Source organism: Eupeodes corollae, chromosome 1, assembly GCF_945859685.1.
Source record: "Eupeodes corollae chromosome 1, idEupCoro1.1, whole genome shotgun sequence".
Lineage (NCBI taxonomy): Eukaryota > Metazoa > Arthropoda > Insecta > Diptera > Syrphidae > Eupeodes > Eupeodes corollae.
Window position 1 is genome coordinate 273,246,758 of NC_079147.1, and position 72,089 is coordinate 273,318,846.

At 33.8% G+C, this 72,089-nt stretch overlaps 2 protein-coding genes across 3 annotated transcripts in view; one reads left to right on the plus strand and one right to left on the minus strand.

Annotated features, from left to right (window-relative positions):
• Window positions 1-23,272: 23,272 nt before the first annotated feature.
• On the minus strand, window positions 23,273-25,306 carry LOC129940922 (uncharacterized). Its single transcript, XM_056049449.1, has 5 exons — window positions 24,914-25,306; window positions 24,716-24,860; window positions 24,191-24,660; window positions 23,964-24,117; window positions 23,273-23,899 (listed from the first exon to the last, which is right to left on the minus strand). The coding sequence occupies exons 1-5, from the start codon at window positions 25,185-25,187 to the stop codon at window positions 23,443-23,445; spliced, it is 1,500 nt and encodes a 499-aa protein (XP_055905424.1). The 5' UTR covers window positions 25,188-25,306; the 3' UTR covers window positions 23,273-23,442.
• Window positions 25,307-54,398: 29,092 nt separating this feature from the next.
• The window catches only part of LOC129940870 (T-related protein), a 20,287-nt gene continuing 2,596 nt past the window's right edge, over window positions 54,399-72,089 (plus strand). The window contains exons 1-2 of one of the 2 annotated variants that reach the window (XM_056049388.1): window positions 54,399-54,805; window positions 67,259-67,466. In XM_056049388.1, the coding sequence (XP_055905363.1) occupies window positions 54,802-54,805; window positions 67,259-67,466 (212 nt within the window). In that variant the 5' untranslated portion in view covers window positions 54,399-54,801. The remainder of the gene's footprint in view (window positions 54,806-67,258; window positions 67,467-72,089) is intronic. The other variant, XM_056049390.1, reaches the window with a different exon arrangement.

The window sequence follows — 72,089 nt, forward strand, 5'->3', positions numbered from 1 at the left end:
ACCAAGAAAAAACAAAAATGTATTCAGAAACGATTAACTCATCCCACTAGCAGAGGAGTGAAAGTTAACAAACTGTCACGCAACAAAAAATGTGGAAAACTACTTTAAATGCGCTTCGCCTTATGGGGAAAATTTAACTGATCTTCCGAACAGTCCATACAAGAGTTCCTTGTAAAAGGGGTGGCTGTCAACTTTGCTCAAGAGCAAAAGGCACATGAACCAAAATCGCTTGTGACTGTTGCGGAAGATATCGTGGCCATCGCTACACAAATAACATATTCGTCACATATAACTATTTTCGTCTTTAACCTGATAGTAGAACTATGTACATACATAAATATATAAATACATATATTTATATATTTTTATTGAAATACAAAAATATAAGCTTTTTGTTAGATATTCTATAGTGGGGTACAAATCATTAACATCTTAACATCAAACTTCATTAAACTCAATAATTATCTTGGAACTGTAGACTGGAATACTGAATTTTTTTATATGCTTAATCGTTTCACGTTTATCTTAAATACAGCTTTTAACTTATGTTATAGGACAGAAAATAAAATCTCAAAACCTCCGTGGTATAACAAAAGTCTGACTCATTTAAAAAAATTGAAAAATCAATCATTTGCCAAGTATAAATGTCAAACACTTTAGATGACAGACATTAATTTTGTAAACTTCGTAAAGAATTCATGGTTCTCAGCAAATTCTTGCACAGGAATTACATTTCGAATATCGAGCTTAATTCTAAAAGGAAATCAATTGGCATTCTAACTACGACGAAAAATAATGTTGAAAATTACGGAGGCATTTGTAAGTTGTCCAAAATTCCTTAATTGCTCGAAAGTTTAGTAAAGACCAAACTGGATTTTTTTCATAAAAGAACATGTAAGTTATGCCCAGCATCGGATAGATCAACAGCCTCTAATCTCGCATGTTTTTTCTCTTTCGTTAATAGTTGTATAGAAAGTCAAAGTCAAGTAAACACTATCTACACGGATTTTATGTAGTAAGGCATTTGATTCTGTATGCCACAACATACTGCTTCGTAAGCTTCATAACTTTGGTATTCACTCTAATCTCCTTCAGTGGATTTCATCTGTTTTAAGTGATAGGGTACAAAAAGTAAAACTTCACAATCAAGCCTCGAGATCTATTAAATGTACCTCAGGAGTTCCCCAGGGCAGTCATCTTGGCCCACTTTTATTTATAATCTTTATCGATGATATTTGCAAAAACATAAAATTCAGCCAATGTCTCATATATGCTGATGATCTTAAATTATTTTTAAAAGTGAATTCTATTTATAATTGCTTTAATCTCTAAATAAGGCCTCTATCATTTATCAAACTGGTGTTTGGTTAACTTTAACTGTCTTAAGCTTAATGTCAAGAAATGCTTCGCTATCTCTGTCTCTAGGCAACGCTCTACTTATGAGTTGATTTTTATTCGTATCCCTGTTTAGAGAAATGCTACAGTAAAGGATTTGGGTGACTTCTTTGATTCCAAGTTTACATTTGTTTTTTAAAAACATTTCTTGTTTAAAACTAGGCATGGAGTTATATCGGTCCAACATCGATTCTTAATAAAGGGAAATAATTTAAAACAAAATATGGAAGGTTTGGATATGTTCTCATCTAACATCTTAGTTATCGCTTATAAACTTTTTTACTCAAGAGAGTATTTCAGAAGACAATCAATTTTCAGGTATGGGTTTGTCGGTGACTACTTTCACACATTTTTAATTAAACATAAAAAGATAAGTTACATGAGTTTCAGCTTTACTATAAATTGAAAAATTTAGTCAAGAAAATGACAAAATATAAAACGTTAAAATACAAAAAGTGAACGGTAATGTACTTGTACTTTAATGAAAATTCTGTATGAACGTACTAGATATTCCTTAACCCTTAGCCGGCACACTAGGGTCGTTTGCGACCAGGCCTTATATTTTTAAATTTCCCGACCCATAATGTTCGGAAACTGGGTCCGTAGTGCCATCTAGTTGTAGTTGGAGAGTTGCTCTTTCGCTTCGCACAGTTTTTGGTGAGTCAAGTGCGTGAGTCTGTTCGTCACACTCAAGTGAATTGGAGTGGTGCCGTTAACGACCCCAGTGTACCGGCTAAAGTTGAAATTTATTTTACTTTCCAATTTTCGAATAAGGTGAGTACACTATGTTTTGAAAGTGTGAATTTTTTTTTCACAAACTAATAGTATTTTAAAAGACGTAAGATGGCCTACAATCTTCGACGTAACACGTTTCGGCTAGAGCTCCTAGATGAAGCAAGTTCCTGCCGAGGACGAAGAGAGCAAAGGGAGTGAAAGTGAAGGAGATTCTGAGTTTGATGTTGAGTGCTCCGAGGCTACGGATGCGTCATCCTCAGATTTGAATGTGGACGCGAAAAACGCCACTTTGGACAAGCGTCTCTTAGAGTCACGCGCCCGGGGACGGCCGAGCTCTACCTAGAAAGGAAAAGATGGCTTCAAATGGAAGGCAAGAGCTCCTGAGCATCGGTCAGGTTAGTACTATAGATATATAGAGATATAATAAGCATAGCAGAGAAGATTGGAAAAAAGGATGGTGCTTGTAGCGGGGGTATACAAGTGAAAAAAAGAGCGGGCAAGCGAGCGAGTTTGTAAAGAGGGAAAAATGGAGCGTAGTTTGAAAATTAAATTTATTTTTGCAGATCGAGTAAGCACCTGTGTACGTGCCTGGACCGAATGGTGACGCCAAAAATCTAGATTCCATTAAAAATAAATTCTGTCATACAGATAATCCTACGCTTGTAAATTTTTCCCTTAAAAAAAATAAAATAGTACTGTCTTCGTACATGCAAACAACAGAGATTGAAGATGGCAAGCCTAAAATAATCCATCATTATAATGAAACTAAAGGAGCAACCGATACTTTCGACCAGTTATGCGATTCGTATTCGGTGACTAGAAGGACGAATCGCTGGCCAATGCGAATTTTTTACGGTATGCTTGACCAGGCTGCAGTGAACTCACGAGTTCTTATGAAGTGCAAACTCAAAGCTTACAATTCTACAAATGAGTGTACTGGAATAAATTGCCCCGAAAAATTATCGTTGTACCTGATGAAACCGTATCTACTGAAAAAAATACGGCACGGCCACTTTGCGACGTGACTTAAAAGTCCGCATAGCCGGGGTTCTGGGCCTCGACGACGTTCACAAGGAAAACAACTATGCACGGGTGAAATTGCTGAATAAAAAAAACAAATGAAGGTTGCGCAAGTTGTGAGAGCCCCATTTGTGATGATCATCGTTTAATGTTCTGTAAAACATGTTGTGGGATGTAAAATAATATTTTTATCGGAAAAGTTTTTTTAAAGTGAGTTTACGATTAACTTGATTATTTTTCTTCATTTCTTGATTTATTTTTGTGAATTTTTAGTATTAAATGAGGTTTGTAATGAAAAAATGCAATATTGAAAAATGACTTAAATTCTGACATTCATTCTTCAAAATAAAAAACTTTTTTTCAGCGGGCACTATCAGTGTAATTTTTTGCATTAAGGTAGGTATATGTTTGGACAAAATACTGCTGAAATTTGAGCGTCCAATTCGCAAAATTAAAAAAGTTATGAAAACGATTATGTGACTGAGGTCAAAAACGTCCCAGTGTGCCGGCTATGATTGGCGCAAAAAGTTTGCCGGCTATGGGTTAAATAAAGTTCAATAATTCATAAGAATCAAGACAAGAAATAAAAACTATGGGATTTGATATGAATATTATGCATTAGCAAGTTATTTTCAGCACATAAAACAAATAGACCTTAAGTAATAAACATTTTAAGAGTCTTAATAAAATTTTCCACTTGACAAAAAAAACATTTTTTGTATATTTTACGGTAGCTCGATTTGGCATAAGGAATAACATCAACACATATTCTACCTATGCTTCATCTCGGTTCTGTACTCACTTTTACTTCAATATAAAACCTTGGATTTGGGTGAAAATTTCCTGCGGAGGTTGAGTCTTACTTAAACTTAAACTTGGGTTAAGGCCACTAAGCAATAATACATTTTTACCTATCACTTCAAATAGAATAATGAAAAGTTGATAGTAAATTTGGGAGAAAAATATCACGTTACGATATTGTAATCCAGTTTTAAACGCTTATAAAAAAACTTAGCTTTGCAACAAAAAAAAAAGTAACAAAAGCGCAGTGTACTTTCCCATAAATGTACTAAAATATTTTAAAGTTACACGTTTTTAAGAAAAAAAAAACAATGACAAAAAGAATACAAAAGACACAAACTTTCCACTTTCATTAAAATATTAAACTTGATTAATCATTATTTTTTTAAGATCAATGAAATAAAATAAGAGAATTAAATATTTGTACAAAAAGTAACTTTAAATAAATGCGCTAACTATTAACTACTGATTGATTTTTCGCTTTATATACTTATTTCTTTTATCTGTTTTAAAAATGTAAGTTTTATGCACATGTGAGAAATACAAGACTATAAGAGAAGTTGCCAAAAATTGATAATGATAATGATGATAATGATTTAAGAATTTTTTACTAAGAATGACATTAATTCATTTTTTAATTGTTTGATTTATATTATCTTATCTTAATTTCAGATAAGGTTTGTGAATAATATAAATAAATCGGCAGAAAATTTACAAAAAGATCATAAAAACTTGACAAAAACATATTGGACTAAATAAGCACAGAAATACACGGTAGTTAAAAGTAAAGAAACAATCTTTTTAAGTTATCCGACGAAAAACAAAAATAAAGTGTGTTTTTTTAATTATTGGTGCTGTTTTTGTAATTGTACAATGAGGATATCTTTTTAGAATTTTCTTGGGTAGATCTCAACACAGCCACTTTAAACACAAAAATAAAAACTAAAAAATACTGAAATTAATACTGAAAAAATTGGTCTCTTTCCCTCGTGTGATATAAATTATATGCTTTTAGATATTCTAATAATACAAATTTCCGGTTAAAAGACAAAAATTATTAAATAACAAAAAAGAACTCTTTTAAGGAACTCAAAACAATTATTAAACAAAAAATTGCCCTTTCAAGACACTTAAATGAACAAATTGAAGATGCAGTTTAAATGTAATGACCAAACATTCATGTTTTAAACATGGAGGTTAACGCGAAAAAAAAATGTTCTCCTATCTCGAACTTTGAGAAGATAGATTTTCAAATATTTTCCTTGGAATCAATTAGTATTCAATGAAATTTGCTTATCATTCAATTGAATTTTTGTTTGAGGGAAATTTATTTCCAAGGAAATTCAAGATAACGAAATATTACGAGGGATAAGAAATTTTCTTGGACGTTTCCGATAACTTTTGGAAGTATATATACATATGTATGTACTAGAGCGTTTCAAAAAAAAATTTTTTTTTTATTTTTTTCGTAACCAGGCTCAAAAGTTTCGTTTACATGCCAAACAAGGCCTCTGAAAATATGAGCCCTTAATATTAATATTTAGGTAATCCGCGTCGCACTTTTCATTTCCCATAAGAATAACAGAAACAAAAAATTGTTTTTCTTCTGATTGTTATAACTAACGAACGCTAAATTGCATTGTAATACCTCTTATGTATTTTGTAGAGAATTGAACGCTCTACAAAAAAAGGTCAAATGTCACTTTTTGATAAATCAACTCAGTCGAAAGTTATTTAAGATCAAAGTTTAATTTAGCCTTAATTAAGGCGTTTTTCTGAATGATTCAGCAAAATATCATGTTTTAAGAAAAAATTTTAACAATTTTAAGACTTGATGAATAAGGCTTCTGAAGACTGTTCTCTAATTGAGGAAAAAAATTCAAAATAATTTGAATTCACTAAACGGAAAAAAATGTAGCTATAATCACGATTTGTATCGCAATAATCAGGATTCACTAAAAAATGGTGGGGGAGTGGTGGGGCTGTAAGCGGTGAATCGCGATTATCAAGATACAGATCGTGATTATCGCTGTACTTCTAGCGTCCACCGTGATGCGTTTTGTTATGGTACAGAGACGATGTCGTTTTTAAATCTATTACTAGATGACGCTGAGGGTAAATGTCATCATTTCATTAGTCTAATTCAGTGTTTTTCAAACTTTTTGAATAGGCGACCCCTTTGCTAGTATCAAAATTTTGGCGACCCCCCCATTATAATGTGTCAGTTATTTAAAAAGTTACATACACTGAACCCCTTCCAAGCCCGGCCTTATTACACAAGATTTTACTTATTCGCGATGAAATTTTCTCCCGTGTTGCCAAAAAAATTTTAAAATTGTAGCAGGCCTTGCAGTAATTTTCATTTTTTTGAATTCCTAAGTGCGCATCAGAATTGTCATTTAATATTTTTCACTTGAGAGTAAGTGTACTTATTTAAAGATTAAGTGTTTTATTGTGTTTTTTACGAGTGATTATGGACAAGTTTCTCAAAACACCGTTGCAGCCTTGCACATCCGGTGCGAGTGGAAGCGGAGGGAGCAACGAAAAAAAACATAGACTTAAATTCGCGAAAAATACCTACGCATTTTTACATGTTTGATCTATTTTCCTACATACATATACGTATTGTAATTTTGATGTTTGATGATTTTGGACAAAATGTTTTGCTATTTGTAGCGATGGTGCTAAAGCTTTGACGAGCAACAAAAGTGGGCTCATTGCAAAATTAAAATTGATAATGCCAAACGTTTCATGGACACACTGCTTTCTTCATCGACAAGTTTTGGCATCCAAGGTGTTACCTTCTGGATTAAATGATGTGCTCAAAGATGTGATTAGAGTTATGAACTCTATTAAAGGCAAGGCCTTGCAAAGTCGGCTGTTTAGGATCATATGTGATGAAATGGGTTCACTCCATCAAAATCTCCTTTTTCACACAGAGGTCAGATGGCTATCAAAAGGAAAGGTATTGACACGAGTTTTGGAATTGAAAGCCGAATTATTGATGTTCTTACAAGTTTCAAAATCTGGAAATTCGGATCATTTTTCTGATCCCACCTGGCTCTTAAAATTATCATTTCTTGCTGATCTTTTCAACCACTTAAACATATTGAATAAGAGCCTCCAAGGGAGAGAAGAAAACATTATAACTGCAAAAGATAAAATCAGAGGATTCCTCGCAAAACTTCGTTTGTGGTCAGAGTCTTTACAAACAAACAGTTTTGATTATTTTCCCTGCTTTCAAAAGACGCTTGAAGAAATTTCATCAGATGAATCGATATCATTAGACTCTCATATTCATCTCACTGAAGAGTTTACATAATTTAGAGAAGAAACTATTAAGTTACTTTCCGGAACTGGATTCGGATCTACCATCGGTAAAGATGAAAGAAAATCTTATTGATTTAGCTGAAGATGGCATGCTGAAAATGGAATTCAATTTGAAAGCGATTGACAATTTCTGGATAATGAGAAGAGGAGAGTATCCTGAGCTTGCAAACGAGGCTTTGAAGTTATTGCTGCCATTCGCCACTTCATACCTGTGTGAAGTCACATTCAATGTTTGACATTAAAACTAAAAAAAGAAACAGACTGAATTTGGAAAATGATTTAATCTTAAATGTGTCAAAAATTAATCCAAGATTTCAACGTTTATTAAAAAATAAACAGGCACACATGTCGCACTAAATTTTTTTTTGTTTTATTTAATTTTTTTTAGCATAGGACTTTTGTTTATTCATCTTACCGGCTTGCGACCGCGACCCCCCAAGAATCTCTTCGCGACCCCCCAGGGGGTCGCGACCCACAGTTTAAAAACACTGGTCTAATTTATTAAAAATGGATATGGAAAAAAAATGAAGCAGTTTTAAAAAAAAAAAAATGACAAACTTATTTGACCTTGCCAAAGTAAATGTCGAAAAATACCTCACTGATGATAAAACATTGTTTTTATCCGGTCAACGATCAAAAAGTAGATTTGGTTTTATTGAATTGAATTCAGAGGGAAATGCTGTAAATACTATGGACGTAGAGCCTGTTGGTAAGTTCTTAATCCACGGCTACTTAAATTATTCATTTATTACTATTATCATATACTTTGAAATCTGAATTTCACATCCCAAGTAGTGCATTGGGATGGGAAAATTCTGAGTGATATTAAAGGTACGGAAACTGTAGACCGTATTGCAGTTCTCTTATCAGTTTCTGGGGTTGATCAGTTTCTCGGAGTTCCAAAATGGAAGTGCTCTTAAACAAGCTTCAGCTGTTATTGACACTTTGAATGAGTGGGAAGTTGCTCCATATGTGAGAGCAATGTGTTTTGATACTCCAACTATGTAAATATTGGTATAATTTAATATATATTCACAACATTTTAATTTTTATAAAGCTTGTATATTCGATTTTATCTTAGCTGTACCTTTTTTTGTTATTAAGGCATTCACCAAGGTACTTGTGTTCTGGTCGAAAAAGCATTTGGCAGAAAATTAGTTAGGCTTCCATGTCGCCATCATATAATGGAGATCATTTTGAGAGGAGTTTTCGAAGTTTTTTGGAAAACGTCATCTGGTCCTAATGTTCCAATATTCGTTAGATTTAAAAATTACTGGGATAAAGTTGACAAATCCAACCATCAAAACGGAATGGTAGATGAAATTATCGCCAATACTTCGATAGAAAAAAATTCCGAAATTGTTACTTTCATTAACAATTGCTTAAAGGTCAAATTTGTTTATTGCTCCTATTGTAGATTTTTGAATTCCTAACTTTCAATTAATTGCTTTTTTTCCAGATGTCACAGACTCGAAATGATTATCGAGAGCTTTTACTTTTATCTTTAGTATTCCTCGATAGTTATTCTAAAGAAACATTTTCTTTTAAACGACCTGGTGCCATGGATGTCAAAGGCCATCTACAGCCTGAAAATATTTTTATTTCGTAATCAGTTTAATCTTACTGCTCAAGAGGAGAAAAATGTACGCCGAATTTGAATTTTTGTCATTTTATTTTATATTAAAGTATGGTACAATTCAACTTCTGCTATCCAAGCGCTAAACAATGACTTACAATTCACGAACAATTTGATTCAATCAGAAACCATAGATCCACCGGTATTACAAAGAGCTTGCAAGAAAATGATTGAGCAATTGTGGTGCTTAAATGAAGAAATGGTCACTCTTTCATTATTTGACAGTAACGTATCAGTTGATGTGAAGAAAAAAATTGTTGCGGCAATTAAAAATCGAGAAAGTTCTTCACCAATGCGTCAACGATATCAAATTACTAAACAAAATTTAGAATTTTTTCTACAAAAAGATTTGAGTGACTTCGTCTCCGAAAATTCCGTGGAGCTCTTCAAAAAATTCGATTTACCAAGCGATTTTTTGGAGTATGATGTTTCAACTTGGTACAGTAATCATTCATATAAGGAATGTTTAGAATATTTCACACATTGAAAGTGACAAATGATGTAGCTGAACGAGGGGTTGCTCTGATTGAGGAATACAATAACTCCCTTACGAGAGATGAAGAACAACTGCAATACTTATTGCAAGTAGTTCGCGAACATCGTCTGAGATATCCTAACTACAAAAAGACAACTCTTCAGCAAGATCAATTTAATGTAAATCCTTAAAAATTATTTTTAAATTTAAAGATTTAGAATTTATTTAAAATAAAATATTTTAAATTAGTTATAACTGATAAGTAATGAAAACTTAATAACTCTGATAACTTTTCTGGCCATGTGAAAAATTTCAGCTGTTTTCGTGCGAAATTTATTTTAAACTTTTTGATTAATAAAATTTCAGCAATCTTTGAGGGCAAAATATAAGAGTTTTGTGTTTTTTTTTAACTCTGAGAGCTTAGAAATAAACTTTCAGTTTGTTTTGAAACTAGTAAACTTACAAATTTAAGAGTATTGTAAAGAAAACGCCTTAATTAAGGGTAAACTTTGATCTTAAATAACTTTTAACTGAGTTGATTTATTAAAAAGTGACATCAGAACTTTTTTGTAGACCGTTCAATTCTCTACAAAATACATAAGAGGTATTACAATGCAATTTATCGTTCGTTAGTTATAAAAATCAGAAGAAAAACAAATTTTTTTCCTGTGTTATTCTTATGGGAAATGGAAAAGTGTTATGGGGATTACCTAAATATTAATATAAAGGGCTCATATTTTTAGAGGACTTTTGAGCCTGGTTCCGAGAAAAAATAAAAAAAACTAGTAATTATACTGAAATAAAAGTGTTTCAGTTTTAGTAAATCATATTTTAAATTATAGGAACAAGACCCATTGACCATCGGATCAACCATAACAATTCCAATAGCTCCAATTCCGATGTCGATTGAGGCGCTTTTAAGCGAAAACCAGTACCAGTGCCCTTCAACGTCGAAATCGTCAATTTCGTAAAGCTCTAAGAGTTCCTCATCCATGCCATTATTGCCATTGCCTACATCAATGTACAAAGCAAATACACAACGTTCAAAACATTCTGGCAACCCGTCGAATACTGTTGCAAAATTTATGGATAGGCTTTTGGAAAAAGAAGAAAGTGAATTAAATGAAGCTTTGGGGAAACTAGTTTTCGGATGTAATATTCCACTGCGAATTGTTGAGTCACTTCATTTAAAAAACTTTATTAAAAAAATCAGACCAGCATACGCAGATAAATTCCCCGGTCGTAAAGCGCTTTCAACTACAAAATTGGACAAAGCTTATGATAAATGGATTTCATCAATTAAAACATCCATTAGTTCGGAAGCTGTTTTACTAATTGATGGGTGGAAGAATTCTTCAAGCAACAGCAAAACGGTGGTCTCAATGATTCACAACGCTGAAGGGGAGCAAGCATTTCTCCAAGCCTGGGACCTAACTGGAGAATCAGAGACAGCAGAAAAGCTCTCAAACATCCTTGTACAATCTGTTGACATGGCTGAGCAAATTTATTCAACTCAAGTTTACGCTGTTGTGTTTGACAATGCCAGTACTATGAAGAAAATGGGAAAACTTTCGGAACATTTCATTTGGCACAGCACTTGTAACAATCATATTGGAAATTTACGAGAATAGGCAAAAGATATAATTGACAAAAACCTCAATAGTATAGTTACTATGTGTTGGGGAAAATTCCAGTAACCCACACTACGTTGGCTTGTGTGGACGCGGCTTTTGTTTTTGTTTGATATTTGGACGACGGAGTCATATCACTATTATTAAATTAAACATTTGTGCGTGATCCTTCGAGCCACATAGATCCAACTCTTTGGACGTGGTTTTTGTGTTCCTAAACAAAAATAATAATAATTATCTCTGAAATGTCGTCGCCGGTACGTAAAAGCCAACGTAAAAATAAAGGCTGCTTGCCATTGCGTCTAAGAGACCACGACGTTAATGCAGCTGCCAAGGGACGGCTATCAACATCACAAGGATTGATCCAGAATCATCAAGTGATGATGGTCGTACTTACTATCATAATAGTAGTAAATCAGGGTCCAGGGGACAGACAACTACAGTCACTTATACATACGCCCCACTTCCGCGACATGGAAGTATATAACAAAAGAAGGACACCAAGAGAAACGACGACAAAGAAAAGAACAATCTGCTTCAGCATGAACCATATGGATACTGTGCGAGAGAGACGACATCTTGACTTGTAAAGTGACTTCCAAAGAATTGACAACTGGCGTAAATCCACAATGTTCCAAGAAGACAAACAAAACTTCGACCCTGGTTCCAGAATATTCGAATTGGAAAATAAAATTAAAAATTTAACTGACAAGCTTAAGAAAGCAACCATGCGAAATAATTTGCCTACAAGAAATTATATTCAAGAAGTTCCCGAATCACACGAAGATGAAAGCAGACCATCTTACCTGGATTTGATGACAACATTTATAGCCAGACAATTGAAGATGGATTTGCCGAAATTCGATGGCCACAATCCAGAAGAGTGGCCGCTCTTCAAGAATGAATACTTCCGCACGACCAAAATTGGAAAATTCACTTCTGGAGAAAATGTCACCAGGCTCCGTACTGCTTTAAAAGACAAAGCACTTGAAACAGTGAGCTCGTTATTGATTCTGGCCAACAGTGCAGAAAAAGTGATGTCTATTTTGGAACGGAAGTATGGGCGGCCAGATGTTATCATCAAATCATTAATCATCAAGACAACATACATTGACTCCCCTAAAGAAGATAACCCGTCATCGATTGTTAATTTTGCTACAGCCGTTGAAAACCTGACCGTCATGATTGAGTTGTTGGACAGACCTGAATATCTTGCGAATCCTCAACTTATTGAAGAACTAGAAAGAAAACTTCCACCTATGCTTCACATCTTATGGTCTGACTCAATTTATGATTTACAAAGATATAATCTCCGGAATTTTTCAAACTGGCTTGATCGCAAATCTCAGGCAGCATCGCTTCGGGTTTTTGCACATAAATTACCGGCAACAGGAGCAAAACTGAGACGACGAAGCGGGCGAGTCAACACTGTGACATTAAAAAAGGATGACGAAGCGAAATGCATCATCTACTCTTCAAATTACAAAAATGTACCAAGCTGCAAGAAGTTCCAGGAGATGACAATTGATAACCGATGGAAATCTGTGATCAAAGCAGGACTTTGCTTTTCAGGTCTGAAGAAAAACCATTCGACATTTGATTGCCGCGACAAGACACGGTGCAAGGTGAGTAATTGCAAAAGATATCACAATTCTTTGTTACATTCAGACAGAAGAGCACCTTCGAATGACGCAATCATCAGAAACCCTGTCGAGCTATGTGCCAACAACGATTCAACAGACATCTCAAATAAACTTCGTATTTTGCCAATCTACATACAACACAATGACGTCTCAGTCAGAACACTGACTATCCTCGATCCAGGAACAACTTTGACGCTCATAAGAAGTGACATAGCTGAGCTTTTAAAAGTAAAAGGAGTTTCCTCGCCTCTCTCTATTAAATGGTATAATGGTGACTTAGCTGAGGAAGCTGACTCAATTTGTTTTTCGACAATGATCCAAGGTACTCACAAGGGATCTAAATCATACCACCTCAGAGACGTCAGAACAGTCAAGAAACTTAAACTGGTTTATCAATCAAGCAACAGAGATTCCCAGGTGAAGAAATGGCCGTAACTACAAAATATTGACTTCGAAAGCTATAGTGGACAACCGACAGTTCTTATTGGAGAAAATAATGCCCTTTTAACCTCCACTCGGCAGTTGATCCTTGACAAGTGGAACTCTTCAATTGCAGGTAAGACATGGCTAGGATGGACAATCAGCGGAAACGATGGATCAATTCGACACTCAATGAACCAAATCTTTAATGTCAATTTTGCTGCTAAGCCTGAAGACGAAGAACTTCACGATCATTTTGGGTTCTGGACAGCGTACCCATTGCTAATGACGACAGCAAGATTTCCCGAGAAGACCAACGAGCGTTGCTGATTCTAGAAAACAAGACGAGGAGAACATCTGAAAACCGTTGGGAATCCGGCCTCCTGTGAAAACAAGACGATGTGATATTACCTAAAGGCAGCAAGACTATGGCTTATAAACGGCTTCTGTCACTGGAGAGAAGACTGGACAAGGATGAAATTCTTAAATCCGCTTATAAAAACATAATTGACGACTATCTCGAGAAAGGCTATCTACGAGAACTACCAATTCCGGATCATCGCAGAGGTCAACAATTCTACTTGCCACACTTTCCTTTTAAATGCAAGTAAACCAGGAAAAGTTAGAATTGTTTTTGATGCCGCAGCGAAATGTAATGGAACCGCCCTGAATGACGTACTACTTCAAGGACCAGACCTACTAAAATCATTGCCAGGTGTACTGCTTCGATTTCATCAAGGATCCATAGGCTTCGTCGCAGACATCAGAGAGATGTTCCACCGGGTACGAGTTCGCGAAGAGGATAGCTGTAGTCAACTTATTTTATAGCGTGGAGATGACAGAGAAGCTGATCCGAAGACCTATGAGATGACTGCAATGACATTCGGTGCAACACTATGCACCGCTATATTTGTGAAGGATCGAAATGCTGAACATTTTATTGACGAACACCCAGACGCAGTTAAGGCCATACAAAAACACCACTACATGGTCGATTATTTGGGTACAGCCAGAAACATACATGAGGCTTCATCGCTAATCAACACAATCATCAAAATACACAGCCATGGTGGATTTGAGTTGCGAAATTGGTATTCATCATCATCAACGATCCTGAAGTTTATTCCGTCACATTTGTTGCCTTCAAGACCAAATAAACAAATTGAATTCGACAACAAAGTCCAAAGCAGCCGAGTGTCTTCACCTTTACTACAAACCTCTGTAAAATTGACGACGAAACGTGAATGTCTTTAGATCATCATGTCAGTTTTTGACCCATTGGGCTTTATTGCACATTTTGTTATAGTCGGAAAGATTTTACTACAAAAAATCTGGAAGACTGCAACTGATTGGGATGACGAGCTACCAGACGAACTACACAACCTTTAGAAAGACTGGTTAAATGATTTGCAAAACATATCCATGGTGCAAATTCCTAGATGTTATTCCGACATGTTCTTAGACGCTGAACATGTTGAATTCCATTGTTTTGTAGACGCCAGCGAAGAAGCATATTCTGCAGTGGCATACGTAAGAAATTTTAACAAAAATTTAATTAATATTTCTTTCATTGCAGCCAAAGCCAACATTAGACCACTCAAACCCAACATGACTATACCTCGACTTGCGCTACAAGCTACAGTCCTCGGCAGCAGACTAGTGAGCCATATTAAAAAAGAACATGAAAGAAAATTTACACGGACTGTGTTGTGGACCGATTCAGCAACCATGTGGTACTGGATACAGTCCGAAGCTAGACGATATAAACAGTTCGTGGCAAATCGACTAAGCGAGATATCAGGGCTGACCAATATAAAAGATTGGAGATGGCTGCCGACAAAGCTCAACGTAGCGAATGATGCGACACGAAGCGGCTTTAAAGAATTTCACCCAGACAGTCGATGGTTCCGAGGTCCCGTATTTTTATATGGTAACGAAACAACCTGGCCAATAAATAAACTCCTTCTACCTTCTACCTTCCGCTGCTGACGAGCTGGAATTCATCGGAATCGTTTCCCAAGAATCTTCCATCTCTTAATATGAGCTGCCAGACGTGACGAGATTTTCTAATTCGTCCAGACTTATACGAGCAACAGCCTGGATGCTACGATATGTTCGGAATTGTAACCGAAGACGACCAAGACTTCTAGGAGAACTTACCGTAGAAGAGGTTCATGACGCTGAAATACTTTGGATAAGACAATCTCAACGCAAAACATTTGGAAAAGAACACGGAAGACTACTCGCAAACCAAAAACTTGACAGAACCAGTAACTTGTACTTACTTTCACCATCAATATCGAACAATGGGACAATTGTTTTAGATGGAAGACTTCGTAACCTAGACGAAAGAGAGAGCTGTTATAAATTTCCCGTTATATTGCACGGACATGATGCGTATACAAGACTCCTTGCACGATATTATCATGTACGAGCCAACCACATCGGCCACGAAAGTGTGTTGAACGAATTACACCAGAAGTATTGGATTGTCAAAGTTCGACCAACTTTAAAATATGTTAATAAGAAGTGCAACAAATGCAAGCTGCTGAATTCGAAGCCAAGAACGACACTGATGGGGCAACTTCCTTCAGCCAGAGTGACAGCAGGAATACCACCATTTTGCTTCACCGGAATAGATTATTTTGGTCCCATTATGGTCAAAGTCGGACGACGTCATGAAAAGAGGTATGGTGTCCTCTTCACTTGCTTGACAATCCGTGCCATTCATTTGGAGATAGCCACTAATCTATCCACTGATGGTGATGGAGTCAAAGTTGGACACATGGTATTCATCGTAGACAGCAACTCAGTTCGTGGATTCTAGCCGAAAGGTGTAGTGACGCAAGTATTTCCTGGTGAAGATGGTGTGGTGAGAGTCGTTGAGGTACGAACTGCATCAGGAACATATCGACGACCAATAGCTAAAGTGTGTGTCTTCAATTTTGACCAGAATGGTATTGAAGATACTCCGTACTCCAATACCGCCGGGGAGGATGTCGACAAATAAAAGCAACGAAAATCTACACAATTGTGTTAAATGAAGAAAAATATTGAAACAAATTAATCGATTTTGCTTTTGTTTGATATTTGGACAAGGATAAAACTTCCTTGTGAAACAAGATGGTGCTAATACCGTGATTCGTAAAATGTTTGGTAAAAAATGTTGATTACATGAAATTTGTCACTGCCGATTCGAAAGCAAAAAAAATAAGCCAATCGTGGTTTCATTAATTTTTGATGAGCAATTCATAAAAGAAGTTAAAAACTATGTATATTGAGCTTTTCGATCCAGTATGCACGTTGATAAATCGATTTCAAGCGGCTGATTGCTCTGCAGGAGAAGCAGTCAACCTGTAGTTTAATTTAAAACTACCAGATGCATTCAATCCAATTTACGGGACATATTTAAAACCACGTGTGAATATGGCTTTAAGTATGTATGCCCTTTCGGCTTATTTTTTGCACCCACATTACGATAACACTAAGCTTAAAACCGGTCAAAATGAAATCGTATGCAACTTTTTGTTTAAGCGTCTCAACGCTGAAGGCATTGAAGATGTTTCAATAGAAAAATTGACTTTTTCAAAATCCTGTACGAAAAGGATATAAAAAAGCCCATAATTTGTTGGAACATGGCATCAATAAAACACTCGAATCTAAGTAAGCTAGCGAAGAAACTCCTACAAATTCCTGCTTCTTTCGCTCAAATTGAGTGAGTTTTTTTTTCAATTTAGGCACATGTACATTCTGCACATAGAAACCGCCTTACATTTAAGCGATCAAAGAAGCTCCTTCACCTTTATTATTCACTTCGAAATGAAGATGGCCAACGTGATTATTCCGATGAAGACGAAGTTGAAGAGAAGGAAGACAATACCAAAGAAGAATTCTACAAACTCCTCGCCAAAACATATGAGCAATGCCCCAAAAACGACGTTAAAATTTTAACGCCAAAATTGGTAAAGCAGGCATCTTTGGTTGGTCAATCGGAAGACATAGCCTACACGATACCGCATCTGGAAACGGACTCAGGCTTATAGACTTCCTAGCCGAGAAAACCATGGTGTTGAGTAGCACCAGATTCCCACGCCCAGATATCCACAAAGGTACCTGGCGGTCCCCTAATGATCGAACATGCAACCAAATCGATCATGTTGCTATTGACGGAAGACACTCCTCTAGCATACTTGGCGTTCGTACATACAGATCAGCCAACATAGATTCCGACCACTACCTAGTTGGTTCTAAACTGCGCGTACGAATATCCATGGAGGCTCTTAGGCGAACAACAAATACGAGGAGAAGATTCAACGTTGGAAGCCTGCAGCAGGAGGATAGCGCTAATGTCTTTGCCAACCGAGTATCCCTAGAGCTTGCGAAAAACCCTACAACGGCCGAGATGTGCCTAGAGGCCCACGGGCAACTTTGCAAACTATTCATCAGGAATGCTGCAAAAGAGGTGCTGGTTTTTCACAGGCGCCACAAAGGAACCCTTGGTTTGACTCCGAATTTGCTTAGGCAAACAATCCCAAAACGGAGGCATACAGATTGTGGCAGCAAAGGAGGACACGATCTTCCCGCCAGCTCTACGTCGAAAAGTGAAGGGATAAGAACCACTTGCTCAGAAGTAAGAAAAAAGCCCACTAGCAGCGTGAAGTCGAAGAGATCCAGGGATATTTTAACAGGAAACAGGTGCGGAGCTTTTATAGAAGAGTCGAAAAGAAAACAATGAGATTCACTAGCCACAAAGATAATGAGGGGAATACCGTAGTCGAGGCGCAGTCAATGCTAATGGTGATGAAGTCAACGATTCAGCCAGCGAGCAGCTACGACAAATCCATTTGGTTGACGATCTAGAGTTCCACCCACCCAACCATAGTGAGATCAAAATAGCCATCACCAGGCTGAAGTTGAACAAAGCGGCCGGTAATGACGGTCGGAGATCTGGTAAAGAGCATGCACTAGCTAGTTACTGAAATTTGGTCGGAAGAAAGTATGCCCGACGAGTGGTACTAAAGCACCATCTGCCCGATCCATAAAAAAGGTGACCGTCTTCTCTGCGCCAACTACAAAGCCATTAGCCTGTTAAACATCGCATACAAGATGTTGTCAAGGGTATTATGTGAACCCCTGAAGCCATTTATTGACGGAACTAATTGGCCCTTGAAAGAATGGTGCGCAACACCAACGCCAATACAAGGATAGGCAGATGACATCGACATTATGGAAAGAATCAAACGAGCAGTGACGGGTGCCTTCTCTAATATCGAGTCTGAGGCGAAGAAAATGGGGCTTGACATTAACGAGGATAAAACGAAGTATTTACTGTAGTCAAATAGAGTCGATTCACACCGTTGACTTGGTCAAAACGAGACAATTGACAGGTATAATTCGATGTGGTAAACAATTTTTTTTTATCTGGACACTGCCGTTGTTTCTGCAAATAACATCAGCGCGCAGGTCAAACGTAGAATTACCCCTGCTAATCGCTGTTACTTTGGCCTAAGCAAGCAAATGAGGAATAAGGGGAGGTACCAAAGAGACACTTTACAAAACCTTTATCATCCCAGTCTTTCTGTATGGTGCACAAGCATGGACCCTTTCCCAGGCGGATGAAGGATCTCTTGGTATCTTCGAGAGGAAGGTTCTGCGTACGATCTGTGGTTCGGTTTGTGTCGAAAGGCAAATTAAATTATCATCTGATGGAGAAGATATAATCATGAGTTATACGAGCTGTACAGTACAGTGACTTTCCAATGGTCAAAAAACTGCGTGTTCAACGCTTAAGACGGCTAGGGCATGTCGTAAGGTATTTAACGTCAAGCCTGAGGGAACTAGAAGCAGTGGCATGTCTCATCTCCGGTGGAGTAATCAAGTTAAGGCCGACGCACGTCAACTTGGTATTCGAAACTGGAGGCAGCAAGTTAGAGATGGAGTAAGCTAGCAAAGGTTATTATTTGAGGCCTAGAAGCACAATACGCTGAAGCGCCAACTAAAGTAAAGTAAGTAATTAAAATCCAAATCGAAAAACACTATTAGTTCAGGTTTTTAAAATGTTGCTTTTTAAAATTCGAAGAGTCCACATATAAGGCTTTTTTCGGCTATCTAAATTTGTGCAGAAGTTTTATTCTTAAATAATAATTTCTTAATAAAAGTTATGGTTTTCTAAAACCAAAGTTATTATCTTCAATATTCAGTTATATTAGTTTAACCCGGAAAATTATTCAGCCCGGAAAAATGTAATTTACTTTTCCCCTGCAATGAGTTTCACTCAAATGGTGAATGTATTTTTTTTAGACTTTCCGAAATATAATTTATTTTTGACGACGCACACGGACACATTTTCCCAAATTCATGGTCAAAACTACAAAAAAAAATTTGGATTTGTTGTTGGGGACGGGATTTTTTTTTTAATTAGATTTTTCTTTTTTGACACAGGATCGCAATCAAGTTTAATTTTTCTTTCAAGAAATACGCTTTCTGAATTTTTAAGAAGCTGTACGTCTCGTGATATTACAGACAAAATTAATTTTTTGGCAGCAAAGGTTGAAAACGAGACCAATATAGAAATTTCGGAGGAAATAAATAAGAAATAACAACACCTTCTTGAAACAAAATATAAATTGGTTGTAATATGAAATTTTGTTTCCATGCAGAGATCAAAGGCTTGTTGGACGGCCTCAAATGGATTTTTCAGACCTAAGCGAACGGTCAAAGTGACGTAAAACAGAAGATTTACGTTCTAACTATAGTGCCGAAGAATTAAGCTATGCTGCGCAGATGCAACTTCGAGAAAGAGGGAAACTTGATTCCTCAAATGTAATGAAAAATTTAATATTTTCAACTCCTTCACGTGTTGAAAAATATCAAAAAGCTTTGAAGAAAATGGATCAGGAAATTATTCCAATACAGAAGAAGAAGCACTTTCAATAGTTGTTGAAGGAAAATTAACTAAGTTCCAATACAATCTTATAAGAGATTCTGCAATAAAACATAATAACCACATGTATCCAAACAAAATGCAGCTGTTTTAGAAGTAAAGAAAAAATGTTATCCTGAGAACTTGGTTATAACTGAATCAGTGGCAGAATTACCTCTTCACAGTTTATTGGATCACACAATTCGACGTTTGTTCCAAGGAATAAGAGATGTAATAGAAACATTGCGTATTAATGAAATGTCTAACATTCACCTCATTTCCAAATGGGGCTGTGATGGAAGCTCAGGCATGAGTGATGGAAGCTCAGGCATCCGAACATTTCAGATGCAAATATTTTCTTAACATCTTTTGTTCCTATCCAGCTAGTGTCAGGTGACTCAGAGTCATATAGTAAAGTTAAACTGTGGCAAAATTCTCGTCCATCATCCACAAGGTTCTGCAGACCAATACGACTTCAATTCGTCCACGAAACAACAGATGTAATTGTAAGAGAAGTCAATTACATTGAAAACCAAATATTTCTCTTAACTGAGACTCTAATAGATCATATTAGCGGAAGTATTAAAGTAAAGCATAGAATGCTTCTTACTATGATAGACGGTAAGGTCTGTAATGCTATAACTGAAACTTCTTCAAATCAAAGGTGTTATCTTTGTGGTCTAACATCAAATGATTTCAATAGAATAGATTTGGTATTGAACAAGCAAATTCAAGACAAGTCAAAGCTGAGGTTTGGGTTACCCTCCTTGCATGCTTGGATAAGGTTTTTTGAATGTTTAATCCATGTCTCCTATAAACTGCCTATAGGACAATGGCAAGCTCGTGGTGAAGAAAACAAGAGAAAAGTCGAAGAAAACAAGAAAAGGATTCAAGAAGCATTCAGAAGCCGAATGGGACTGTTAGTGGACAAACCAAAACCAGGTTATAAAAGTACGAACGAGGGCAACACTGCCCGTCGAATTTTTCATGATGCAGTTACTTTTTCGGATATAATAGATTTGTCCATGTTTTTGGGAAAATTTACCTGTGTGCGACGAATGGCGGCAACTGCACGAAACTAAGTAACGGGACCAGAGCTGCTCGCGAGCTCTACAAGCAAAAGAGGAATGAGGAGCACCGCCTTTTTATATAAAACAAAATGAGCGCGCGTTCGAGGAGATAGAGGGATGTCATAACAGGAATGAGGTTCTTAAATTTGAGGTAACATCCATGAACCGAAGCCTGTAAAGACTGTAAAGAGAATATGGAAAGACCACTTCTCCAAATTATGTAATGGCGATGGCAAATCGAATTCCGCCGCATGGAAGATAGATCCACGAAAATTTTCGGCCGTATTATGTCAACGTCTGAAGCCATTCGTCAACAACCTGACAGGTCCTTATCAGTGTGGCTTCAGACAGGGAAAGTCCACCATTGACCAAGTATTCACACTACGGCAAATCTTCAAAGAGCTGAGGACCTTGAAATTGATTCCCACCATCTCCTTATCGATTTTAAAGCCGCGTATTACAGCATCTAGAGGAAAGAGTTCACCGTGCTCTTCCAATGTCGAAAAAGATCTCACCGATGCGTTCGATGTCAAAAAAGCTTTTAGACAAGGCGATGTACTGTCATGAGACTTCTTCAAAATCGTTCTGGAAAGAATTGTGTAAAACTCAACCCTCAGCAATAGATTCAAAACCTTCCAAACGTACATCCAATCACTCGGATAAGCCGATGAAACGAGATGTCATTGGAGCGGTTTTAAGCATTGCGACGAAAGCGGAGAAGATGGGTTTAACAAGACCAAAGTTATGTTGTCATTGAAAAAGGAAATTGAAAGACGACGTCTTGGATAAAACGTCACCATGGACAGCTATAACTTTGAGATAGTTAAGGACTTTGTCTACGTCGGTAACGCTATAAATTCAGACAACGGCATCAGAGCTGAAATCAAACAAAGGATAACTCTTGCAAATCGCTGCTTCTTTAGACTAAGAAGGCAAGCTTCTAAAATCACCATCTTTAAGACGCTCATAATTCCGGTTCTCATTTAAAGCTCTGAGGCCTGGACCCTGTCAAAGACTGATGAGAGCTTCTTAGCATGACTCAAGGAAAAAATTCTTCAGTAGATATTTGGTCACGTCTGCATAGATGGAGAGTGGAGGAGAAAATACAACGACGAACTGACCTGATTAAAAGAATAAAAGTCCAACGACTTAGATGGCTTGGTAATGTAAAGCGAATGGATATAATCTAATCCTGAGGGTGGCGCATGCAGGAGTGCGAAACTGGAGACAGCTAGCTAGGGACCGAGCTGGACTGTAGAGCCTCATTAAATAAGTAACTAATTATAAAACTGGTCAACAAGTTAATGAAAGTCGCAATCGAATTATTCAGACATAAAAGTCAATCTATTACGTTTTTGAGATATAACCTCTTAAAATTGGAACGAAACCTTATATTCATAAATTAACTTTTTCTTTCCAATAAAATACGCAATAGATTTCTAAATCTAAAGACTACAATCACTTACTTCAATATTTTCAAACATTTTCAGTATCCTATTTTATTCACAAGTTCATAAGTTTTGAGTCCATCATCTGTTATAAACATAAACTTTAGAAGAACGCTGAAGCATTTATGCTAAAATGGTTCCTAACAGAAAAACGCAAACAAGCAATTTTCGATCTTATTACGATTTTAAAAAAAGTATGAGCAAAATTTTGAACACAGTTATATCTAAATTCGAGCAAATAAATTTCAGCATTAAAAATTAATAATTTTTTTCAAAACCTAAAGGAATTATACTTATGGGTTTTTCCAAATTTAGATTGAATCAAATGAAGACCCATAAGTCTTTTTATAACATAAGAAATTGCCAAAACTAAGTGAGATACTTAAATGATTAAAAATGTATCTGGAAAATAAAGATTTGTACTTTGAAAATTCATCATACAATTAATTGTTAAGGCAAATGCCGTCTTTTAACTTAGCTTTTTAAAAAAACCTTTTTGTTTGCCTTAAGAATTTTTAGAGTGGCATAATTTGACGCCCCGGGTTATTGGACTTAAATTTCCGTTCAGGTAAAACTTAAAACAGCTTCTAAAATTTCAATTGAAAAAGAGTGTTGAAATGAAACTTATTTCAACAATAGTGGTTCCTTTAAAGAACTTAATTTCCCTTGACTCATTCTCTACCTGTTTGATAAAACTTTGTTTGCTAAGTCAGACTATTATTTTTAATACTCTACCGTGAATTACTATGCGTTAAATGACGACTTTTTTTATAGAATAGTTTGAGAAAGCTGAGAATATCAGTTTACCAATATTTTAAACAATAGGAATCTATTGATTGACCCCTTCCTTTAACCCAAAATCCTGCTTCCGCCCGTCCTTGATGAGAGAGAGAATACAATCTTAAAACTACCTAACCTAATCCTTTAATGCATTTGTTATGACTTTCAATATATCAATTTGAAGCTCAGTAAATGCCACCGCAGACATATTTGCCTTTCGTATCTTCATCGCTACTGCCCTAAAGAATGCACCAACCTCATCATCGGTTTCATCATTCGATGAAGATTGAGCTTCAGTGACTTCTGTGACTTCTTCTATCATAACATTATCATTTTTGTCACCTTGATTATGTTGAATTCTTTGTTGCTGTTGTTGTGGTTCTTGCTGTTGGTAAGGACTTTTAGTGGGAAGTGGAGAATCGAGATGTTCTGTGTATAGCGCCGATGAATCATCATCACCCATCATACTGTATTGGTCCATTTCGATGGCTTCAACTTTATTTGGTAAGCTTATCATTTCTTCCTGCTCGAATTCATTAATTGGATTCTCTGTTTGATTGGATTCTTCCAAAGTGGCACCTGAATTTAATTCACTGCACAAACAAAGGCACAAAGTGAGAATACAAAAATAAGGAAAACAAGCGAAGTGTTACTTACACTTTTTCTTTAACGAAGTGCTCGAGAAAACTCATGTCATCGTAGTGCTTCCAACGAGGCACAGTCTTACAACTGCCACCCATGTTTTTCAGACGTTTATGTTCACGGATATATTGGTCCCGGAGAGCTTTCCATTTCGAACGACATTGTCGCACTAGATTAGAAAGATTAGAAAAGAGGACAAGCATTTAATAAAAGATGTTACAGATTATTTAAAAATTACATACCAGGTCGTTTAAGTTTTCTAGCGATTGCTTCCCAGACTTTCGACTTGACTCTTGTGTTTCTGTAGGATATATGGAGAACATCATACAAAACAGTTGTTTTCTGAACAAGAGTTATGAGTTCCTTTTCGAAATAGCTTTCAATGTTCAAAAACGTATGAATGGGATCATCGTCATCGTCATCCTCTAGATCGTGTTCCTGCGGTCCTGGTAGTTCCTCTTCGTCTTTTTCGTTCTCTGCTTTTGTATATTGCTGGGAAAGTTGCATGATTATTTGGGATGTGATATCATTGTTGTCTGTCAGGAGATCAGATCGATCGCAGATGGACCAAGTTTCGGTCTTAATGGAGGAATTGATTTCATCGTTGGTGGAGAATTGGATGTTTATGGTTTCCTCTTGGGTATTAGAGGATTCTTCTTGGTCTGGGACTTCGCCTTCAATGTTTGATTCGTTTTTGTTTTTTGTACGGTAGCTAAAAAATATATATAATTTTTATAAACTGATAACTTTGTATTGTGGTTTCTTACTTTCTAGCCAAAGCATAAGGTCTCAAGAACTCCAAGTGCTTAAAGTATTTCCACTTGATTGTTGCATTGCAATTTGTGCGAGTTCGCTTTAGCTCTCTGCAATACTGGTCCCTTATAGCCTTCCACTTGTTTTTACAATAACAATCTAAATTCCCATCAATTAAACTCAAGAACTTGACATTCACAGAATAACATTACCTGACCATCCTACTTGCTTTGACATCGCTAACCAAAGTTCATCCTTCTTGGCGATATTCCGATAGTCTTCGTGTTTGGAATTGAATATCGCTGGTTCCTGTGATACGAGTGTGATGAGGACAATTTGTTTTGATTCGGCTTCCGCCCGGTTTAACTCATACACATCAGAGCATGAATCATTGGAATTTGAGATTTTATAGTCCTGATGGGGATTGGGATGAGGAGATTCATCATTTTGGTCCATGGGCGTGGATTCCATTGAAACCGAATTCATTTTTGTGTTGAATGATGTATGAAATGTTTGGAAGTATGTTTTGTGTTTCGTTTTGTTTTGTTTTGGTTGACGAAATTTTAGTTTTAAAATTTATTGATAAACATTTTAATTTATGATTATTTTTTGGGGCTCTTTCTTTTTAAGAATGTCAAAAGACGGAATAACTACACAAAAACATAACGCGAAAATAAATGGAAGAGGAATGTCAAAAATTTAAATAATTTGGGAAGTGTTTGGAAATTTATTTTAAAATGTTTTAGGGGATGTGTAGTGCTCAAAGATAGATGGCGCTACGTCATTGACCGTTGAAATTCAAAAATAAAAAGTAAATTACGTTATTCTTTATAGGGGTATGTTGTTTTTCTTAATATAACCCTCGTTTTTTTTGGGATTCAAAGATTCAATGGGCGCATTCACAAAGCTAGTGGTTATATAAAGCGTTGGTAAATTATAGCTAGTGAAGTAATGGAAAGTAATTGCAGTAATGGAAAGTGTGAATAAAACATATGTCCACTATTAAGTAGTATTCACATGAGCGCGACCAACGAACGATGAATGAATTACAAAATGTGACTTTATATTCGTTTGAAAACATATTTCCACATACATTTTTAACAAAACGATAGCAATATAGTTTCTATTTGATTTATGATGCCTGCTTTTACTTTTCAATATCTTATATCAATAAATTTTATAAAACAAATTTATTCGTCGCGAAAAAAATGGTAGTTGATACGAACTGTCAAACTTAATTAGCGTTCCACATTATCCACACTCGCAACGAATAAAATAATCACTCGTATTTAACCTAAAAAAATCATTCTTGTTTTGGTTTCGGTGGTCAAAGTCAAACTTCATTCGCGACGAATTAAAAACTCTCATGTGAAATAAATGTCAAAATCGACGAATATTCGTTCATTCGTTGGTCGTGCTCATGTGAATAATGCTTTATATGCACTCTTATTTTAAATCTCTAAGATCTGTGTTGTTTTTATGTAAAGTTGAATAAGAGTTCAAGTTAATGTGTACACGCATGTCTAGTCAGAATAGAGTTGAGCATGAATTGAAAGATTGAAATAACAAGATAACAGCCCAAATTCAAACAATATTCTTGGATTCAACTTGAAAGATTTTGTATTGTATGAGTGAAAGATAGATAGATTTCAAGGGTGTGAGATAGGGATGTGCAGATTGATTTTCTTTTCATCGTATGGACCCAACGAACATAATAAAACCCAGCATTAAAAATCCAATGTAGACAGGCACTAAAAGCCAAAAAAGCTAAAAGAAGGGTGTGAGGGGAGATTTTGTCCTTCCTTGTCAGCCCGTCTTGCCTACAAGCTCCCAGTTACTGGAAACTCAGTTTTGCTGTTTGAAAGGGGACAAATCAACGCGATACATTCAGCGCCACAATTCATTTTTCTGTTCTCAAAATAAACCTACATTTCGATAACTGACGCGAAGCGAATCAGGGCGAATCATTCACAATGATAACAAAAATGACAAATAAACAATGCCGTGTCGGCGAATGTGCCACTTTCGCGTTGGTTTGTGAGTGCCTTTAAACCCGACCAATGACAAAAGTTTTGTTTTCGCATCAAACGTTTCGCTTTGGTTTTGGGCGAGTCCTAACACACATCACACGTCAACAAATTTAGAGATAGCACTGTGATTATTTATGGTTTTTGGGCGATGTCAATTGTCAAGCAGTCAACGCTTTGAATATTTACGTTGACAGTCTAATCGTAGATTAATATTTCAAACCAATTTATTTTTATTCTAGTGAAAACAGAGCACAAGAAAAATACTAACGCATCCCCAAATAATAAAATCCTGCCAACCTTTAAGTAAAAAATACTTCTGGAACTGGATGAAGTGTCATTCTATTCCAAGCATTCCAAAACTTTATCTGAACTATTTATACGCACTATTTTTACTGCCTTATTGAGTATAAATTTACCAATAAAAAACGTCAAAATTCAACTAGATTTGTGAATGGAAGACTACGATACAAAGCTAGTGAATCTGGAACTGTCATATTATTGACAAATGCAAATATATAAAATAAGAAACATTTTTGATATGATAACTTTAACTTATCTTTTGTGTTTTTAAATTCAATAAAATCACATTTAAGAAACAATTTGAATGATTTATATTTGAATTTAAATATTGAACAATTTATTTAATTTTGCATTCGTGTTGCAGCTGATTGTGAAACGTCACAATCATTCATCACTATCTTTGTAGCCGAATTTTGTACACTACGCCGGAGGGGAAATTTCAACTATTTTTGTAGTTAGATTTAACCAATCAGAATCGCTTGACTACGTAGCCTGGAAATTGAGAACAAAGCGATCCATAGCTATGCAATTTTTATATGGGAAAGTTGATACAATTATACATTTTTCAGAGTAATTGTAAACAAAATTGTAAAAAAATTGAAAAATTTAGACCAAAAATAATTTTAACTTTATAATATGGACAACTTTAACGAATTATTTGTTTTTATGTTTTCCATTTTGTAAATAGAATTTGAATAAAACAAGAACCGAAGGAAAGGGATTCGTTCAAAGATTATGGTATAAGCATTGAATAATTACAATTATAAGTAAAATAGATCTTCACGTGCAACAGATGGCGCTATCTTTGATAAACTGTTATGTTTTGTTTGATACCAACTTCTTGCAAACCAAAAAACAATAACATACAGGGAATTAGGTATAACTAGGAAACAGTCGAAATAAAACTTTATTTTTATTTTTGTTTACAATAAAAAAAAAATAACAACGAAGCTCGTAAAATACTCAAAGATCGATGTATAATTTGAATTTTGTGTCTTTTAGAGAACTTAACAACACACTTTTAAAGTTTTACGTAAGTTGATTGGAAAGTCGAAACATAGAACCAACTCCGCAATCCATCTTTGAGCCGTCAGTAAAGATGGTTGTGTCGAAACCTATCGACACCATGTCATCCTCCCAGTCTTCTATTGATGGGATAATAACCTTTAAATTTTTACTAAGGCTCAACGTAGGAGTGCAGTAGTCAGTGTCTATCGAGATAATATCTGAGGGAATCAATTTCGTAGTGTTGCTGTGACCATAAGATTTTGACAACCAGCTATTTGATTCCTTCAGCCTAATAGCGCTGTAGGAAACTATGTATTTAATAAAAAGGTCGATTAGTAGAAGATCCAAAATAACGTTTAAGGCGTCCACGCATGGTCCCTGTGGTGCCCACGCAAGCTGTTCTCTGAACCTTCTTTAGCTTATTAATATTATAGGCTTTGCTAAGAGCAGGCCACCACACAATCGAACCATATGTTAAGATTGGGCGTACTACGGCTGTGTACGTCCATAAAATCATCTTCGAATGAAGTCCCCACTTTTTTCCGAAAGTTCTGCTGCAGGCGTAGAAGGCAACACAGGTCTTCTTAACCCGTACTTCAATATTTAGTTTCCAGTTTAGTTTAGGGTCGAGTATAACTCCCAAATATTTTGCACTGGAAGACAATAATAGGATTTGATCGCTGAGTCGTGGTAGCGTGAAGGGCGGTACTTTAGTTTCGGTGGTAAAACGCAACAGTTCAGTTTTACTTTGGTTAACTGTGAGTCCACAACTCGTGGTCCAGCTGCTAACTTTCTTCAAAGCTGACTCCGTGATTTCACTAATCACAGGTGTGTACTTTCCTGACACCAATAGCACCAAATCATCCGCATAGGCTACCGCCTTCACTCCACATCTCTCTAATTTAACGAGAATTTTATCTATGACCAGAAGCCATAGAAGAGGCGAAAGGACACCACCCTGGTATGTTCCCCTACTCACGTGTTTTGTTGCGATTGTATTGCCTAGAGTGGCTCGAATCTTCCTACCACTGAGCATGGAAATAATCCATTCTCGAATGAAGTCTTCTACACCGAACTTAACTAGCGATTCTTCTATGGATTCGGTAAGGACGTTGTTAAAAGCACATTCTATGTCTAGGAAGGTGGCAAGAGTAAATTCTTTATTATGGATTGTTTGTTCTACAGTACGCACTACCTCATGGAGGGCAGTCTCCGTAGATTTTCCCTTAAGATAAGCATGCTGAGAGCTTTCAAAAGGTCGTCCAACTAGGATTTCTCTAATATGATAATCAAGAATGCGCTCCAAGGTTTTAAGCACAAAAGATGTTAAGCTTATTGGTCTGAAATCCTTCGCGGATTCGTGACCGCGCCTACCCACTTTCGGGATAAAAACTATATTGACCTGTCTCCACGACATGGGCACATGTTTGAGAAGGAGACATCCTTTAAAAATTTGTTCCAGCCATTGAGCTGCCACATCATGCAACTTTTGAAGCATAACTGGCAGTATGCCAGTCCATGCCTGGGGATTTATATGGAGAAAAAGTATTGATGGCCCACAAAATATTTTCTCTGGTTATAACTGAATTGACTTGCTTCACATAAGCTACGTTTAGCTCTAAAGTTTCAAGCGGTTCGGGGTTATCACTCTCGCTACCCGGGAAGTTTGTCTTCATCAGTAGCTCAAGAGATTCGGCTGTAGAAGCTGTCCAGGTTCCATCAGGCTTTTTAAGAAATGAAGGATTACAATGTTCCTTCGATAAAACTTTGTCTTATACGGTTGGTAAAACGTATGTTTGGGGCAGATATTGAAAATTGACCTCTTCATTTTCCTAAGCTTTCTAAAAGCTTTACTTATAGAAGTTTCAAAGGTTTTCACCTTTGATTCAAGGTCTCCTATCGATTCAGTGAGATTCGGTAAATTGCTTGGTTTGGAATTAACAATTTGACTGAATTTCGTCCAGTCAGTTCTTTTGGGATTTCTATAAGGCGGAGGGTTTTTCGACTTGAAATCCAAAAACGAATTCAAAGGGGAAACTCTTCAATTCTCCACTAATAAATTACGATTGTTTATAAAGTAACATCAAGCACATCCTCCTATTCATCATAATTTTCCGAGCTCGGAAAGACGAAAGTGGGAGTATTGCCTCTGTTACGAATGGTCATATTATTTTCAATAATAAAATCAAAAATCTTAGCCCAAAGAACAGCGGTTATAGCCGAGTAATTCTTTGATCTAACGCTGGTGTTGTTTTCTGAGTTCATAGCAGAGCCTAGGTTGACAAGTTCCTTAGCTACTTCCATGTTACGTTTATCGATGGTGGTGTTTTGACCGAGACTTCAGTGTTGTAGGTCCTTTTTTGATGACAACATGAACTTTGTTTCGCCCTCATTAACCTCTAAAGCCTAATTGAAATCACGCTGAGTTTTTTCGATTATGTCAATGTCATCATATGCGTAGTAATTGGACAGACCTATAGATGTTGTCATATGCGGCATTGAAATCGATGAAGAGTGTCGATTTGATGTTCTTGGTTTTTTTTTAAGGATCCGTAACGTGAATTTTTGATCGCCTGTGGAATTTCCTATCTAAAACCACACTGATATGGACCTATCAGGTTGTTGTCGATGGAGTTAAGACGTTCACATATTACGCCATAGAAGATTATGTAAGCTGACTGATTCATCTATAGTTGGTGCAAACTGAGGTTCCATTCATCGGGCATTAGGTTTGGTAATAACATCAAAATCAATATAAAATACTCTATATATGTACATGTCTCCTGAAGGAATAAAACTATGGATTTCAATTAAATTGTATTCACTTGAATAAACTGTTATAGTACATTGTTATACATATGTTAATACAAAAATCAGCTAACACATGTTTTTATTTCATATAAAAATAAAGAAACAAAATTTATCAGCTCGCATATTTTACAAAAAAAGGATGTTACATTCGTTATAATTGTAGACTCTTAGCTGAGCTTCGTGAAAAAGCCACTGACGACCCCGATTTTATCGGGGTCAAGCCTTTCACTACGGTGAAGTCCAGGCGAGGGGTTATAGGCTGCCAATGTTCCTCGTAACATTATCGCCCCAAATCAGTTTTGAGAGTGTGAAGAAAATCCAATCCTTCGATTATCAAACTGTATACTGGGACACATTAAAAAGACACGACGACATTTTAACCCAGCTCACGTATGTTCTTTGTGAAAACCAATGGCACCCGGCTAGCTATAGGGGTTGCCCTAAGGTCCAAGAAATGAAACAGAAACAGGCCAGTTAAAAAGCCGAAAGAAGTCGAACAGTTCCATAGGCTCCAACACAAAAATTCGTGGATCCCAAATTTTCTTACGCCCAAATGGTGTCAGGGAATGGGAACACGAGACAGGCTCCACCAACGGTTGCCCCGAAGGACCCTGTGCCTAAGGCACCAGAGGTAAAGCCTGACATTGTAGCCTTGTTGTTGAGCATTCAAGGTCAACTAATAGGGCTGCAAAGTCAGATAAGGGATCAAGGCAAAAGGATAGATCATCTCTACTCATTGTTGCGTGGCCTGGGACAATTTAGACCATAATGGGCGCGCTGCGTAATGCAGATTCCGAACGAATGCGTGGAGTTGGAGGAATACGTTGCAACGCACTCTTACAATTACAATAAGATGAGCTGGCCTCGTTTCACCAACGCATTAGCGAGAGAACATAGCCCCACCAAACAACAGAAACCTGACAATTACAAAAATTGACCAACATTTACAAGAGATGGACGAAACAATAAAACAACCGATTAAACTTACAAAACCAAAGTTCAAAGAACGGGACCAAATGGACACTTAAAGAAACGAGACTATTGAAGCACTACGTAAGCACAAGAGTGGCTTACTGACAAGACTCAAAAACTTGTACAGACGACTTACAGACCCACACGACTTGGAGGTTAGGACACTGAAGTCGTCAATAAAAAATGTTAATCTGTTGATTAAGGAGAACTACAGGTTATCAATTAACAAGTACTGGGACCGCAAGATCCAGTCTGTTAATTCGAGTGACCCTGGTATGTTCCCTAAAATCAATAAGATATTCAGGAAAAAACGATAATGACCTTCCGTGTCTTAAACTCCAAAGAACTGAAGAGAACAGAGACGTACTCAGGACAGCGACGTACTCAGGAAGAAGCCATCTTTGACGATGACTTTTATATAATTGAAGATCCGAAGGAAAAAGTGGAAGCGGTGGGAGCTGCTTTCCAGCAAGTGTACAAGGTGAATGTTAGCATTCGCCTCAACCACGACCTGGAAAACAGAGCCCTACTTAACCACTTTTACCTTCGAAATGATATGACACAATGGCGATCTGAGAACCGCGGTTTCATGCGGTTCAATGACAAGCAAACGGAACCAAGTCCCTTGTTAGTGACGAAAGTTGAGCTTCAGCTCATCTTCAATTCAATAAAAAACAAAAAGTCAGCAGGTGTCGATGGTATATCCAACGTTGTACTAAGTCATTTACCGATGGAAGCAATTGACATATACACCACGCTCTTCAATAATGCACTGAATAATGCATATTATCCAGTGCATTGGAAGACCGCTGTGGTTCATCCTCTCCCGAAAAAGTTAAAGGACAACTCCAACCCGTCAAATCTTCGGTCGATAAGTCTTCTTCCGAGCATCAGTAAAGTCTTCGAAAAGATCATTAATAGGACTCTGGACAACAAAATAATTCCGGATAAATAGTTCGTCTAAACTCGTTTCTGATATCCAATGAAATAAATCAAAACAACAACGCATAGGTGCTGTTCTGGTTGATTTGGAAAAGGCCTTTGGTATGGTTAGAGGGTCTTTACCTAAAACTGAGCAGGTTGGCATAAGCAAGCCATTGTTGTATATACTTTATGATATGCTCAACGGTAGATATTGTTGTCAAAAGTGGCAATGTTATTTCTACCACAACATTCCTAATTTAAAATAGTCTTCAACATTGAGCGGTGATTCTCTTCAGCATTTACAACAGCGATCTGATAGGTGGTCTTACAAAGGCAATTGCGTATGCCGACGATCTAATTGCGTACAGAACTGCCCGAAAGGTTGAGCTTATTAGAATTCTCTTGCGGCGTGATTTCGACAAGATTCAGCGATATTGCACCGACTGCAAACTGAAAATAAATGTCCAGAAGTCGGTGAAAAATCTGTTCCGTTGGCTAGGGCCACGAGGGATACGTGCAAGAATTAGCGCAAGATGATCATCGTTGATCTTCACTGGCAGAGATTAGCGAGCAAAAGTGTAGTGAAGTACCTCGGTATCTGGTTAGATCAGTATTTATGTTTCGACAGACAAATAAATGCTGCTGGTGACCAGGGCCAGAGGAGCCTTCTCTTTGACAAAACGGCTGTTTCACAGCAGTCGGCTTGACCCCAGGTTGAAGGTTATTTTGTACATAGCCCTGTACCGGCTTATATCGAACAGCCGAATCTACTTACGTGCATTACTATTCCAACGATGTCCTTTACAACAGGGCTGGAATCAACTGAATTGACAATTTCGTGGCAAAACTCGTTCGAGGTCACATTGCAAGAGCTATGTCTTCGACCAACAATTTAATTTTCGGGGCGTTCTATCCGAACGACGAGTATCAAAAAGATTGCACCAAACATCAAACGAACAAGTGTCACCGTTGCAGGCTGCGGTAACGCCATAGGAACTGTATTTCCACCCTTATTTTTAGTTCAACACTAATTTTTAGTTTTAAGTTTTTTTAAGTTCCATTTTAAAACTCTTTTGAAATATATTATAGAAATATACAATAATAGTTGTCTGTTTTGCTAAAATTTTACTATTTTAGGAAGAAATTCAACATTGTCTGAGAAAAAAACATATGGGCCTTATTTGGTACAGGTACCCTACGAAAATTGAGGTTGAATACATAGAACTTAAAAATTGAGTTTGAATTTAAGGTAAATAGTAATGTCAGTCAAAATATATTATATGTAATGGTTCAACAAAAATTAGGTTAAATATTCTACTAGAAAAGTATTATTCTCCAGTCAATACATTTTTACAACAAATAATTATATCTTTCTTCTTGAAATGTTAATATTAATTCTTTTAAATATGTATGTAAGTTAATCAAAGCCATATTCATATGTTTCGCCGGTTGTCAAAATAAAATTTATTGTTTTATAAGTGATGTCAAAAATGATATATTTGTAAAAGATTCGTGCACCTTAAAATATTGTCAGATCTGTCAATTAAGACTGACAATTGTGTAATCATGGATGAACAAATTTTGGTATAGTTAGTTCTCAAAACTTTTTTGTATTTCGATTATCTCGGAATAATCTTCTTTGGGAAATGTATAAACAAGGCAATGCGTCTAGGCGTAAGATTCTTAGTTTATTTATTGCCATAATATAATCCATTTATTTATGTATATGTTTTTATAGTCTTCAATAAAACTATGTTCAATTTCTTATATTATGTTCATCAATAATATAATAAAATGCATTTGATTTCATTTTTGTAACCCTTTATTTGAAAACCTTTACATAGTAGCCGCACCGGCCGCTGTGCTTCAGCGATGCCTTCCTGTCGCAAGTTCTGTGTCGGCAAATGTTTTTCTCATTTTTACTCTCGCTGAGTTGTTTAAAATGAATGTGTTTTAAATATTGTTAAATAATCCCTCAATAAAATAAAACAACATACATACATTATAAACACTTTTAAAGCGCACACGTGTTGTTATACATTTTATACTGATTTGAATTTTGAAAGAACTGATGGAAAAACCCGGCGCCATTTATGTTTCTTGCATTTCAGAATGAATCCGAATAAATTCACATAATTGCAGTCATATAACTCAGAATGTTTCAAAATATCTAAACAAAAGCGGAATATAACGAGTAAAATGATTGAACTTTGTTTTTCCTTAATTAGTTTAACAGGTAAGATCACTGAACACTAAAGGTATACCTTAGAGAGGTAGATTTCAGTAGTTCACGGGAAATGGTTACAAGAGTCCGGTCTTTATTTTGATAGTTCCATTCACAGTCTTCTGGATGATGGTCTTGAATGTTGATCGTTCTTTTAAGTCGACATCATCAAATAAGTAAGTATAGACAAGCAAAGCGAGTGTAATGCGTACACGTTGGTAAAACGGATGCAAAGAGAAGGTAAACAATACCTGACATTAAAGGCAGCCATATTGTTAGTTAAACAAACGTTGAATTAGTTATGGTGGTAGGTAAACATTGAACATCAAGGCGGAGTTTAAAAAAGGCGAGCCATAAAATAAAGATCGAAACAGGGTTAACCCTTTAAGCATTTCATATTTCAAGAGAAGATGCATACGTTTGCTGTTAAGGAATTGAGTATAACATACAAATGCCTAGTTATATCCGACTTTGTTTAAGGTAAAGACTTTGACAAGGATCATCAAGTTAATATTCACTTAATTTTGATATTTGATCAATTAAGTTCTTATTTAAGTTATGAACTATAATAAAACGCTACACACATAATTTCATAAAGTTTTATTTAGTGCGAATTTATTTAATAAAATTTTGCGGTCTGCCGTCCTGAACAAAAAACTTAATGTGCATATTTCAGTGGAGCATTTTATTTCCACAATTAATGAATAACCAATGCATTCAAATAGATCAATAGATGAAGTTTGACAAATTAGGTTCAAATATAATGTCTGTTTCCTCATTAAAACTTTTTTCTCAAAAGCATAAAGATCATGTTCTGCTAAGTAAGTGGGAACCTTTTTTAGCGAAAATAAACCAAAATTTTCTATTTTTTAGTATCTGCGTTTCATAAATTACCAATAAACTCCAAGTTTATTTGGCGACGAAAATTCATCTTAATAATTTCGTCATGTTGAGGTGTATGATCAAAGGTCTTCTGATCACCTGTTAAAAAAGGTATTTTAACAAACTATCAAGTCTCATTGACAGAATGCTATTTGAAAGAAGGTTTTCACATTTGTCTCTTTTGCGGGAACTCATTTTGAAGTATCATAACTGTATATCCTTCCCATTTAATACTTAAAAAGAGGCAGAGAAGTGAGGCTGGTATTTTTAAATTAAAAAAAATTAAATGCACAACTGGATCACGCGGACTTGTTCTTTTATCCAAAGAGTCTCTTTGAAAATTTTTGAAAAAATTAAAAAAACAAAAATTGTAAATAAATGAAATACAAATTCTCTCTAACGATATATCTGAACACGTATTTAACGGTGAATCTGAACACGTCCAAAAAGCGACAGTTTCCTAAAGTTAGGAAACAAGGCTAAGTCTGGATTACTTAAAGTGTCAAACATTCTTAAGTCAAATATTTAGAAAAATACTTAAAGTTATTTTGTGATTTTAACGTATATATACTACCAATACTTGAGACTCTGGGATGATGTTCCACAAGCTTACTTAAGCCTCTTGAAGAGTATTTAAAGAAGAGTTTTCAAAATCATTAATTCAATATTACAGAAATAGCCAGTTGCACTCCTACACTTAAACAGCTTACCCGTAATACTCATACTTCAAGGAAGATCATCAGTTAACATTTGATCCCAACTTCGTCCGTACCAGTAAGTACAGAGATTCCGTCTTTAACCGTACAACGCGAATGTGGAACTTCTTATTTCGCACTGTCTTGTTCCGTCGTTGCAATATTTAAGATTTCAAATCCATAGTAAACTGACACTGCCTTTATTAACCCTTCATTTGTTCGTAATGCTGTTGCATATTAAAGGTATACAAACCCTTTGATTGTGTGCTAATTATTTACACTATTACGAGGTAGTAACATGTTTAAATCGTTAAATATTAGTAAAATCGATTTTAAAGCTTAATAACTTAGGAAAATAGCTTTAAACTTTCACTGAGTCGATTAAAACTTTCCAACTTCTACTTCCTTACATAAACCACAGTAGGAATATGCAAGGCCGTGGAGAGGAATTCCGGGCCCGGGACGGAAAAATCTTACCATTTTTCTAAAAGTTCATGCTTACTGATATCGTACGTTCTAATTTCAATTACGAATAGCATGAAATTGGTTGGAATAAACGGAAATAATAATTTTTTGTTTGGTAATGATTATACGGTCGATTAACTATTAAAAAAAATTAACATGAAGATCTATCACGGGTGTATTCATAAATGTCAGTCTAAATAAGAACTGCGTTATCTGAATTCATAAAGTCATATTTTCGATCGAACTAACCTAGTCGAACTGCAGTACCTATCTTTCATAAACGTCAGACTGTCGTCAGCGTCGGATTGTGCAGCTGAATTTGTTTGGCTGCAAAAAGAGCGGGAATTATTAAAATAATTTTTACAGCAACAAGAAGTACGAAGCGGCGCTGATTCATAAAGAATATAAGTGATGGGAAATATTTTGTTACATTGAATGTGGACCTCGACATCCTTAATTGACCTGGAATAAATCACCAGGGTATTATGAAATCACCTTCATGAAGAATGTATTTTTTGGCAATATGCGAAATTTTATTAAGATTAAAAATTATTTCGTTATAGTTTTCTTTCTATTTTTTCTTTGCACGATATTTGAGCAATTATAATTTTCTTTTCTTTTTTTGGTAAGCAAATCAAAAATCAAGTTCAACAAATTTTGTTTTTCAGCCATTTTTGTTTTCTGCGTTTAAGAATACACCCGAACGAAGTAAAAGTATTTGAAATTTGTCTTTAAAAAAAAAACTATGTATTTTGAAAGGTTTAGTCGGAAAACACGTTCTTGTGATGAGTACGAACGATGAAAACTCTTTGTTCTGGCAGGGACGCGAAATGAACGTTCGGCACTAGCTACGGTTCCAGGTACATGGAGAGCAACAAATGTTGGGGAAAACCGTCTCCAAGTTCTGGGAACTAATAGCATTAAGCAAAATTGGCTTCATACATGTGTTTCAGATGAAATATTTCTTCTTTCAACTCTTCAGACACTTTTGGATAAAGCTTTTAAAGGGGTATTTAATATCAATTTTGTCCATTGTTGAAAACTGACATAAAACGAAAATGTAGCAAAAAATTTTCATCGTATCCAACCGACGAGAAATTCAAGATAAATTGAATCAATTATGACGAAAAGTTGTTTCTCTTGAAATTTATTTCTGTTTCTGTCTGTTTCAATTTACTCTCCGGCTACTCGGTTTTCTCCAAAATGTCTCTTAAACGATTCTGGAACAGCCCCCAATCCAGTAGCAACTGCATTCAGATACAATTTGATCCCATCCGTTTCGAAAAGAGATCAAGTTGTCGAGATTTCGAATTTCAACGTCAATGGTCATGTTTCTGGCTTGAAGAATTATACTTTTCTCATTTATGGTGCTAAGCACCTTGCACCAAATCGAAGACATCAGGACGCATTCAAATTTGTGCATATATTTCAAAACGCCATTTACATCTCTTCGATCTTCTGTAGTTAAATTAATATCACTTAAGGCTTCTAATGTTTCTAGCTGACCATCTTGTATCGAAAAGATTGTGGGATCTGCTAAACAAGTTAAAACACTTTTGAACAACACCAAAAAATGTGATTGCGGCATGCAGTACAACATTTCGCTATATACACACTTTGAAGTGATTTGATATGTGGAAATCTTCAGTAAACAAAATATTCAAAATATTAAATAATTAATATTACGGAAACCACAATTGAAAAACGTTTGCGTGGGATTTTCCGGTCCTTCGAAACCGAACCAAAAATTTCGTTCCCAGCAGAAAAAAATATAAGAGAAGAAACTTTATAAAAACAGAAACCGAAATGAAAATTTGTGTTTTGTTTTAAGTTTTGACTCTAAAAAATTTCAAAATAAATTAATTTGAAATGTACGTTAAATTAAGTAAGAAAAGCGAAGCAATTTATTATACATAGCTTTCTTTCAATAGTTAAGAGTTGCCAAATTTATCATTAAATATTTTAAAAAATGTACGCCAATAATAATCTTAGACTGAGTGTCATTGAATACGGTTCTGCTCTCATTAAATTGCTAATTTATAATGAGTTCTTGTATTAATTGCTTTGATTGTTCTAAGTCAATTGTTGACGAACATGTTGTATGCAGTTTTTGCGGTAGAGCTTTTCATATTAAGTGCGCTAAATTGAAGAAAAATGAATACTTATTGATTGTTGCCAATGATAATATTCTTTTTAAATGCAAAAATTGCAAAAACATTTCTCCATTCCAATGCATTGCTATATTGAATCACATTAACTCTGTTCTTAATGATAATTTATGTGCGCTGAATTCTAATATTTCTCTGTGCAGTGAAAACTACGAAAATCGGTCTAAAGAAAATGCAAACAATTCTCTTAATGTGAGTAGAAACGTTAGACAAACTACTCGCTCTCAAAGACCTGAAAAAAAAATTATTGGTTCTCATCGCCCTGCACATTCATTATCACGATCAGAGTCTCCATCATTGACGCGAGCCCTGTTGAAAAATAACAACAATTCCTCAATCTCAAAGGGAATTTACAAAAAAATTACACAGCCAACTAACTCGCCGTCGTCGTCGTCTTCGTCATCGTCATCTGCAATTAAAAGCTCTTCTTCGTATTTGCTTTCCAATTCAAACACTGCAACTTGTGTGAATTCGCAAAGAGCTTTAGCTTTAAACAAATCCGTTGCAACCGATGGATGTTGCGAAGGTGAAGCTGATGCTAAGGGCCCCGCGCCTGTTGATAGTTCTGCTGACAATAATGATAATGTGACTGAACGTGTTGTTTCTGTTAACACTGATTTCGCTTCTACTCTTAATGGTGAAGTTGATGCTGATGCTCCTGCTGATGTTGTTGGTAAAATTGCTGCTGGTTCTGTTGCTGGTAATTTGCCTGCTGATGATATTGTTGCTGTTGGTGCTGCTGTTGATGAAGATGTTCTTAATGTCGATATTCTTGGAACAAAATCAGATGTTTCCGAACGCCCACAAGTTGATGTTGATGTTATAAATGGTGCTAGCCAGCAAGGTACGTCAAAAACTTATAATATCGTTGCTAATAAGGTTATTGTTGGCACGAAATTGCAATGCAATGATCTTAAGATAGCCAAAAATTTGAAATGGTTCCATATTGGAAGTTTTCATCCCAAAACTAACACCGAAGGGATTATTAAATATATATCCAACAATCTTGAAATTGAACCAACTGAGATTTTATGCAATAAACTAGTCAAATTGAACGACGAACGAAAGCTGAATTTTGTTAATTTCAAGATTGGTATTCCATTTGAATCATCTAAGAAAATCTATGTCGACACTTTTTGGCCAAATGGTGTCAAGATTCGCCCTTTCTCGTTCAAGCCAAAAAACTAGCAAGATCTGAGGACTCACTGATGTCCTCAAGCCTTATTTTTCATCCATCATGCTCATCCCTGAATGCGCAACCCACAAAACTTAATAAAACATCACTTAATGTATACTACCATAATGCTAGTGGCATTCGAACAAAAGTATCAAATCTGTTCAATAACTCCAGTCACATGGATTATGATATAATTATTATTGTTGAAACGTGGTTGCATTCCGATATATCTTCATCTGAGCTGTTTGATTCTCGTCTATTCAACGTCTACAGACTTGACAGATGTAAGTCTGCAACAGAGCGTGGAGGTGGAATAATTGTTGCTGTCCGTTCTTCATTTACTTGTAAAGAAGTTACTTTGCCTCAATCTAATTTGGAACAAATTTGTATTTCAATTAATTTATATACAACTCAAAATATTTCTTTTTACTTTATAGTTAGTTATATTGCTCCAAGAAGTAATTTAGATATTTATGAAAAACATGTTATGAATATAGAATATATTAATAATAACTGCTCAGAATTTGATAATGTATGTGTTCTCGGCGATTTTAATCTATCAAATATAGAATGGAATTGGTCTGATTGTGATAAAATGTTAATAGCTAGTAATTTCATAAAAGATTATGAATTTATTTTTATTGATTCTCTTTATGCATTAAATCTTATTCAAATTAATGGAATTTATAATTCTTTAAATAAAATATTAGACTTGGTCTTTATATGTAATGATCTCTTAAGTTCTAGAGTTTCAAATGTTCCTTTTTCTCTCTTAAATAAATCTATACATCATGAAGAATTATTTATTGAAATTGAAATGTATATTTTTTCTAGTCCAGTTTCTAATTATCATTCAACAAGTTTTAACTTCAAGAAGGCAAATTTTATTGAATTGAATAATTTTCTAATTAAGTTTAATTGGTCCAATGAATTTTTAAATTTAAATCTCGAAAAAACGTATCTCCGCTTTTCTTCTATAATATTTGAAGGTTTTTCTAAATTTTTACCTTGTGCTCGTAATTCAAAATCAAATACACATCCAAAGCTTCCGTGGTACAATAAGCAATTATCTAACCTAAGAAACGCTAAACGTAAAGCTTTTAACAAATACAAGCAATCAAAAAGTGAGTTAAATTATGCTTATTTTAGTAAAATACGTAAAGATTTTTTCACACTTAATAAGTTCCTTCACAAGAGTTACATCATGAATATAGAGAGTAATATTAAAAAAGATTGTAACTCATTCTGGTCGTTTGTCAACACGAAAAGGAAATCAAATGGATTTCCCAAAAATATGTCCTATAAGGATACCGAAGGGTCGAATATTGATTCTATTCTTGAATTATTTGCAAACTTCTTCCAATCGGTATACTCAACTCCTGATATTATCAATCATTCTTGTTTTCCCAATATACCAAGTAAGGTTGATATTGGTGATTTAAAGCTAAGTAGTTCTGAAGTGCTATCAGGACTTAAAGCATTAAAACCAAAATTTGATTCTGGAGCTGATGGCATCCCTGCTATATTTCTCAAACGTTGTGCTTCAGCACTTTGTATTCCTCTTGTTTGTATTTTTAATAAGTCCCTTTCCGAAGGAGTCTTTCTCAACACATGGAAAACTTCATATCTAGTTCCAATTCATAAATCTGGATCTAAGAATATGATAGAAAATTATAGAGGTATCTCTAAGCTCTCAGCAATACCTAAATTGTTTGAAAGTATTGTAAAAAACAAAATTGAATTCTTAACCAAGGAATCTATATCTGAATTCCAACATGGTTTTATATCTGGGCGATCCACTACAACCAATATGGTACTATTTTCAAGATATATTATAAATTCCATTGAAGATAAGTATCAGGTAGATGCGATTTATACAGATTTTAGCAAAGCTTTTGATTCTGTGAATCATAACATTCTGGTGCAAAAACTGGAAATCTTTGGTTTCCATTCTAAGTTTTTAAGTTGGATTTCATCTTACCTAACGGGCAGGTCGCAACAAGTTATCATTGATAGCTCTCTTTCAAAATCTATTTCATGCACTTCTGGCGTCCCTCAGGGTAGTCATTTGGGTCCTCTGCTCTTTAATATTTTTATTAATGACATTGCGTCAACTGTAAAATTCTCTAAGTGTCTTTTATATGCTGACGACTTGAAATTATTTTTGAAGATCAAATGTGTTGAAGATTGCCACCTCTTACAATCTGATATTAACCTAATTTCGAATTGGTGTACTGCTAACAGTTTAAATCTAAACATAAAAAAATGTAATGTGATCACATTCTTCAAATCTAAAACATCTATTCATTTCAATTATTTAATAGAGGCTAATACACTTTCTCGAGTGGTTAAAATCAAAGACCTTGGCATAATTCTAAGTTCAAATTTTTCTTTTAAAAGTCATATTGACTATATTGTCAGCAGAGCCAATTCACTTGTTGGCTTTATTAAGCGCAATTGTGTTGATTTTAGTGACCCTTTTGCTTTATTGTCGCTTTATACATCTCTTGTTAGGTCTGTATTAGAATATGCTGATGTTATATGGAACACAACTTTTAGCACTTATTCTGATCGAATTGAAAAAGTCCAAAGGCGTTTTACAAAATTTATATTTTATAAAATGAATTGGAATTTTTCACCAGATTACAGAGCAAGATGTATTTTGTTGGGTATTAAGTCTCTTGAATCAAGACGAAAAATTCATGATGTAATGCTTGTGAGGGATGTGTTATGCTACCATGTAAGATGACCTCAACTTCTTTCGATAATACCTATCTACGCGCCGCTAAGATCCTTTAGATCAGTAGATTTACTTTATGAACAGTTTCACAGAACAAACTATGGTTTTAATGAGCCGGTCTCTAGAGCTATCATTAATTTCAATAAAGTTTGCCATTATGTTGACTTAAGTAGTTCGAGAAATTGTTTTAAGGAAAGTGTTTTGCTTTTATTTATTTTTTAATACTGTATATAGATATCGTTAAAAAAATAACATCAATTATTGTCATTATTTTAAGAATTCTTTAGTCGTAATCTGGTAGCTGTAAATTGCTTGTAGATGTAAATAAATAAATAAATAATAAGGAGCCCAGATCGGCAAGCTTGTGACTGATAGATTAGTAGATAACATGCAAACAGGGACCCGAATCCCGATTGCGAAATCATGAATGATTTTAAATTTTCGGGTCCCTAAAAATAAGTGCGAATAGGTATGTTGATGATGAATGTAGAGTAGGTATATTGGTGAATATTTTGGTTAACCCTAAATATCTCACGAACTTATGACGCTAAAGACTTGAATTAAATTTTATATTATATATTGTAACGTGATTTCAAACTAGTATATTTTTGGAAAAAAATCCTATTAAAGTTTTTTTCTATTAATAAAAAAAAAATGACAAATAAATTTGTCACCTCAAAAATTTTACGAATAAAAAATGATTTCATCTCCCAAACAATTTTGTGCAACGAAAAATAACATTTTTAACATCTGGTAAAATTTTGAGAAAAATCAAATTGACAGTTTTTTTTAATACAAAATAAAAACCAAACATTACTCAAAGTTGGTAAAAAGTGAATTTCGACTCAAATATCTTTTCAAAAACATGAGATTATGGCTTCAAACTTATTTTGTCTTGTAGGAAATATTGTTTTCAACATTCGGTTAAATCAACATTCAGCATTCGAGAAGAATCGAATTATAAGCATTACTAAAAGTTAGTAAGCATTGATTTTCGAATAAAATATGTTTTTAAAAATTAAAAATATTGCCTTCACATTTATTTTATATCACAGAAGATCTAATTTTCGACTTAAAGTAAATTTTTTATGAAAATCCAATAGTCAGTTTTTTCATACAAAAATAAAGTCTACAAAAAATAGTTCGCAAATTTGGTAAAAATTGATGTTCGGTTTTTGATATCTCTCAAATTAATTTCATTCATCCAATTTGTAATAATTTAAGAAATCCTACTAAAATTGATAAAAATTTGTTTTCGACTTAAAATCTATTTAACAAAACTAGATTTTCAAAATAAACTATATTTCTTTACATGAAAAATATTGTTGGTAATTTAAAAATTTTTAGGAATAATTCAACTGACAACTTTTTTAACCCAAGACGGAATCCTACAAACTTTTAAGCAAAACAAATCGACAGACGGAATGGGAAGTTATCAGTGTGGGGAGCATCCCAGCCTCTTATTAGTTTTGTTTTTCACGTTGAAAATTCCCATTGGAGACAAATACAAATGATTATTTGCTTGCAAAAAAGACATTTACTTTGACAATTAAACACTTTTACAAATAATCAATACCATTTGATGACACTTCAACAATGGGATTAGGAATGACGTCTTGACTTCATAGTGATGCAAAGGACCTATAAAAGTTAACGATAGATAACAATAGTGTTGACTTTCGTGAAAAAAGAACGCTCTTCAGTTATAAGTCATCTCAGAGAAAGAGAGAAAAGGTTCATCAAGATGACTTTTTACAGATTTTTGTTCATAAATATGAATTTGCATTTGTACATACTGTATAAATAGGTCTTCTTAAAAACTTAAAAAAGAATGGATCAACTTTCCCTCTTCTCCCCTATACCAGAAATATACCAAAAATTTAAATATCTAACTGGATTCAACAAAAAGTCAACAAAAGGGGTTACTTAATTTGTTCGGTAAATAATGTGATTGTTCAAGGGTATATACGAAATGATGTGCGTTGAGCATTTTTTTCTTCATTATTGATCACGATTTCCATGTAAAATTTATAAAGAATCCAAGTAGAACACAGAAAATTTCTTGTAAGAATTTAATTTTGTTGACTTTTCAAACGAATTTTATGTTTGATTTTTTTAAACGAATGACTACAGAATATGAAATAAATTACAGTGAGTATGGGTATTCTGTAAACACGACCTTATGCCAAATAACAACAATGTTTTAAAAAATATCGAAATAGCTGCATTTAAATCTCAAGCAAAAAGCCGTATTAATGAAAGAAATCTTTTATAATAATTGATTAGTTTGAGAACTTGTATAATTAGAAATGTCTCAAAGAATCAGCATTTATTATTGAAACCGTTTAAAGTTTAAAAACGATTTCTGTAAATCGCATCAGCTTATTAATGAACTCTTAACAATATTTTGTCAAAAGTGCGTCAAATGGTAGCTTCTAACCGATCAATAGCAGTCCAAAAGTGTAAGATCAGACAAACAAGGTATCTAATCTTCGTACGTAATTCGGCGGCCACCAAACCAAAGTTTGTATTTGAAATGGTTCACAATAACATGAATAATTTAAATTGTTTCGAATCATTTTCTCGCAGTGTTTCGCATATAATCGGCATGTTTACCGCTTCAACAATTATTTTTTCGTTACAAAAGTCTCATAATGATTTTGACCACTCCAAAAAACACAATTCTGCATATTATAGCACAATAAAAGTTCTTTATTAATTTAGCGCGTGCAGATCGCTAAGTTCAGGAATACACATTCACGATTTATAAACATTTTAGTGAAAGCCTTTGCTTTTTTTCCAGAGTATATTAACCCTACTTGACTGTATTTCCCTTTGATTAAAAATACAACTTATATACTGATCGATAAGAAATCACACAAGAATTTTATTTTTTTTTAAATCAGTTATTTTACGCTTTAATTGTTTTTTTTTCTATTTTTCGGAATGAAAATCATTTTCCTGAACAGCTCATATTTTTATGTTCCAATTTCCAGAATTCATTTGACAGATTTCTATCAGTAAAAGTTGATTACTTTTTAGTTCAATACAAATCATACGACACGATTTTCATTGAAGCCAATATACATACTTATCTAAAATTCAACATAGATGACATCATTCGAGGAATGTGTAGTGACTAAAGTAGCTAGTGGTACAAATATTCAGCGGATCATCTCCAACTTCAAAAAGGATTCATCTGATCGCAAAAATACTTTACTTTGAAGAAAGGCTACTACGGCTTCAAGAGCAATAGAAGAATTTTGATCAAGGTGACTAGAAAATAAGGGGACTTCCGAATGTTGACTTCGACCATGAATACTTTACGAAAAGGTACTTTAAAGAAGTTTCAGCATTAGTGCAACAATACACCAAACAATTTGAAGAGGCAATAATGTAATTAGATGAAACCAATAAATTCCACCAAGAAAGTCTGCCTGCGCCATCATCGAGAAACATAGAAGCACCAGAACCATCCAAAATAACGAGTGCCATTCGAAGACAGAGCAATTATGTGCTGTCTTCATAGATAATTGGTTGGAATATCAATGGATAATAATTAACCACCACAATGCCACGAAGTCAAGTTTCGATCTCTTGAGCAATTGTGGCAGCAGATTAAATCCGCTAATTACACCATATGCGAATTAAGTGATAACCAAGCAGCAGAAGACTATAAACATATAGATTTCATCAATATGGAGCAGAGTAAAATAAAATAAATTGGGTGGTGCAACAGTCCGTTTGAGAACTAGGGCATAGTGCTGACAACTCTTAACCACTTCTGTGCGCGAGTACTGTTTTCAGGGATGGAAGGGAGCTACAGTTTTAAGCCGAATCCGAACGGCAAATTTGAGAAAGCACTTTTCATGACAAGAATTACTCTTGGAAAATTTATCAATTCCTCGCAAGAGGCAGTACCCGTGAAAAAATTGTAGGTGGCATAGGCAGGGATCGAACCCAAGACCTCTCGCATGACAGTCCATTGCACTTTTTTTTTTAAATTCATTTTTATTAGTTCAATCTTCAACCTATCTTAAAGCTAGACAAAAATTCATTAAACTAGCCTAATTATCCATAACTTACAACTAACTTAATGGTCCCATACGGACACTCTAAGCTAAACTATAACACTAATTACTAATGCCTTTCGGCCTTAAGATCTATTTTACTTCAATTTAAATTTTATTTATTTTTGTATTTATTACAAAAGTTTGAGAAAAAAAAAACTAATATCAATATCCCTTTTTACTTTTGCTTACAAACTACTTAAAATAAGGTCCTTAAATAAAACTTAAAACTAACTAAAACTACCTATTCTACCTATGAACTACTTAAAACTAGAACAACCACAGCAGCAAATCTAACTATCAAAAATTTTTGTTTTTCATATTTTGTTGTCTATTTTTTTTATTTTTTTTTTAATCCATGTTTTTTTTTTTTTTATTTTAATGTTCTTTTTTTTTTCTTTTTTTTTCTTTTTTGTATTTTTTGTATTTTTTTTTTCTATTTCTTTTCGTGCCACCATGCCTATTCTACTTAAAACTAAACCCTAATACTATTAAACAAGTATGTAAGCCGGCCAAGGCTTAAAACCCCATCCCGACTACCCACTATCAAGTGCCGATTGAAGCCACCAAAACTGGTTCTCCTGCTTCACCCTATCAGTTCGGTCCCGTTCGGACACAGCCCTACTAAACCGAAGCAACTCTGCTCCGCCTTGTGCTATGAATTACGTTCCGTCGCCTATCTGCTGTTCGTTATCTGACGTGGTATAGATTAGCGGAACTGCCAATCTATCCTCTATCAGACCGCATCCATCTAAAAAGAGGAATGCCTCTGGTGAAATGAAGCCGCTCAAGCGTGTACTTTCAAAATACTCGTCGTTCGGATAGAACGCCCCGAAAATTAAATTGTTGGTCAAAGACATAGCTCTTGAAATGTGACCTCGAACGAGTTTTATCACGAAATTGTCAATTCTGTTGTATAGGACCTCGTTGGAATAGTAATGCATATGAGAAGATTCGGTTCGATATAAGCCGGTACAGCGTCGTAAACACTGCCGCTCGAACACCCGAAACTTCTCCATCTGGGAAGGGGCAACGTTGAACCACACAGGACAACCATAAACGATTATTAGCCGTATGAGGGCCGTATGTAGCAAATTACCTTCACTCTGGGGTCAAGCCGACTGCTAACAGCCGTTTCGTCAAAGCGAAGGCTCCTCTGGCCCTTGTCAGAGCAGCATTTATATGTCTGTCGAAATATAAATACTGATCTAACCCAAGACCTCTCGCATGACAGTCCATTGCACTAACCATCATGCCACGAGTACTACTAATATGGAGCAGAGGGTTCAACAAATATTTGCAAAGTTATCCATAAAAAATATATCTACAAGGCAGTAGCAATTCTGAAATAGGCATTGTCAAAATCAACTCACTACATCTACCCAAGATTACCATTCCTAAATTTGATGGTGATTACCTGAAATGGCGACAGTTTTTTGTATCTATTTTCACAAATGGTAGACAAACAATCTATACCCAACAATCAGAAGATGTGGTACCTCAAAACACATCTAAATGGAAAAGCTGAGAATTTAATTCGTCGTCTATCGGTGACTGAAGACAACTACCGAACAAAATTGACCAGCCTACGAAAAAGGTACAACAATATCAGGGTTCTCACTTCGACCCTCTTACAAAAGATAATTGGACAACAGTACACAACCACAGCCATCAGCATCGGCCATCAAGAATCCATACTACACCACGCAAGAGTGTTTAATGCCGTTAGGCAACATTGGTGTGGATACGGCAACTTGGGATCCCATTTTACTATTCGCTTGTGAGTAAACTTGATCAAAGCACAAGAATTCTTTACGATCAATCTCTTACAAAACCAAAAAAATTGTTGACGTTTTTGGAAAATCAGTTTCAGCCGTTGGAATAAATTGGACAGAAAAGAAAGGATTTAACTCATCGATGCATGTGCATCCTTAATGTCAAATCGTAAAGGAACTTGTAAGGTTTGTCAATCTGGAACTCATCCTATATTTGCTTATTCTTAAAATTACAGACTCAAAAACGTATTCACAGGCCAGTAAAAGTTATTATTGGTTATCATCATTGATTATTGGCTGGTGAACATACAATGAAAATAGAATGTTTCAGTGAAACGAAATTAAATTGAAATTAGCTGTTCCTTGAAAACTAATTCATCGCTAAAAAAATGTAAAAATTAAGAAAGACAAAAGCTTTGATTAAATGAAGTATTATTTAAAGTTCTAAAATTTACGACTCTAACTGCTTATTCCTTGACAAAGTTCTAATCCCTAAAACTCGGTTAATTGAACAATTGGAACTCGGTTGAGTTTTTACTCATTTCTTCATCAAGTTGAAAAGCGTTAGAACTCTGATTTAGATCTCTGTTTGATATAAAACTTTAATTTATCAGAATCTCAAATTCAATGGTCTATGCTATTAGAACTCGGTTTAGCAACGTTGTTAATTCTTTGAACAATTTAATGATCAAGATTTTGTTTTATTAATTTTGAAGTTACCGAATTTTTTTAATGTGCAATAATAATAAATTATAAGAAAACACAATTATACACGGGGACAAGTTCAGCCCACAACAGTTGTATGTCATTATTGTAAACCAATAATTCCATAGGTCTAGTCAAAGCGAGCACTTTTAAAATGTATTAGAACCAAATAAGCAAAATGTTTTAAAAGCAAATAATACAAAAGAAATATTAATAATGCAATTCTAAAACTTTACGACATTGGTGCGCAGAAAAAAAAAATAAAATTAATTCAAATTAACCATTCATTTAATAAATTGTTTACCACTAGATCAAAATCTTAGAGCAGTAAATCTTGAAATATTAAAAATGTGTGATACATTCAGTTTTCGATTTTACGATCCACTCTAACTTCAAATGAATGATTGCAATGAGGAAATTTTGTTTCGATGAAAGAAATTTTCAATGATAACTGCATATAAAAAGAATTCCAATAATTGGTTTTATGAGCTTTGCCGCCAAAGAGCGCAAAGGAAATTTACTATCCTATAGAACTTTCCCGTAGACTGCTACTGCCGAAATTTCAGCCAAATCGAGTGAAAACGGACGTCTTCCGGAATTTTAGCAAAATGGAAAAATAACGGCAATTTGATCCTTGTTTTTAGAAGGGGAATCGCGCAAGGAATTCAATGAACACTTGAAGGCTGGCTAATGGCTTTCATGGTAGAGTGGTCGCAAATCAATTTTTAATAAGTCACATCCGAAAATGGCTACTACAAAGGATAACGTAAGAAAAATCGACAATTTCGTATTGGCAAAATCCCTATTAAAGGTAAGCGAGATAGCTGAGATAGTAGACATCTCAAAAGGACCAAGTGGGACATATACTACATGAAATTTTGGGTATATGAGAAATGGGTTTGTCGCGTTTGCTCACTCCGCACAACAAGTGCAACCGTTGGATCACTTCAAAGCAGTGAAGGAATTTCAGCATTGTTTTGTGACCGTTATCGAAACAGGGATCCACTGTGACACTCCAAAGACCAAAACAGCAGAATTTACCCAGGGAACGAGCTCCGAAGAAGGCGAAGACTGTCATATCGGCCGAAAAGATAATGGCCATTGTCTTCTGGGATTCACAAGGTGTGATCAACATCGACTACCTGGAAACAGGTAAATCGATCACAAGGCTGACCTTTGCCGAGTTATTAGCTGGATTCGATCCCGAATTGCAGAAAAAACTTCCGCATTTGGTAATGCAAAAAGCTGGGATGCGACCCACACTAATAACTTCCCATCCCGTCTGTCGATTTGTCTTGCTTAAAAGTTTGTCTATATGTACTAGTATCAATTTTACCAAATTTGCGTACTATTTTTTATAGATTTTATTTTTTATAAAAAAACGGACTGTTGGATTTTTATATAAAAATCACTGAATATCGAAAACAATATTTTCTGTAATATAAAATAAATTCGAAGCCAATATTTTTAATTTTTGAAATGCTATTTGAGTCGAAAGTAAATTTTTACCAAGTTTTAGTATTGTTTTTTTAGAGTTTTATTTTTTGTAAAAAACCGTCAATTCCATTTTCTTCAAAATTCTATCGAATGTTGAAAACAATATTTTCTATATGATAAAATTAGTTTGAAGCCAATACCTATTTTATAGTTTTGAAAAGATATTTAAGTCGAAAATCAATTTTTGGCAACTTTTGTTAATTTTTTTTTTAGGTAATTAATTTTTTGTACAAAAACTATCAATTCGATTTTTTTCAAAATTTTACTAAATGTTAAAAACAATATTTTTTGACAGATAAAAGTAGTTAAAAGACAATATCTACATTTTTTGAAAAGATATTTGAGTCGAAAATCAATTTTTACCAATTTTTATACATTTTTTTTTAGGTTTTTATTTTTTTTTTTAAATTGTCAATTCGATTTTTCTCAACTTTTTTCAAAATGTTGAAAACAATATTTCTTATAAGATGAAATAAGCTTGAAGCCTAAATTTCAAGTTTTTGAAAAGATATTTGAATCCATATTCAATTTTTACCAACTTTTGTTAATTTTTTTTCAGTTTTTTTTGATTTAGAAAAAAAACCGTTAGATAGATTTTTTTCAAAAAATATACTTCTTTGAGATCACGTTACAGTTTATTATATAAAATTTAATTCAAGTCTCTAGCGTTTTTGGTTCGTAAGATATTTAGGGTTAACCAAAATGTTCACTTTTTTTTAAACTGCTATGGTACAAAAACCACCCACGCAATTTTCTTGAGAGCGATATCTCTTCTGGTTCTTGAGCTATGGACGACAAAAAAAAACGTCGCGAACGTACGGACGTAAGAACGTACGTACACACGCACGCACAGACATCTTTCTAAAAATCTTTTATTTCGACTCTAGGGACCTTGAAACGTCGAGAAATTTCAAAATTTTCAATTTGACAAATCGGACCCATTACAATAACTTCCTATGGGAAGTTAAAAATTTAAATTGGTTTGAAAATCTAAGTTTGTTAAATAGATTTTTAGTCAAAAACTAATTTCAACCAAAATTATGTAAGTAGCATTTCTTAAATTTTTACCAAATTTGCATAGATGTTATTTCTTGTAGATTTTATTTTTTTATGAACGGACTGTTGGATTTTTGTAAAAAAAACCCTACTGAATATGGAGAACAATGTTTTCTGTGAAATAAAAAAAAATTGAAGACAATATTTTTAATTTTTGAAAATCTATTGCAAGTAAATCCGAAAATCAATTTTTACCAACTTCTATTTATATTTTTGGTTCAAATTCCATTTTTACCAACTTTGAGTAATGTTTTTTTAAGTTTTTATTTTTTTATAAAAAAACTGTCAGTTCCATTTTTTTCAAAATCTTACCAGATTTTAAAAACATTATTTTTCGTAGCATAAAATTGATTTGAAGATGAAATCGTTTTTTATTCGTAAAATTTTCGAGGTGTACATTTTTTTAAGCTTCTTTGATTTATAGTAAAAAACGTTAATAGGATTTTTTTTTCAAAAATATGCTTGTTTGGTATCATGTTACAATATATAATATAAAATTTAACTCAAGTCCCTAGCACCATTGGTCCGTGAGATATTTAGGGTTAACCAAAATGTTCACTTTTTTTTTAAACTGCTATGGTAAAAAAACCACCACGCCCTTTCTGGATCTTTTTGCACTATTATCTGTGTAACAACATTTTTTTTAAGTCGATATCTCTTCTGGTTGTTGGGCTATGGACAACAAAAAAGCGTCGCGAACGTACGGACACACGCACGCACAGACATCTTTCCAAAAATCTTTTATTTCGACTCTAGGGACCTTGAAACGTCGAGAAATGTCAAAATCTTCAATTCGACAAATCGGACCATTACAATAACTTCCTATGGGAAGTTAAAAAGTGATCTTCCACCATTACAATGCATCGGCCAAATTGGTCGAATTGAGCAACGAACTGTTGCCCCATCCATAGTATTCCCCATATTTGGCCCCGTGCCACTTTTTTAATTTCCAGACTCATAAAAGTTACTTGCCTTGCAGATATTTGCGTTGAGGAGGTCGTTGCCGCCACGGAGGCTTACTTTGCAAACCTTAAGAAAACCTATCTATAAGATGGCTTAAAGAAATTGGAGCATCGCTGGGTCAAGTGTGTGTAGTTAAAAGAACACTATGTTGGAAACTTTTTCCAAAATGCTGGTTTTTCTTTGTAGGCTAAGTATTTATCTGACATAACCTAGCATTATTGCAAATTTTAAGATAAGCATTTAAACCTATCTTCAAAACTTAAGATAATGAAATTATTTACGAAAATTCCTGTGGAAATGTTTTTTTCTTTAAGATCTAAAAGAAGATCAATAAAATAAATAAACTTAATAAAATATCTTGAATATTGTGACGGAATTCTTTAATTTAAATTTAAATTGTACGCATACAGATATTCGAATATGTCTAACCTAATATTTACCAGTTAAATCTGAGTCAAACAGCTCTCAAAACCATAAAAATATCCCATGGACTTAGAAGGTACACAAAATCTATATGTAAATACGTGTTCCTTGGTGTATTGGCTTTTATGTGAAAAGTCATATTCCACATGAGATTTACTCAGATCAAATCGACACTTTATTTACCTTACTCGCGTACCTTACCTTTTCGGACGAGCGATGATGCCGGTGACGGACGGTAAGTATCTCGCGTCACGTCGTCGTCAGCGTCACTCATCTTCTCAGCAGATCAACTACCTGTTCGTCGAAAGAGGAGGGTTATATTTGCTCTAAGAAAAAACGAGTACCAAGTCCAAAGGAAATCAAAACGATTTATTGATTGGTTGAAACCTTACCTGATCGTGTGTGCGCTAAGTCCGATAGGTGGGGTTAAAGTAAAACGCTAAGAAGAAGAAGATGATGATTCCCCGGTGAGAAAACAAACGATCACCTTAGACCGAGAAATATGAAACCATAACGTGATCTGCAAAGTGAACAGCCGGATGTGCACCATTTCTTGCGATCGATCGCAGTGACGGTTATTTTAAACATTTTTACAAGAAATTTACCCCCAAAAAGAATTAAATTTTATTTATTGATTGCATAAAGTCAAAAAAATAAAAGTCGGTATGCGTTCAAGTTTGTCATTTGGTCAAAAAATTTTGTGTACGTGTTAAAATTTACATCGCCATCATAATAAAAGGATTAACATGATGTTAATATAAAAAGTGCGTTGCTATATCAATTTTAAAATTTGCGCTATTATTTATGAAACAACTAAAAAATATCATTTGTTAATTGGGAATACGAATATTATACGACCTGATGGTACAATATAGTGATAACGGCTTGTGTTTATTAATCATTTTACAGAAATACACTAATTAATTACGGTTTGTTTAAGGAATTTATATTGCTTATTTCATATCGTCTTCGTCGCAGTATTGAAATTTGAATGCAATTGAATTGGAATTAATCACTCAAATATTTATGCAATAATTTTAATTAATATTTATGAATTATATGATTTTGCATAAAATTTAATTTAAAATTGAATGTGGTTTTTATTGGTTTAATAATAAAATGTGTTGTAATTAGGTTAATGAATTTAAAATAATATTCGAGTTACAAAACATTAATAACAGAAGACTTATATTGAGTTCCAAAGGATTACTTAAGATGCGTAAGTTAGATTTATTTTTAAGTAACGTTAGTGCTCCTAATTTAATGGTATGTCCTAAAATATGGTTTAGGAAAACTATTTTTACTACTTTTTGCATTTTTCAAATTACAATTTCAAAATATCAAAAGTTATTTTTTGTGAATTCATAAACTTCAGCCCAAAATAATTGTAACATTTCGTAAGTCGGTGTATTTGAGTATAGACTTTGCTTCATAGCAATAAGCTAAAGCAATAAGCCGTATCATAGAAAAGGAATAAGTAAAAGACCATGCTTTGGGGTGACTCTGACCCACACTGATAACTTCCAATATTGGGTTTTCTAAATTGTCAATTAATTTGTTTGTATCTTCTTCCGCTGAAAACCTTTTTATTCGTTGGGTTTAAGCACACATTTTTCTACACCAACTATTAATGTCTTAAAATTTGGACATTTTTAAGAACTGCATAAAGTAATGTCCCGACGGCAGAATTGCAAATACTAAAGTCAACATTTTTAACTAAAAGCTTAAACTCGTGATATGGCTTTGACTTTTTCGACATAAAAGTTAAGCCATTTTTAAAATTCATGACTTCAAGTGAATTCGAAACATCAGTTGGCTCAAAGCAAATTTGTTCCCAGTCTTTTTGAATTTTTAAAGTCATTTAAAAGTCATGATCTAAAAGCAATTTAAAAAGTCAATTTGACTGCAGTTTTATTAACTTTTTAATTTTTTAACTTTCTGTTTTCAATTTTGAATGCAAGTCATTTGAATGTAGACTTTTGAATTCTTAAAGTCATTTGAATTTAGTCTTATGAATAATGTCAATTAATGTAGGTGAACATTATATAATCGAATGGTTTTATTGAAAAAAAAAGAAAAAGATTTAAGAACTGAAATGATTTAAGGCAAACGAATAATTCAAATGACTTCAAAAATTCAAAGATTGCATTCAAAGACTGCCTTTCAAAAATAACTTGAATTTAAAATTGACTTTTAAATGATAAAAGTTAACTGAATTTGATTCAATTCACTTTTTGAATTGCCTTTAGGAAGTGACTTTTAGAAATGATATTTTCGAAGTCATAAGACTTTTTTTCATATTGAGCGCGCACTAAAGGGTTTATGAATACCCTATAATGATTAAAGATAGTGCGAGCAATTATGGGAAGCAAGGACAGGATTAGAAAGGCGATGCCGATGCATATTGGTTTAAAATGTCTGCACATTGTAACGAGTGGGAAATATTGAGCCTCATAAAGCGTTCCACATTCGTGTAGTGCGACTAAAGAAAGAATCCCTATACTTAAAAGTACTTCCGAAGTTGGGCTCAAGGGTAAACTGATAAGCATTCCTAGAAGTACAGGTATTTTCGGTTGGATTGTTTGAGGGGAGGAATATTACTAGCTATTTATTTCGCTAGAGCATTGTTGGTAAAAATCTCGATAAAAAAATGATAGGCATGAAACCAGTGTTCAAAAGAAGGTAATGTGTCAGTAATCGCCTATCACTTATAAAACTCTTCTTTCAAATACGTTATTGGAGCACCAGTCCAAATATGAGAATTATACTCGAGTTTTGGACGAATGAAGTGGTTAATGATGCACATAACTAGAGCTGATAGATATTCAGCACCCTCGATACAAGTATCATCCATAGATAGTGGCGTTGCGGGCGAGGGTTACGCTTTTGCGACGGTAGACAGTATTGAGTTTTCGAAGCATTAAATCATACACGGTTTTTAATTCCCCATGCTGTCAAGATCAGAATTTAATGAGCTTATCATACGCTTCCGTTGGTAGTCCACGTCCCAAGAAGAAGGATGTGAATCTAAAAGCAAATATGAAAAGCTGAAGGTTCTGTCTTCAGCGAAACAATAAAGTGGGTTAGAAGTTTCAGACAAAAGATCATTTATAAAAATAAGTAAGACCGTCGGAGACAAACTTAAAAAAAGTCAAAGTCATGATTGAAAGTTAAGACAACATCTATATTAAAATTTGTTTTGAGAAATATTAATCTTTTTTTCTCTAAAAGAATGATTAGATTTATTATTTGTCATAGCTTAGCATTTAGAAAATATCGGCATTTTCAAGCATAAGAATGGTTTCAAAGTTTCAAGTTCCTTACAATTCAAATCCTTTTTTCTGTAATACAAACAAAACAATACATTTTCAAGGGATCAAGATCTCCTCAAACTGAGTCTTCCCTTTAAATTTTTCTATAATATATCAGGGTTTCAAAATATGCCTCCATAAAAATACTAAAAACAACCAAAAACTGGGATTTTAAGGCGAAATTAAGACCCAACATATCCCTTAACAAAAAATTGTATGATAATTTTGCAAAGTAAAATTTTAATATTCTTCTTAAATTAGTTATGAAATGTTTGAATCACCTTGCGTTTAATTCCTTTATGTTATTAAACAGTCCGTTTTAAGTTAATTTTTAGTGCATATTCTGAATCCAAACTCCGATTAAAGCTTTAAACTTAGAAATACGCGTTTTCATAATACTTGATTGTATAGGTAACTTTAAAACTACGCACTTGTAATAAAATCAAAAATTGGTTTTATACTATTAACCGTTTTTTTAAAGAATCGTTTTAGCCCAAGTTCTTCAGCGATAATTTAAGGTTAATGTATGGCAGATGAAAACTTGCAACTAATGAGGAAAAATTAATAAGATAAATGAAAATTTTTAAAAGAACATTTAAGGTATTGTGGATTTTGAAAATTGTGACGTATATTATTGGAAAAAACGAACTCATGAATTCACATAACCTCAAAACGCTTAATATAAGAATTTTTTCAAATCATAAAAGGTTGTAACTGAAAAACCTTAAGTAATAGATTGATTTTGAACAAAAGCAACCAAAAACCTTAAAACAAATATATATATAATCTTACGTACTACATTACCTTGATGGCCAATGTTATTGATATGAAAATTCAGTGACCGGTCAGGTTAAGGCGACATAAAGGACTTGAACGTAAGGCAAGTTTCTAGTATCTAATTTGCCAGCTGCCAAAAAATTGCTTTCCAATTAAGGCAACTTTATTAAAAATTTTACTGGAAAGTTAGTCAAGAAAAATATCCCTTACTATCAAAGCAAGACTACTTACGCCAAAATGTCAGCTGATTATGTTTTTTAACTTCCCATAGGAAGTTATTGTAATGGGTCCGATTTGTCAAATTGAAAATTTTGACATTTCTTGACGTTTCAAGGTACCTAGAGTCGAAATAAAAGATTTTTAGAAAGATGTCTGTGCGTGCGTGTGTACGTACGTTCGTACGTCCTACGTCCGTATGTCCGTACGTCCGTACGTCCGTACCTCCGTACGTTCGCGATGTTTTTTTCGTTGTCCATAGCTCAACAACCAGAAGAGATATCGACTCCAAATGAATTTTGTTATACAGATAATAAAGCAGAAAGATGCAGAAAGGGCTCTCAAGAAAATTGCGTGGTCGGTTTTTTTTACCATAGCAGTTTAAAAAAAAGTGAAAATTTTGGTTAACCCTAAATATCTTACGAACCAAAAACGTTAGAGACTTGAATTAAAATTTATATAATATATTGTAACTTAATACCAAACATATATATTTTTTGAAAAAAATCTATCTAACGGTTTTTTTTATAAATCAAAAAAACTGAAAAAAAAATTGTCACCTCCAAAATTTAACGACTAAAATATAATTTCATCTCCAAAACAATTTTGAACAACGGAGAACAATGTTTTTGAAATCTGATAAAATTTTGAGAAGAATCGAATTGACAGTTTTTTTACAAAAAATTAAAAACCGAAAAAAAATTAATAAAAGTTGGTAAAAATTGATTTTCGACTCAAATATCTTTTCAAAAATTTTAGATATTAGCTTCAAACTTATTTATTTTACAGAAAATATTGTTTTCAATATTCAATGATTTTTATATAAAAATCCAGCAGTCCGTTTTTTCATAAAAAAATCTACAAAAATTAGTACGCAAATTTGGTAAAAATTGATACAAGTACATATAGACAAACTTTTAAGCAAGACAAATCGACAGACGGGTTGGGAAGTTATCAGTGTGGGTCGCATCCCAGCCTCTTTTTTTTTTATTCAAACTGAACTTCAAACTTTGTGTTTAATTTATTTAGTGCATAACTGTATTTAAAGTTTTGTGTAAAACCTTTATTTGTGAAAAAGGACTTTACAAAACACTATTTATGAAGAACCTGTAACCTGTGTAAGGAGTTTATTGTGTAGGTAATGTTTTTGGTAGTTTCTGCAATAAAAATATTGTCAAGTGAAGTTCCAAGATCAAAATGAATGACATTTGAAAAATGTACTAACTGCCGTGGTCTTATTTTACGTTCAAGGAATGAAGTTGACTTTAACTGAGGTCCATTATGTTGACTGAACATGCCCACTATTCACGAGATTTGACAAATAACTGTACATTTTTCGGTCGTATTTTTTAAATAATGCATTCTCCAACCATTTATTGAATATTATTTGCATATATTTAGGCGCTAAGCCCACACTATTTAAATTGAACAGTTTGAGAGCTATTGGTGCAAAATTTGATGAATGATGAAGTATTTATAATGTTTAAACCATTTACGAAGTGTAAGCGATCAGATGCTTCACTTTTATGATAAAAACAATTAGTATTTTACTATGCAGTCAGCACAATAATTGAATGTTGGAATACTTAGTAAGTATCTTAGTATTTTTTTTTAGTTCTTTAAAATGTTGCACAACCATACATATTTTTTTTTCAGTAACTGGATTACAATCGAAAATCATTGGAGACAAATTACTTAGATCGTTTTTTAAGTGTCTAAACAAGCCTTAGTGGACCATCCTTAGTCCATAAGTATTCCAGCGCGTATTGTATACCCTTTAATTGCTTGACAATCCCTAATATTATAATGAAATCCATAATTTGAAACAATAATTGATTGAGCTTATAAGTCGGTTTCGAATGCAGAGCGCCTTTGAAACAGAACCACTGCAACTTCTGTGAAAAAATTAACCCACTGTTACCACACCAGACTTGACGGATCTTTCTCAATCAATTTTTCTCTTCAAAATTTGTACATGAAAGAGGTTCACAATATTATAATTTCTACATCTTTACTTAATCCAAAATAAGTCCACAATCGATATTAAAAAATAATTAAGGGGGACCGTATTACAAGTGAAAACCTTTTTTAAATTCTGGAATCAATAACACTACACAGTGTTTGGCACTTATCTTTGAATTGTGTTTCCGAAATTGATGTTGTTGCCTGATAAAAAGAAAACTCAAATAAAAAAGAGTCGAACAAATTTTAAAATTCAAACATCACCGAAATCTCTTATTCAAAAATTAAGCCAAAACAAAAAGAAAAGCTATAAAAATAAAATTGAATGGAATTTATTGGACTATACATCCAGAGGATGGTTATAAAAACACTCATCCCATCTTATACATATATTCCTATCCGAATCCGAAGAAATGTAAAAACCAGCATTTAAAAGATTCTATGCAGCATTACCATCATTCATGGCACAGATTTTACAATCTGCAATAAATCAATAAAATTATGATCACAACGCCCGCTTTCTGCGGTACTCTTTGAAGAATTATAAAGCTATACATATGTATGGTGTATAGTGATGCGCGCAGCGCTTTGATATGGCTTAAAGGTTCTGATGAAAGGCTACTTATCCATATGCAAACGTCAAATATACATAAAAGCCGACATCTTATTTACTTTCGAAATGCCGAATTGATTTTCTAAAATGTATAGATAAAGCTGAAAGTAAGGTAGTTTTGTTGGTTTTGATTAAAGAACAACTAAATAGGTTGAAAGGTCGTATACTGGTTTATAGAAGGTTCTAGTTTCAGGTACATCCATTTATGACCTAAAACAAATGTTTCTATTTGATTGAATGTAGGAGTTCATGTAAACCAATCTTAAAAATCCAAAAAGAAGCCGGTTTTATTTTATTTCTTAATAAAAGGGATCTGATGGATGGATTCTTCAAAGCTTATTGAAAAACAAGTCTTCATGACCTCTCTTGTACGTTCAAAGTCAATCAAAATGAATCAAAATCATTATTAGGGGGGGGGGGGCTTGGCGGTTGTGTGAGGATGACTGTTATAAAAATTCAAAATAAAAATAAAACTTATATTGTTTAAACTAATATAAGAATTTAGTTGAAAATAAATTATTTATAAACACGAATATGAATAACATTTGTGTGTGGATATTACGAGTAATATAAATGTTGGACAACAAATATTTAAGTCACGAAATGAATTCAAAATGGAGACTATATACATTGATGGGGGCATCTGAGAGCACGGTCGGATATATATTTAAGTAAACAACATTTGAAACGGAATTCAATTAATCTTCTGGAAGTTATACTACCTTTAGATTTATCATTTATGTTGATGTATGTATAATCTTGAATGTTGCCGCATTCAATATTTGATTTCGTGTGAGGCAATCTGTAATTTTTGTATTTATTTGTTTAAAGAAAAAACCACATATTTAATCAAAAGAACACGAAGTTTTGAATTATATCAAACAGATATATACATATGTAAATATATACGTATGCAAGCTTTATCATATGTATCTTTTTGAACATTACCTAAATGCAACTGTTTTTAAAATATTTTATATAAAAATTAACCAGAAAACAAATTTGATTGTTTCATTTATTAAAGCTATTGATCTTAAACTGCATATGATATGATAATTTATATATTTTAGTTTAGATGGATATAGAGTTAGCTTTTTGGCCTCGAATTTTAAATTTAAAAAATAGTAACAACAACTGAAACCAACATTTGTCAGGTTAAATGATTTATGTACAAAAAATGATATTGCCGTTTCTTAACTCCAATTAAAAGTTTTCTGGTAAAAAATGATTTCGACTCAAACATCATGAGAAACAACAAAGAAAGATATTCACTTTAAACTTATTTCATCTTATTCAAATTATTTTTGTTAACATTAAAACAAATTTAAATCATATTTACAGAAATAGTGATAACGTCTCCATTGTTTTTAAAAAAGGTAAAACATCAATTTAAGACTGCTTTTGAAGTTCTTTAATTGACAAGTTGGTTTAAGAAATACCATTTGAAAACTTTTATTAACAATTTGAAATCATTAATATGGTTCGTAGTCCCAACCTCTTTTTGTAATTTACTTCGACCTTTAAAACTAGTTATAAGTTTAACAGTTTTATTTAGATCAGTGTTACTCGCTTATCAATGAATAACATAAATTAACACCCTTTATTCATAGATACTTTTAAAAATACGGCAAAGCTTCCTGATACATACCAGCCAAGCTTTATAATTATGGAAACTATTCGATGGTCTTTGATGAGTATTTTCTGGTTTTGAGTTTTGATCATGGAGTCCAATTTGCAAATATCGGTTCAAACAGTAAGATCAATTATAAACATTTTAAAGATCTATTGACGAGATACCAAAATGTATAGGGATATCAAACCCGGCCTCATAAAAGAAGTTTTAAAAAATGAGCATATTTTCCTCCAAAAATATTAGAACTTAATCTGTTACATAAAAAGGAAACTTAAGAACAAAAATGCGGGCCCGGGTCACAATGCTATTGAATGATGAGTAACTCAAAGTTACTAATAAGTTAACAATTCAAAATTTGTATTAAAACCATGGAAATAATTTTTATATTTTAAAAACTTGGAATTATTGAAAAAGAATACGAAAACCCATCCCATTTATGTGGGCAAAATTAAATTTTCGAAATGTTTGTTTTTGCACGATTTGTTGATTTTCTATGAGATAAATAATGAGCATTTAAGATTTCAATATATAAAGCAAAAAAAGAAGCAAAACTTAACGGTTTACTTTCTTAAAGGTACTGTTAATTGTATTGAGATATTGACCTAGAGAAAATAACAATCAGTTGCTTCATTTCTCGTTATAAGTGCAATTGATCTGTTTGCCCTAAATCTTATTTTTTTCTCAGTTTATTTATCACTAATTAACTTTACAAATCAAGGTAAATTTCTTTACAAAAATAATTTAAAAGTCTTCTTTGCACTGTTTAATTGGTAAGTTATTTGTTTAAAGAAACTTTCGAAGGACGTTTTTTAGGATAGACTTTTCCTTTATTACATCGCAGAATATCGTTGTAAGGCCATCCTCATTACGAACTTTACTCTATAAGGTAATAGGAAGGAATTCAAAATATTGCAACGTTTGCGAATAATGAATTGTTCGTTATAAACAATGGCTAGTGAAATAACATGTCGATCAATTTTTGATGTTTGGTCTCAAGCTCTAATAGATTTAATGCAATTAGGGATCATATTTTAAGCACTTTAAGAAATAACCATAAAAATAAGACGTTTGTGTCAAAAAATTGGCCGGTTTTTGCAGTACAATAGTTTATGGCTTCAAAATTGTCTTCAATTTTCTTACATTGTGACTGATGCGATTCCAAGTACTTCTCAAAATAGTGAAAATAAAAAACCAGGAAGACCGCAAAAAGATATTAATTCATTTAGTTTTTCGTCTAGACGTAAGGTTGATGATCTTATCAAAAACAGAAGTCGAGGAGAACTGTCGTTGGCGACAGAAATGAAATTAAGAAGCGAAGGTGAAAGAGATTCGGCTTCAATTGTGAGACAATTGTCTGCTGTTTCTCCTCAAAGAAGTACAAATTTAAAAAAAAGCACATGAGTCTTCCTTTCAGGAGCCTTCAAAATTATCTGCACTAGCAGTAGCCAAAATATCTTTCTTCACTATCATTCGTCTTTGTGAAGTTCAAAAGGAAGTTTTTCAAGCTTTGAACTTTGGGAAAAACTCGGCTATAAAAACTATGATAAAGTGGGGATGTGATGGAGCTGAACAATCTAGGTATCGACAAAAACTTTCTAAAGTGCAAAACACGGATGAAAGCTTATTCAGCATATCAATGGTTCCTATACAATTGTACTGAGGCGGTGACGATCTAAAAAATATAATTTGGTAAAACCCTTTACCTAAGATGGTACACATTGTCGTCCTATTAAATTTACATTTGCTAAGGAAGCAGCTGAAATAACTAGGGAATGAACGCTTATTGAAATCCAAATCCAAATTGCAGATCTTCCTCCAACAAAAGTGATACAGAAGTATCTGTTGAATGCATAATGATATTTTGCATGATTGACGAAAAAATCTGTTAGGCTTTTTTATCTTGTGCTCCAGAAACGAATAATCCTAAATGCATTGCAGAAAAGCCCTTGAATACCAACTTCCTCTCTTTTGGACTATCCCCACTTCACTTGTGGATACGATTTTTCGAATGTTTGCTCCACATTTCTTACATATCAGAAATTAAAAAGTGGCAAGTGCGTGGCCTAGAGAAAAAAAGAAACGATATGCCAAAACAGCAAACCTTCACAACGAACGATGGCAACACGGCTCGTAAATTTTTTAGGAATGCTGAAATATCTTCCGAGATAACTGGTGTCAGTTCAGAGCTTATCAAGCGGTTTTATATTATACTAGAGAGCCTGAACTGTGGCTCCAAAATAAATGTTGAAAAGTTCCATGAATGCTCCAAGGAAACACGTGAACTATATATCTTGCAGAATATTCTTGGTATTCAATGCCTGTTACCGTGCACAAAGTACTTTTCCATGGGAAAGATATACTCGTAATAGCATCATCTTTTTACGTCTGATCCCCTTACAACAAGCTTGCGAGCTCCTCCATGGATAAAAAATAAACAGGTTAACTGGAGAAGTACTGCAGCTTTTAGAAGATATCACTTCTCTGCAACAATATACCCAAACTGTTGAAGGCCAGGCCAACATTTCGTCAGATATTTTGAATTCAGATGATTCGGATATCGAATAAAATCAATTTTAAAATGAAAAGTTTGTTGTTTATTATTTTTTGATCAGATTACGATCGTAAAAGTGGTTTTCCATATTTCTTATAACGCCAAATAATTTTGTCAACCTAGATTGCTCACATCGCACACTGTGCGTTGGTGACGTCGTCGGCCAGTCTCATAGTCCGTGTCTTGAGGGTCTTGAGATTAAAAAATTTGGAAAAAATAAAACAAACAAAATGTTATGGTCACTACTTGCCTTACATAATAGGTGACGCCTATCTCACAGGCCAGGTTTGTACTTTTTGAAACATGATCCCAAGTAGGAATTATGTTATGAAATTTGAAAAAGGGATCAAAAATCCGACAGCTGTTCAAACTTTTAATAAACTTGTAGAAACCTGGTATCTCCGACGTATGGTGACTTATTGGCCGGTTTTAAAAAGGTACAATGGATACCCTACATAAATTGGGCCATATTTAATGCATTGTTTAAACGAAGTCTTCGACGTGTAGACCAATGGCATTCATGTTTAAAATAAGTTTCAATTTCAATTGAAATGTAATTGTGTTCTTAAAGCTATTCAGAATAAATAATGTCGATTTTTGCATTGTATGTCCATAAAGAAGGCATTTCTGGAAAGTCCATAAATTAGATAAGTTGATATGTTCATCTTTAAGCAAAGCAACTGGTAAATTTTGTATGAAAATTGTTTTTTTCTAATTGGATTAATAAACTATTCAAAATTTGTATTGCGAAAGTGTTCAAATTAATTCGTATAAAATTATTCTCACTTAGTGGCCGTTTTCTTCAACTATCGCATCGCATGATATTATTATTCCATACCCCCGTTACCAAAAGTTTGCCATTTCTTTTGGTAGAGTCTTAAAAGTTTGAACCGTCGGAAACAGATGTTTCTTTCTTAATAGTCAAATTCCGTATTGACAAAATTTGTACTCATTGTTTTCTTCTTAAAACGTGATCTAGCATCATAGTTCATAGTACCCAAATTACTAACATTTTCTTATCAAGACATATAAAAGAAACTCCTCATTTAAATATAAGTACGAAATATGAGCACGTCTAGTTTTATATCAACCATCATGCCACGGGTACTACCCACTTACCACTTTTAGTACAACCTATTTTCAAATAACAATCTATAAAATACAGTTTACTCACTCTAAGTCGAAATTTTACGAGATTTCGTAATAAGTTCAAGTTTGAAGGAGTTCTTAAAACATTTTAGTTAGAGAGATAATTTTTATTTATTGAATATAAGAATGATAACAATCAATAAATACAAATATTGAATAAATAAACAAAAGCTTATTACTTCTATGCCTCGTTAATTCATGTCTGTAATTCATTATTGTCTCAAGAAAATTATTTAAAAAATTAGTATTTTTTTTTATTGATGCATTATGGCTCTATCTTTAGTGTGCTTCCTTCCAACACATTTTCCCTTTCAAAATCAAAGTATGCGTCAGCAAAGATTTGTAAAAAATCCATTTCATGTACATTAAAGATGTCGTTCGGTTTAAATCCTCGGATAGCTTCGGAAATCTGTGGTTTCCATTCATTGGCTTTATTATAATCAACAGAAGCACGTTAACTAGACAAAAATTTAAAAAGGTTTAAATACTATTTAAATTAAATCTAAACTAAGGAAATCCTAAGATGTCTGAAAATTCCATGGATATCTTTTTAAAAATTTTACAGCTTACCGGTAAACTATTGCCACGAATACTTTTAAAATATTTGAAAACAGCTCTGTCAACACTTTCATACTCACAAAATTTGTTTCGCTTAAGGTTAGCACTACTATTAGCACAACCTTGCGTAGTGCTTAATTTCTCTTTCAGCCCATATCGAAGAGTACTCTTGGGAAAGCCAAAATCTTCAGCAATTTTCCTTTTCTTTTTAACTCCCTTCCCAATATTTTCAATTAAACGGATCTTTGTGAAAAGATCTAATGTTTTCAATTTTCTCCTTGCAATAATTTATCTGAAAGCTTTCATTGAATTGTAAAAACTAATAATTTACTTCACATAAAGAATGCATTACCTGCCATACTGATAATTAAGTTCTTTTCTTTTAAAGTTTGCACACAAAAAAATGGACTTAGATGGATTGAAAATAGTCCAATAATCCAAAGAATTTGTTAGTAGCGAGTTTCGACTTAGAAGAAGTCAACTAAAAGGGAATACACTGTGTATTAATTTAATTCTTTAAGCTCTTAAACACGTTATATAGGGCGCAAATACCATACATCTGTAAAACGGAAAAGCATCTTATATTTTAATAAGAGCTAAGGGTTCATATTTTTGCAAATTTGTTTTAAATATTCCTTGAAACATCTAGAAATATATCTTGTTATACATATATTTATATTTCCAAACTAAAACCTCTTGTTTAACACACCCGTCGGGAATGTTGTGTTTTAAAGTCCTATATGAAGAAAAATAACCTTTTAAAACAGCTTCAACAATTCAATTACTTTTCTATAACTTTTTCAATTATTTGTTTAAAACTTATTCTTGATAAGACCAAACTCAAATCTAAAACATTTTCGTGGAACAATTTGAGTTTAATATTTATTTGTATTTATTTTCAGAAGATATGGCTACATCTCATATCCTATCGGCTGTTGATCCAGTGGTTCTTGGAAATTCAACACCTACATCATCGAATGGCAGTAGCCATAGCGGCCCAACACGTAGTCCCGGATTGGACAGAAATCTTCATGTAACATTGGACGATCGGGAACTATGGCTTCGGTTTCAAAATTTAACAAATGAAATGATCGTTACTAAAAACGGAAGGTAAATAAAAAAACAGGCTTTTTCGAAGCTTATTAGTTTGTGCCCTTAGAACTACATATTTTAATATGCATGATGTGCATTGCATGCATCTTTTTTGTTTTTTTTTTTTTGTTTAAGAAAAATAAAATCACACTTTTTAATTATATGTGTACGAGTATAGAAGTTTAGGTACTTTTCATTATACAATGACCACTAAAGTGGTTAGTGATTGTTTGTTAAATCGGCTAACTCACTCACTAGACGCTAATTAGTTGTGCAGAGAGAACGCTTAAATGTAAATATATTTTGCGATGCGAACATAGATACTGCCGTTGCATCAGAATAGATACTTACATATATGCAGATACTTGTAATGCACGATTTTTTCTTTTTTTTATTTTTCTTTAAGACAATACTTCAAACATCACTGGACCGTGTATTGTTTGTTTTATTTTTATTTATCCAAAACAAGCGCATTATACATATGAAGGAAGTACTGGGAAAATATAAATTCCTAGAAATAGGTTCTGGAAATAGCCGTTAAAGACAGATCATAAAGACGTAAAAGCCAGTCCAGAAAAATATTTATTTTTTCTTCGGAATACTTAAGTTTAAAGAGAATTTCATTTAAAAATAAGGTATATTTTTTAATATTAATATTTTACCTTAAATAAAATATTGATAAGTTCTCGGTGAAAAGTGGTTAAATTTTAAATTAAATTCTTTGTCTGTAATCGACTAACAAAAGATTCCTAAGAATTTTAAGTAAAAATGCACCAATTAGACATACAAAAGGTTAAACAAGAAGATATTTAACGATGTCAAATTGCACTTTTTTAGTGTCAGATTTACGTCGAGTCGATTGTTGTGCATAATCCAATTCTGACCTTTAGGTAGGTCAAGGGTCAAACACTTAACATAAAGATGAATTTTTGAACATTGCTTAAAAATGTTTTTTGCTGCTCTCTAAAGGAGGCTGACAAAATTTAAATAATATGTATTTAAACTTTGCTTTTACATATTTTAAGGGCTAAACTGACAATTAAATTTGTTATTATTTCTGTCGTTATCAGTCTGCATACTCGTAGATTGGAGATAATGCTAGAAGACAAATTCTAAAAAAGTTTTGAATGAACCTTTTGAAAATATTTGCATTATAAAGGAATCAAAAAAATTGTAGAGAGTAAAACGTGTATTTCTTGAGTTTCAGGAAATAGGTGCATTTCAGTACATCATTTGTCTAAAAATTAAAAAAAAATAAATTGAGGTAAACAAATAAAAATAAGTTGGGAAAAAACTTTCAATGGTAATCAAACGTTACAGAATCTCTTTTCACTTAAATTTTCGAGAGATTCAAAGTTTTTATATTAAATTAATAGATTTGAAGTGTTCATCATGTTTTTTAATTAGTTTTACGAAAGTGTCACTTTTTCTGTTTTTGGGACATTTAAAAATAATGAATTAAATAATTTGATGGCGCAACAGTTTTATGAGAACTAAGGCCTAGTGACCTACAACTCTCAATCAGTACAGTGTGCGAGTACTGTTGTTAGGGATGGAGGGATAATACAGTTTTAAGCCGAATCCGAACCGCTTATTTGAGTAAGCACTTTTCATGACAAGAATTACTCTTGGAGAATTTGTCAATTACTCGCAAGAGGCAGTACCAGTGAAAAAAACTTTAAATGGCATAGGCAGGGATCGAACCCAAGACCTCTGGCACAGTCCAACACACTCAACATCATGCCAAGGGTACTACACTGAACCAAAAAGGTACATTATTTTCATGAATATGTGCCTGTTTTTCATGTCTAAATACATAAAAAACGAGCTAAACATCGCATTTATGTAATTTAGGTATAGTTGTACTAATTCATTCATACAGCATGAACTATTTCTGTGTTTTATGATTCATTCATAAAATGTAGGTATTTGATATTCCTAAATCCAATGTTTGCACACTTAAGTTACATGAATTAAGTTCATGTAATGTGATTTTTATGCAATTGCTATACATATAACTTATGAATATGTCCCTAGATTTTATGAATACATTTCTAAAAACTATGTACAGCATTCATGAAAATTATGGATCAGTCTTTGATTTTATAAATACCTATTCATAAAACGCATGAACTTTTCTTAAAATTTATGAAACCTTTACATAAAACGCATGAACTTTTCTTAAAATTTATGAAACCTTTACATAAAACCCAAAATTATGACCCTAGATTTTATGACTGCATTCCTTAAAACCATGTGCTGCTTTCATGAAAAAAATAAATCGGTCATTATTTTCTCAATACTTTGTCATAAAATGCATGAATTAATTTTTCATAAAGCTTAGGTTTTATGACTGAATATTCATGAAAATAAAGAAAGATTATATTATTCATAAAATGCTTACATATTCTTCCATACCAACTTTGTTAGGAATTGAGATAAATAAAACGACACCCATACATGAAATTTATGATCGTTTTTTCATTTTGGCTCTAAGAACGTGTGAGTGTACAGTGGGACGTATATGTTCTTGAAATTTGTGTTTAATTCTCAGTTCTAGATCATCCAAAGCAAATTCACATCAAACAGTAGATTTCTTAAATTTTGTAAGGTCTTAAAAGTGTTAATACTTAATAGAAAATCAATTTAAAAAAAGCTAAGAAAGTCTTACACTATTTATGTCAAACAAAATAAGAAGAATTGAAGACGAGAGCAGGCAACTTAATATCAAATTGACGATCTCTTTTTCAAGGTTTCTTCTTAAGAACATCATTTTTTGTTTTTTCTCTCAGAAAAGACTTTATAAAAATAATTTAAAGCATTGTTTTTGACATCCAACCGCATTTTGGCGAATATCGTTAAATTACTAACAAATCTTTAGATGAAATCTTTACTTATACAACTTAACTGTATAAACTTAATGGCTTAAAAGATCGCCTCAATGCATCATCTATTGGTCAAAAGTTGATGAGTTTTTAGTGCGCGTTTCATGTTATGTTCTTGGCCCAGTACTCAGTTAAGAGTAGTTTTCTAAGCAACAAACTTTTAAGCAGTGATATGCAAATTTTATTTTCATAAACTTTAAATTTGGAACTTTACTTCACTAAGCTCTACTACAAAAACATAATTTTCTACAAAAAACTCTTAAGAAAAGCTACAATTATGTATGTACATACATACTTATATCTCGACTTCTATTTTTTATATTAAAGAAACAATACTTATTCCTTTTCTAAAGTGGCTAGGTTAAAGTGGCGTCTGTGATGGAGTAGGACACACTCCACTTTAATGGCCTTAGTGTGATACGACATGAATAAGGGGCTCAATGAAACGAGCTTGAGTCTCTTACGAAACGTGAAAGACTGATTATGTTAGTATTATTGAGATCGTTTAGATCATTATAGAAGAATTCTCCTAGAAGAATCTTGAGTTATTGAGCTGGAGCAAGGAATGTACAGAGGAGGTAGAGAACTGTTTCGTCTTTTTCCTCATCCATACAGCTTCTTCAAAAGTCATTTAAAATAGAGATAGCAAGGAACTTGAGTGCTTTAAATACATATAGTGAAGGTCAGATGTTTATCGTGACCTGACACGTGGAGATATTATTCTACTTGATGTTTGGCTTCTTCAAACCGTATTGCATTAGCAATAGTTAACATGGTATGCCAGCATTAGCCAAACGTGATAGAATTGGTTTAACTGTGCCATTTCTGACGACTTCATTTGCTTTTCAATTTCCAGAAATGTCTCTATGGCCCAGCACCCAGCAAAGGTGAATGTTAAACTGTTGTGCCATCTTAATTAGAGATGATCGATAGTTATGGACTGTAAAAGCGTTTGTAGAGACAGAGCTGCCTGACTATCTGAAAATACATTTATCAGATGTTTATAATGACTTTTCTTTAAGCCAGGACAAGACTTCTTTTATCGGCAAAAGTTCCGCCTGGAACACGCTACAATGATTGGGAAAGCGGAATGAGAGAATTAATTTCATTCGTTCGGAGTACACACCTTCACCAACCCCTGTAATTGTTTTTGATCCATATGTGTAAAAGTGAACTGACTCGTCTTCCAGGAATGCCCTATCCTCGCCAAAAGATTTGAAAGGTATAGAAATCAGGAATTTTGCAGTTGGGGTATGTTGTAGTCTGTGTGCTTTGGAATTTATTCTAAATATTTATAATATGGCCAATGTTTTTGTTTACACACTACGATGAAGCTTTGAGGCAAATAGCAGAGTTTGCAGCTATTTGTTTGTTAAGTATATCAAGAGGTATTAGGAAGAATAGGGCACCCAGTGCTGTAGATGCGATCGTACGCATTAATCCTCTTATACATTGGCAACTAAAGCAATGCAGCATACTGCCTTGTATATAACGTTTCCAGTTTAGTCTTTTGTCTAAAATAAGACCCAAGTACCTAATCTGAAAACTACAATTGGATACCTTTAATATATAGCAAGATATAAAATAATTAAAATATGAATTTTTGTATTTCCCCGAAAATAGGACCGGCTTTGTGTGGATTGACATCCAGTGCAAACCGATCAGCCCAAAATAATATTAGTTTGTCTAAGGTGTTTTGTAAGAGTTAGTTTTGGGTGTTGAGATGCTTTAATGAAACCGCTATATCAACGTAATC

Bases quoted from the DNA above. Each gene is read 5' to 3' on its own strand.
- LOC129940922 (XM_056049449.1), bottom strand. From the start codon at position 25,187: ATGAATTCGGTTTCAATGGAATCCACGCCCATGGACCAAAATGATGAA. The intron at 24,861-24,913 runs GTAATGTTATTC...ATGGGAATTTAG, and splicing joins AAAGCAAGTAGGATGGTCAG to ATTGTTATTGTAAAAACAAG. The intron at 24,661-24,715 runs GTAAGAAACCAC...TATATTTTTTAG, and splicing joins CCTTATGCTTTGGCTAGAAA to CTACCGTACAAAAAACAAAA.